We start from the raw sequence: 72,089 nt of genomic DNA on the forward strand, positions 1-72,089 counted from the left end.
ATGTTAGCGAATAGGTTTGACTGCCTATATTTGAATGCCTGCTGCTTGTTGCACGCACGCAGGAATAGATAACCTAGCTATTAAGTATCTGTATAAACTAACACTAGACTAAGATTATTTATGTTACTAGCACTATGATCCATGTTGGTCTGAAATAAATGATTTATTATTATAATTTTATTATTGAGTCTTTTTATTTACTGGAGACTCGAGAGTGACTATATTTTGTTGGCCGATACCTCATCGCTTAAATACTCGATTTTGGTGGAACTACTGCCTATGGCACTGGTCCGCGAGCTAGTAAGCTATGAGCTATCGGCTATAAAAACGAACAAAAGATAAGCACTCCCGTGCGAATAAAAGAGACACGGTGATTTTGATAGCTCACCGCTGGGCGAGTAACTATAAACATCGCCGTGTCTCTTTTATTTGCAGGGGAGCGACTATCTTTTGTTCGTTTTTATAGCCGATAGCTCATAGCTTACTAGCTCGCGGTGGGACCAGTGCCTAAAGCTATGGTTTACTCAGATAGCCAGGTCCTCATATAGCGGTTATGTCCATACTAGTACGAAGTATGGAGACGGTCGTTATAATATGACGGCTCGCCTATCTCAGGAAACTAGAGCTTACAACTCATTTAAAACTTTACGTTACTTTTTCGAATGAAACTTACAGTCGCATTTACATCTACACACACAAAAATAAATATTTGAACATTAATTTGAAATTATAAAGCTTAAAGCTCCATTTACACAGTGCAAGAACTCATAATTATACGAGTTACAGGAGATTGCGGTATTTTTTTTATACCACGTCGGTGGCAAACAGGTATACGGTCCGCCTGATGGAAAGCGGTCACCGTAACCCATGGACGCCTGCTACTCAAGGGGTGTCACATGCGCGTTGCCGACCCATTAGAAACTTGTACACTCCTTTTTTGAAGAACCCCATACTGTAGTTGATTGGTATTTGAATGATTTGCTGAATTAATCTAACCTTCGCTATGGAACTAAAATTGCGCCATGGAAATAGATCCTAAAGGCGTGTTCAGATCTTTTAGTTTACCTAAACGTGTAAAAACTAAATGCGACTGTACTATAGGTATATTAAGAGGGAAGTGGATTTGAGCTCTCCTTAAAACAATTACTACTTACTTAATCAACAAAACAATAACAAATTTGACTTTGGCACTTTAATAGTGCCTTTCCACCAGAAATGCGCTATGTATCCACCAATCAGCTTAGTCGAACCCGTTCCCACTAGCACTAAGCGATATGCTTTGTAGAACAATGAATACGATTGGTGGATATCAAACCCGCGCATCTCTCGTAGAAAGGCACCCTAACACGACAGTGGTCCGGGCGTGAGAATTAGTCTATCATGCAAACATAGTTCTCATTTAACATACTTCGTAATTAAGAACAAACCATAATTTAATAACATTTATATAGCTTTATATCGGCAATAAGTTATCTACTTGTATTTACAATTAGGTACACAGTACACAGGATTTCGTTTTCAGAATAGAGAGATCAACAGACTAGACCAAAAGTATTGCTAGATCAGATTCTATAGATCAAGGATTTATTGACTATCTTACTATTTTAGGGCACAATTTTTTACGTGAATTTAATCCAACAATCGATATCTATAGTTTTTTGAGCAAGTAATGAGCATTTTAAAAACTAACTTTGTCATAATTTAACAAAAACAATAAAATAATATAATTTATATTGTTTTTAAAGAACAAAAGTCCAACAAATGAAAAACGAAACCTATATTCATAAAACTAACTTAGGTATGGTATTTCTGTTAATAGATCATTAAAATACATGTTAGAACGGGATGATAACGGGCGGATTGATGTGTTAATTTCTACAGAATGTGTCACGTTATTTACGGGTTAACACTTATCAGTTATCACTTAGCTCTTTTCATATTTTCACATTAGTTCGGCCCGTCCCATCCGTGTCCTAGCGTACCTCAACTATTATTCATTATCTTATTACCGGGAATTTTTTGATATCTCGGTTCTGAGACGCGTATACAACATTACCTTTTACCCCTAGAAAGTATAGTGTAAGAAAGTACCTAAGGTTATCTGACGTCACACGAGCACTGGAATACGTCTCGAGCGCACTTGGATCTTTGCCTTGTGCTATAACCGTTTCTCTGCGAGCGCGGGCGCGGGCGCGCACGGGCCGTTCGGCACGGGCGGCTCCTGGAGGGGGAAGGGGGGCAGCCCGCCCCGCAGTGCGCGGGCGTCGAGCTGCAGCTCGGCGGCCGCGGGGGGTGCGGCCGGCGCGGCGGGGGAGGGGAACTCTGACGGATCCGTCTGCACTTGCCGGTCTAGACACGAGCTTGGTGTGCGATCTGTAATGTGAAAAGAATTAAATTATTAAGTAAATATTATCAAGTAAAAAAAAATAAAGCGAAGATAAAGAAGGAAATGATTATCTAGTACGCTCAAAGAGATTTTACAAACGATTTTAGAAAAAAGACCTAAGTGTGCAAGAATCAACTGTACAGTTACTAAGGTTTCATTCACCCCAACCGTGCCCTAGTGGCCCGGCATCAGGCAAACCCAGTAGTTGTCTTTAATCTAATACCTCTGCCACACACTCCACGATCGGCGTGGGAAGTAGCGAGGGAAGCAGGCAGAGGCATAGTGTGGCCGCGCTACTCGTAATGTCGCTCGTCATGCTCCTCGTCATGCCCATCGCTCCCTATTTTGTCAGTTTTTTGGCGCGAGTCAAAGGGACGGCAACAACCTAGTGCGATAATCGCGCGAGTCGGGCAGTGTGTAGTCGAAGAAGGCAACATCGCGGCAGCACGAGGAGCAGCGTGAGGGCCAGCGCGAGAAGCATAGTGTGGCAGAGGTATAACATACCGTCGTTCAGTGTGGAGCGATCAGTAGATGGAGTAGCTGTCAACGGTGCTCGTGGAGGCAGCGGTGCGGCGGCACCAACTAGGGCTGCACAAACGGCGCCACCAGCCGCTCCGCCGCCAGCCGCCCGCCAGCGTCCCGGCATTAGGCAAGCTCGGACATTGCGTTCCGGTCGGAACAGGATTATGTACACCTGTAACGATTCGTTGGTGTTTTTGTTATTTTTGCCTCATCATATAACTTTATAATCGTCAAATTTTTGAGTTGACATCTTATTGCAATTTTCATGTGGGATAACACATTATTGCGTATCAGCATCCATGACGTTCGGTTTTTAAAATCACCGAAATTATGTATGGGCACTGTAATCAATTGTCCCCACCGAAATCATTTTTTTACACATTATTCCATATTTCAACTTTATATATAACTTAATAATTAATATATTGATGTTTTTCATTTTAATTCGATGACAGGTCATGTAAAAAGGCTCATAATCGCGCAATTTTACTAAATTTAACATATTAATATACTAGTCATTATCGAGTACCTAATGAATTTTGTACTCATAGTATGGATTAATTTGCTTACAAATATAGTTTTATGTTTTTACAAAGTATATCCTACTATTTAAGTATCAAATGTTAGAAAAAAATGCACAATAAACCACTTTACAACGTGGCAATAGAAGTCGGTGGTCACTTTTTTTGATATCGGTGGTCAAAAAATCCACCGAAACCACGGAAATCAACACCACTGATATCAAATTGTATCACTTTTTTGGAGATAACTCCAATAGCATGCATGACAGAGAGGAGATGTCATAATGACGAAATAACATTCTTTCAAGGATTTATTAGTACCTTACATAACGACAAATGCCCTAAAACTGTGGGAGTAAATTGAACCACCGAATCTTAAAAAACATGAGACCAAACCCACCGAATGACTGAGAAACCTTTAAAAAGTCCCCTTTATAAAACGGTACTTCATCTCCTCTACACTAAATGGTTAAAACATATTTTAAACATACTATATTTGTGCCACTGTGTCCCTGATTTATTAATTTGTATGAGTACTGTCATGTTTAAAAAATTACACCGAAATCAGTCACTAGCCCGGGACACATCGTAAATTTGTCTTTACTCGATGAGTTTAGCTAACATATTATTTATATATAGAAAATATGATAGGTTAACTAATACCTTATGCGTGAATATCTAAAACAACTGCAATAAACAACTCCATCTTGAGTTATGATTTTTTGTTTTGCAAATTCTGGGTGCGGGACACGACCACCGAAGGTCATTTTTCGCATTTAATATTTTATTACTTATACTATACAAATGATAAATGAATAATTTTGTAGTGTACCAAATAGAACAGAGGCTAAAGATTATGCCTAAATTAAATCAGATTTTTAGAACAGTCCGTTCTGACATTTTTGCCCCGGACACGTAAAAACGCGCCTCCTGAGAAATGCCCATGTAAAATATAAGATATTTATGATCACCAGGGTTCCTTTTTTAACAACGAAATTTAAACAATTTAAAAAATCAAAATCTACCAGTACAGAAGGTGCATAGACTCATATCAGAGTCAAAAAGATCGGAGAACGTCATGGTCATCATGGATATAGTAGAGAGATCTATGAGACGGGGGTGCTTGTTTTAACCATATTTGCAGGCCCAACTCACGTGACTCACCGGACTAACGTATCTATATCTTCACAAAAACTACCAAGTCTTGACCTCGAATGGAATGTCAGAAACAATGAAGGCCTTACCTTAGGAGCAAACAGACAGGCAAGCGTGACAGACGCACTAAGAGAGATGGTGACAGCTATGGTTGTGACTCGCAGCGCCACGTGGCTCGCCGTGCCGAAATAAAGTGGCACGAAGGCGAGCCAGATCACACAGGTTGTATACATCGTGAAACCTGCAAAAGAATATTAGGGCATGGTTACATCATGCGTGAAGATGTCCTTCAGTTATGTAGGAAAACGAGAAGATTTGAGGAGAGAAGTGTGGGAGGGCAGCCGTGACAGTAACCTGCAGCTCCCACTCCGGGGCATTGGGGTGAATGAACGCATCATGTGATCGACAGCCCGCCTGTCTCCGGCCAGGCGTCCCTACACTACATCTACATCTACATCATGCGTGCATGATGACCTCTCTCTCTCTCTCTCTCTCTTTATTAAGGAATCTCAGTGATGTGACTTTTAATAAAAATATTTATTAATTGCTTATCGAGGAGATTACAAAAGTAGATTGGAGTGATTTACAACATCATTAATCTTACCGATATGCTTGCTTTCATTGAAAGCTTCAGGGATCTTCCGCGTCAGCACAGCGTAGACTGTACAAGTAGCGATGAGTGCCGCGGGGTAGCTGAATGCTAGTGTATATGACGCATCGACGTATGCATCACAGACAAGAACGGCTGTCTCGCGTGAGGGCAAATGTCTGACTGCCCGCGCGGGTGCTGCCGCTTGCCAAACTCCCACTATGACAACCTGATGAAAGAAGTATAGGTATTAAGAGAAATAGGTGGCTTTGGTGACAAAAGACAATCAATTGTCATGAAAGTTTAAGAGAACTAGCTGAAAAACTTACTTGAACCCCCACAAGTAACGCACACACGCCAAGCTGTGAGCGTGGTGATATGAAAGCAGGGCGTCGCGCTGATCGCTCACCCGCCGCAAATATGCGCGCGATTCGATTGGTCTTTGTTAGCAGTGCCGCGTAGACTATTGTAAAACACAACCCGGTGCCGAAACTGTAAGAAAATTTTTATTGGATGTGGAATATGTCATCTTCTAAATTTAACTATACCAGATTTTGTTTTTCATCATGCAGAAAATTGAAGGAAAATGGGAATATTCACACCCCTGGCACCCTAACGGCCTAGCCACGACATTGGTCTGAAGTGCGCCAGCGGTGAGCGGAAGCCATACGTGCGAATGAAAAGTCCCATCGCTGGGTCTCGCTGCAATGTATGGCCGCCGCTCACCGCTGTCGCGCTTAGACCAATGTCGTGGCTGAGCCGTAAGGCGTTCAAGAATTGAGGAAAGGCATGGATAAATTTTGCACTCATCCAGCAGGCCTCCGTGGCTTAGTTGGTAAGAGCTATGGCTCCGGCAAAGCCCAAGGTCGCAGATTGGAGTCTTGCTGGAGGTGGGAATTTTCCCTTTCCATGAAACTCCATAGCTCCGCTCAAAAAATTCTTACCGTTGCACAGCGCATAACGCATCCGTAGGCCGCACAACTAGTGCAAACGTGACGAGGTAGCACATTAGGATACCACCGAGGAGCACATAGCTCAGCTCACGCCCGCTTGCGCGGACCACAGGGGTGTCTCCGCGCCATATCCATACGCCGATCACAAACCTGTAATCACAGTTATCGTCAGAATAAAACTGGATGATATTCAAACATTCAGAGATGGAACTGAAAATCACAGCAAAGAGGAGTCAAGTTTCTAATGGGTTGGCAACGCGCATGTGACACTCCTTGAGTTGCAGACGTCCAGAAACCAGATTTTTTTTATGCTGCTGCTACCTGGTAGTGGATACACGCAGAAGATGCTAGCATAATATGTGTGAATACGTACACAGTGAACAATATCCCCAAGGCGGAGAATGCCATAGCGCCCCGTGCTGCGGGGGAGGCTGGGCGAAGGTAGTCTGCTGGAAGAAGCGCGCAGTGCGTGCGTGTCTCGTCAGGTAGCGTGCCACGTGGGCACTCGCGGCAGGCGGTCTCTGACTCTGGAGCGCGGATCTGAAGAGTGACAATAGTTATTTGTTATACAAGGGGGCAAAGTTGTATTTTAACGCCGAGTGTGGAATTGAAAAACGAGCAAGTGAAAGGAATCTATAGTTGAAGGTTCGAGAATAGAATCCTGAACTTGCGAGTTTTTTAACACACGAGAAGTAAAGTACATTAAATGTATTTTGCACCCGAGTGCATGTAACACAAAACTTTTCCCCTCACTATAGCGAGGAAACTACAACGCAAAAAATGCGTTTATCACTGCTTCCAGTAGTTCCACAGGTGGTGAATCATCTTTATTACTAGATTCACCTACTTTTATCAATTTTAAAGCAGTTAATTTGACTTTATTCATGGTCAAATTACTTTATCCACTACTGGATAAAATGCGTTTTTACCCGCTGGTATGGTAGGACAAAACACGTGTTTCCGAGCTAGTGAGGGGAAAAACAATTTATTTCAGCAGGATATTTGTTTTGGTAAAAATATTATTTATTCAACTGAGAGACTGAATAAATAACATGTTAATTGTTTTCTCAAGGCTCTTAATAGCGCCCTCTGTTGATAAATGCTACAAATTCTTAATAGACAGTTTCCCACAGTCAACCACAGCGTACTTGAATTCCAACGGAAGGAGTAGTAGGGGCAAAGTTTAACTATTTAACGCCAGATGGCATTTTGGTCAAGTTTTGTTAGTTAGTAAAATCGGTTATAGATGGCGTTTTAATGAATTGTTGTGGCGTAAAGCTGTGAATAAGGTAATTTTGCTAACTGTAAATTTCTGCCTGAGAAATCGTTAGCCAAAACGCGTGTCCTGTTTTAATTTATCGGCAATCATTTCTAATTTTCTCTTTTCAGAACACTTCATTTAACAAGCAGCAGTAAATCATATTCTAGGTGTTTAAAAATATAATATTATGTTGCTAAAGAAGTTCTTTTTAGAAATAATAGCGCCCCACTTAAACGGGACTCAAATCGCATATAACTAAGTTTTTATGACTAGCCTTCGACACCATCTCCGAGACTCCTAAACCCCGAGATCACGGGCATAACACCGTCCTTGAAACGTCGGAGGTTAGTTTTTAAAAAGTTAGTTATAAGCGATCAAGTACCGTTTACAATATTAAGCATCTGTAAATATCGTTTGAATCAATGAAAAGGTCAAAACATAAAAAGCGGCTGTCGCTCTCGACGTACACCTCTTTTGTCAGCGTCAGCTCACGGACTCAAGAGGCCGATGCGAGTCCAACTTCGTACTGTGTGTAATTGAAGCAGTGCCAACAACAGCTCTCTCTCCCTCGACGTATTGCTTGGCCTGCCCTAGCTCGCACTCCGCACTGCATACTGACTCAGGAGGCCTACGGAGTCCAACTAAATGTTTACCTCGTACTGAGTGCAGTTCAAATAGTGCCAAAAACAGTTTTTTCCCTCGCCGTACTGCTTGGTCATCGTCAGCTACTACAACGCTCACGGACGCAGGAGGCCGTCGTGAGGCCAACTTGAATGTTTACCTCGTACTGCGTGCAATTGAAGCAGTGCCAACAACAGCTCTCTCCCTCGACGTATTGCTTAGCCTGCCCGAGTTCGCACTCCGCGCTGCATACGGACTCAGGAGGCCGAGGTGACTCCAGTTTGAACTGGATTTCTGCAAACAATATGCAATACGTTTGATACGTTCTGAAACTTAGCAATAAGTATGAATTATGTTCTGTAAAGACAAGATAGATGAAGGGGCTTCCGCATTGCCGAAGAGGATTCATGGCACCGCTAGGACTGCGATCTCTTTTACATAGTATTCAAGTATCAATATATGCTACGTCAATCGTTCATAAAAAATGTAATTTAAAATAACCTACCATCTACATCTATTTCAAGTTCTCCATCCAGGTATCGCCCAACTCGTAGCCATCGAAAGACTCCCGGCTCTACCTGCTTGAAGTGCATGATATTGTATCTTGCAGGGCCATCGCCATTGCTATCAAAGTGAAACTCTTCGCGGCTTAACCCAGTAAACCGTACATTCCTCAAGTATCGTAGAAGGAGAGGTCCTTGAGGAGGTTTCATAGCCGGGCACAACCCTGGAGCACCTCCGCATTCAACCTCATGCATATCTCGTAAAGCATGAGCGAAAGCCAGTACTGCATCCGCTACAAACTGGAGTTGTGCTTCTAGTTCTGTATTTTCGTTCGACAGTTGTTCTTTTCCTGTACAACGACGAGTGTGGGTGTTGTATGGGGTTCGGGCAGCTCCTGGACCGTCCCAGAGGCATTGGAACTGTTCTTCCCAGAATTCTGTAAAAAGAAGTATAAATAGAAGTGAGGTGTAGGTCTAAAGTAGTTAGGCACATTATGAACACGAATTCGCGACACGAAAAGAAGAAGAAGTAGGGTAGGTTACATAACTCATTTAAAAACATTGTTGCTTACGTTAGCTTCATCATAATAAATTTCAGTCTCACGATTTCAAAATATAGAAAATTTATCTTTAAAGTTTTTGAAACTGTGGCGAGAACATAAATCATGAAAGTTTTTATTGGAATTCTGGAGTCTTGCAAGAATGTCTAACTCATAAAACTAAGGAGAAGTTACCAAGTTTCTCAGGGTAAAAGTTGAAATGCAAGTTGCAGTTTTCTTTAACGCTTTGCTATCTAATAACTTCTATCTGGAGTTCATCTAGCCTACCTTATTTAACACAGAAATTGCAACTATTAGAACTCATACTTTCGTAATTTTTCATTTGGTATTTAACACACTGTTATTATTCATTAAGTAAATGTTTAATGTAATCAATCTTGCCATTTGGTGTTAAAATGAAGCGTTCAATTGTGACATGTCTTTCTTTTAAAGACCAGTATGCGTAGCCGAATGCACAAACGTTCCTCTATTGACCTCTGTTTATGCCAAACGCGTGACTTTGTTAGTACCATTGTTACTTTAATATTTGAAACTCTGCGTTAAAGCTGGCGTGGTACCACTCAAGGCAGCATGATCATGTGCAGAAGGCAAAGACGAGTTTGGTTCATCACGTCAGCCAAGCAAGTACCTAAGCAAGCAGGCGTGATATTACAATTACAAATGAGCGCGAAGCATGGTATTTATAAGACACATAGGGCAGTACAGATGCAGTTTACCTACAAACCAGGGATTCCGTTTGTTGTTGTGCACGGTCAGGTTGAGGAAGTACTCTCGAAAACCTTCAACCGGTCTCGCCAGTGGCTGCACGGAGATTGTCCCTTCGACCGCGCGTTCGCGACCTGCGACACAGATAATTAAAAAGTTATTATCTTCCTTTCGCTTCCCTATAATTCCAGTGTCAATTTAACTCTTGTGACATTTACAAAGTTTTAGTTAATTCAATAATTATTTTGGTTGTAAACCCTACCGACTGCGCCAGTACCTGGCAAAATTAATACTTAAGTAAAGTTGAGTATGTAAACATTAAAAAAAATAGCAGATTTGTCAGAGCTCAAAGTTTTTAGGTCAGCAATGCGCTTGTAATACGTCTGAAATCGCAGGCGTTCTCCATCGATATTGTCTGCTTACTATCAAGCGGGCCGCATGCTTGTTTGCTACAGAAGAAGTACGAGTATAAGATGATTTTTTTTAAATAAATGATTGATTTTTTTATAAATTTTATGCAATGTTGTGACTACAAGAGCCCAAAGACCCAGCCAAACGTCCACCTTGCCCGGCCACTGCCTGCATCACTCCTGCCACTTCCTGATCTGATCCGAATACTATCCATCCTGAACTTGAAATATAGAAGCTAAGCCTTTGATACTTGCCTGTGGCGACCAAAGCTCGAGCCGAACCAGTCAAACGTTCTTTCAGCACCTGCCCGGCCACTGCCTAACTCAAATATTCTCTCAGGAGTAGCCTTCAGACACATAACAAATGACTGATACCTGTGGCGACGAGAGCTCGCGCCGACCAACCAACTGAGCCGAGCCAGCCGAACGTCACCTCAGCACCTGCTTGGACTACTGCCTGGATCACACCCGCTACTTCCTGGTCTGACCAAAATACTCTCCGTCCTGACCTGGCAATAAAGAAGGTAAGCCTTTGATACTTGCCTGTGGCGACCAGAGCTCGCGCCGACCAACCATCTGAGCCGACCCAGCCGAACGTCCCCTCAGCACCTGCCCGGACTACTGCCTGCATCACACCCGCCACTTCTTGGTCTGATCCGAACACTATCACTCCTGTACATAGAAGAATGAGGTTACCCATCGATATTGGGGGCATTCCACAAGAAAGTCGCTTACGACATGCTTTTGCCTTGTTTGGCAGCTATTTCAATCAAATCCGTAAATCTCGAGAAACTACTGTCAATTGGTTAACCAAGTCATGAAAGGTTGTCAGACACAACTTCGCTTTCTTAGCGTCTTTAGAAGTAGTAGAAGAATTGTATATTGTGAGCGACATTTTCGTGGAATGCCCCATTTGGGGCTTACATTCACGTGATAATGTTTGTGGCCGATTGTAAAATCAGGATATGGTTCTGCGGAGGTATGGTTCTGTAAACTGCCTAGAAATACGGGCTACGCGAGGCTTCGTTCACTCAAGGTACGAGATAACGAATAACTTTATGATATGCTTAGATTATATTGTATATAATTTAATTTAGTTTTATTTAAATTTTTAAGGTACTTTAGTTTTAATTTTTATATTTTAATTGTTTAAGATTGTACATACTAGTATTTTAGTTATATGCTTAGATTTAGAAATTAAAAACATGATCAGCTTACTTTTACAATCGGCCGCGGACACACGTTACACGAAACATTTAATTTAAAAGTTTTACTTTAAATAACATAATTATATTTGTAAAATCCTATCTTTGGGCCATTTTTTTCAGTTGTCCACCCCACTTTTTTTGGATTTGGATATTTTTATGTAATTTCCAGTCAGAATTGCGAGCTATTTCAATCCTAATAGGAGAAAAAAAGTGTCCTAAGATTTTTTCCCATTCCGTTACCATTTTTTCATACATTTCGTATGGCGGTAACGGAATGGGTTTGAAAAATGTATGAAAATATTGGGACATTTTTTTTCTCCTATCAGGATCGAAAACCTCGCGATTCTGATTATGAATCGCGTTATAAATACCTATGTTACAAAAAGGTGGGGTGGACATTGGACAACTTTGAAAAAAAAATGGCCCCTTTTGTAAGCAGATAGCTATCATGATTAAATCAGCAAGTAAATTATAAATACGACTACATAAAATACACCCTCGTCGCGTCGTGAAAGATAATATTTAAACAGTCCGATTACCTCTCGCCCGGGGTCGTGAAAGCAGACGCGCAACTATTACATCGTAAGCGCTGGCGGTGGCTTCGCCAGAATCCTTTACTAGTCTTTCTTTCACAGCTATACAGATATCGTTGCGAGCTAGAAGCGTCTCTAGTTCTTCAAATGCCTGTAACCAATGCAACCAATATTTTTACTGTTGTTTGGTGTTAAAGTTCAGTTACATCAGATGTAGTGCGAAAAATATTATATTATAAATAATGCGAGTCATATCCATATTAATATTTAAATCGCTACCTGAAATCCGCTCTCTAATTATAATAGTCTAACACTGATTATCTATATCTATATATACCATTCGAGAATATACGGCCCTGTAGTAACTAGCTACCCTCTAAGCAATTGTTCTGGATGACAGCCAACAAAACACAATTCTCGCTGGCTTTCTATGGCTTAACGCGGTTACAGCAATGAAAAATGAATGTGCTTCCCTCGCGAGGCTTTTAACTGAAACCTAGCTGGTTGAAAACAAACTATTCAAACTAGATAGTTGATTGTTTTACCGGTCTCGCATCTTGCAGAATTTTAATCAGATGTATGAAGTTTAGCTGCCTGAACAACGGTCTTATCTGACTATTAAGGCGTGATTTGAAAATATTAGTTAAATATTTGCTCCAGATATAACATGGACCGGATATCTAAAAGTCATAAATGATGAATTTATAATGTCCGTTGTTAAGCGGTCCGATGAAAACTTAAAATCGTCAATTTTAGACCGATATAACCACAACAAGAATGTTTTTAGTCTGAATACTTCCATAAGAAGTTAATCCCAGTTTATTAAAAGTTATTCCTACCAGAAATCTCAACAATTTTCTTACAGATTAAGCATTAATAGAATAATTTGTTTGGAGATAACGCAATACAGGAAATTTTGTAACTGAACGAAATATCTAAAATGTTTCATCACTATGCTAAACTAGCTGTTACCCACGGCTTCGCTCGCGTTAAGTTCGAAAATCGCGGAATGCTCCATATAAACGTCATTTTAGGGTAGTGGGGGGTTAGAAAATGACAAAGAGTAGCCTATGTCACTCTCCATCCCTTCAACTAACTCCACTTGAAAAATCACGTCAATTTGTCGCTCCGTTTTGCCGTGAAAGACGGACAAACAAACAGACACTTTCCCAATTGTAACACGTATGGATTCACCTTAATTCCATAGTTAGACTCCTCATAGATGATGGACACGTATCGCCATCCGAACTTCTTGACGATTTCGACCATCGCTCTCACTTGGTGCAGATCTGAAGGTATCGTGCGGGTGAAATACTCGAAACGGGCTTTGTTTGACAGCTCTGGTGATGTTGAGAAGTAGGAGACCTGTGAATGAGATCTTTATTCATTACGTGAAGTAGATCAGAAGTTTTTGACCTTCTTAATATTTTTAGGACAGGAATGAAGGCAACAACCCAGTCAATCCACAATTTAAAATATATATTTTAAAGTCCTAAAGAATATTTGTTTGTGAAGGCATTCTATATTGGTAATCTAACTACAAAATTACTTATTTAGTAGAGTTAATTGTAAAGCCCGTTTCTCAACAGCAATTGATTCACATCTATCACAGGTGTACGGGGTTTTTTAGTAAAAAAAAAAAAAAAAGAATTAAAGAAAACTAACTATGCCATTCTATGCTACGCCATTCCTATAATGGACTTAACTATATGCCGAAGTTAATAAACACACGGTGTATAATAAACGGTCTTTGTAAAGTCTGGTACCTGGGGGATCTTGAACAATCGTAGCAAGTTGGCAACTTGAACGGAAGTGACGCTCGAGGCGGCGCCCACGACACCGGAAATGATTTGCCTCTGAACACCACGCGTTGCGCACGCGTACTCCTCCTCTATGTTACTAATTGAGCCTGTAACAAAAAAAAAATAGTTCTTGGAGTCCCTCCGAGTGAAAGAAGTGAAACTTCATAATATAACCTCAAAAATATTTTGTCAAGTGACCATCGCGTTTTAGTTACGTCCATCTTTTTAATGTTTTAAATAGTTTATATTCCTATTCGCTCAAATAATTGAGAAACAAACATAAACTCATTTTGCATTCGATCTAAATAATGTTTCAATGAACGTAATACAAAACATGTTTTTCAAACTCGTTTTACTATTGCTAAAACACTATGTTAGGTCGCGTGTTCTTGAACTAGTTAATAATCATTAATAGTTTTCCTAAATCCTGTTATTTTGGTCACAACATGGTTACCCTTCCTAGGTTGTTAAGAGAAAATAGTTCGAACCTAGTTTTGTAGTATAAACTCACCTTTTTGGTTATCTAGACTGACATTTTATGAATAAAATGCATTCTGACATGTTACCTGTCACAATAATCAACACCTTGATAACTGACTCCCAATGAGTGACCACATTTCAAGAATTGGATTTATTTATTTAGTTAGAAAATTAGCAAAATACAATTACGTAGAATTTTAAGACCCGGATACGTGCATTATATTCTTCGTCGTTAATAGAGCCGGAATCACTTATTTTGTATTAAGTTCATTGAAACACCCTGTATAAAACACACGTATTCCAACCAACCATTCCACTGTTCTGTCACAGACTAAATGAATAAGTGAATGAATGGAATGAGTGAGTCGCGTTCAGCGCAACGACACTGACAGAATGTTACGCGCTGAGTGAGCGGCATTTCACGCAACGTAAGTTACGTTACGTAACACTGACTGAGTGTTACGCGCTGTCAGTTAGAAGTCCGATTGGAAGTTTTATTTCAAAAATTCTACATTTACTTCCATCATCACCTGTGGTTACAGTTTACCTCAGGTCCGAATTATACTGAGATTATATTAATTGCACTGAGTCCCCTGGATAAAAAGGCTTATCGCTCACGCCCGCGGGGGTCGAAACCTATCTGTCACTGTCGCACTAATATGGAAAAGTGACAGATACATTAAGCTTTTCGTTTTCAAAAAGAAAGGCTATACCGACTGAACGATTTTCGTTCACAAGCCATGCAAACATCAAGATAAATACACTTGTAATTAATTTAATATTAACTTGCTTGCTTGCGGCCTGCTAAGCCGCGGTCCTGGGTTCGAATCCCGGTAAGGGCATTTATTTGTGTGATGAGCACAGATATTTGTTCCTGAGTCATGGATGTTTTCTATGTATATAAGTATGTATTTATCTATATGTTAAGCGGCTACAACATTTAATGCATATTGGAGTCGCTTATTAGCTTCTAACCTCTAAGGTCTATCATGAGTTGACCATAACGCTCAGTAAAAAATAAAGCATAACCATAATAATTTTTAAGAAAAAAAAAACCGCCGCCTTTGGGGTTCTGGTGAAAGCTACTTGCGAATGTTGGATTACGTATTTCGGTCCAACGTTTCAGGGACGGCGTTGTACCCGTGGTCCGGAGAAGACTGGCTTAAAATGACATCGACACCTTCTGACAGCCGCGTGAGTTTTGATTTCAAAACCAAGTTGATAATCAAAACCAAGTGCGGGTAGTTCGAGAAACTAGCGCGGCTATCAGAAGGTGTTGATGTCATTTCAAGCCAGTTTTCTCCGAGACCACGGGAACTACGCCGTCCCTGAAACGTTGGAAGTCAGTTTAATATGTAGTCATACCCGATTAAGTCCCAATTTAAAAACAATTATGTGTAATAATCGTGTAAATGTACACAATAATGTATTCATTGTGTGAAAGGTTCAATCCACAGGTAGCAAAGTAAACGATAAAGTTAAAATAAGGAGAAAATTCTAGAAAAGCCTCTAGTGTATCACAAATCCACTTTGTACGTAAGGCTTGCACTGTAACTTAGTCTGTAACTTAGTCTCTAGAGTATTATGAGTAAGCGATCTCTTTTGCATATGAGAAACGTTTGCAAAGTTTGGTCGAAGTAGCAGCAGGTGTATCGTAAAGAAATACACATGTTTATGTGGTAACACGTTCTTTTGTGGCTGCTAGTGGAAATGAAGATTTTATTTGACTTCGTAAAAAAGAAATAAAGTCTAAGTAAAAAAGTACCTTGGAACTATAAAGAAACATTTATCGATATGGCGCCGCAAGAGCGTGCAACTTTCAATTCGGAAGTCGCGAGTTCGAATCCCGGCTCGTACCAATGACTTATTCGGAAATTATGTGCGGAAAATTTGATATTTGCCAGTCGCTTTTGGTGAAGGAAAACATCGTGAGAAAACCGGACTAATCCCAATAAGGCCTAGTTATCTACCCTTCGGGTTGCAAGGTCAGATAGCAGTCGCTTTCGTAAAACTAGTGCCTTTGCTAAATCTTGGGGTTAGTTGTCAAAGCGGACCCCAGGCTCCCATGAGACGTGGAAAATATCGGGATAACGGAAGGAGGATGATGGCGTCGCAGCTTTGGTTGATTCTCGGATAGGTGGCGCTAATATTAGTACCCATTTGTCAATAATAACACACATCAAGGTAACGATAGGGGCCAAATCGTCAAAACTGACAGTGAAAGTGAGGTTCAAAGGTTTTAATCCTGTGTCACAGAATATATTTATTGTATTTGTTTATTTATTGTATTTGTGTATGTTTATTTTATAATAGTAGGTATCGACTTGTATTTAATCATTACAATCTCATACAGGCTCTAATATTGTGCACCAAACTAACTATCTCTGTTTTGCCCAATGGTTGACTGGTAGAGAATGCCTTAAGGCGTTAAGTCCGCCATTTGTACTTTTTATTGATAATTTGTGCAATAAAGTTTAAATAAATAAATAAATAAATAAATATATAATAGTACAAGTACCTAGTAGTGCCTGTGTCGAGAGATAGCAGTCTGTGCACTATGACTACCTACTCATTTTACTTCGACAATCATCCATACTCTACTATATTTCCGAGCTCATATAACCCGGCAACCTTCAAATCAAGGGTGAACAGGCATCTTCTGGCCGAGCTCACTCCACCGTAGGCCACGTCTTTGCCTTTGGCTAGTCTGTGGTCAAGAGTAAGTCCATTCATAATTTAAAAAAAAACTAATATTTATAAATGGGAAAGTGTGTGTCTGTTTGTTTGTCCGTCTTTCTCGGCAATTGACGTGATATTTTAAGATGGAGGTAGTTGAAGGGATGAAGAGTGACATAGGCTACTTTTTGTCTCTTTCTAACTAACCTCACACTTCCCTAAAATGGGGGGTGGATTTTTTGTGGAGCATTCCACAATTTTCGAATTTAAAGCGAGCGTAGCCGCGGGCAAAAGCTAGTTATCTATACCTACTCATTTTACTTCGACAATTATCCATACTATCCTCCTGGATCCCTGGCAAATGTTTGTGCTTTTGAATTTAGAACTTTATTTTATTCCTGTAAAAGTGTGTGTGTATAGGTTTGATTGCCCTATCACTACATAGTATAAAACAAAGTCGCTTTCTTTGTCCCTATGTCCCTATGTCCCTATGTATGCTTAAATCTTTAAAACTACGCAACGGATTATGATGCGGTTTTTTTTAATAGATAGAGTGATTCTAGAGGAAGGTTTATATGTAGGTATAGTACCCGTGCGAAGCCGGGGCGGGTCGCTAGTTTATAATAAATGGAGGCAAATAATGCTTGGCCTTATTTCATAGTATAATAGTATACTATGTTTTATTGTACTTAATTAATTTATTGAATTTAATTTAAAATTACTGTAATTAACTTATGGGCCCTTGGCCTGAAATAAACGTATATTATTACTAGCTCTTGCCCGCGGCTTCGCTCGCGTTAGAAAGAGACAAAAAGTAGCCTATGTCACTCTCCATCCCTTCAATTATCTCCACTTAAAAAATCACGTCAATTCGTCGCTCCGTTTTGCCGTGAAAGACGGACAAACAAACAGACACACACACTTTCCCATTTATAATATTAGTATGGATTATTATTATACGTATACTTGATTCTCTTTGGTCACATGTAATGTAATTTACAAAATGAATATGTATGTCATACCGATAAAGTTTTGCTTTGGGTCCAACCCCGAAATAGCGAAATAATACTTTACTCTCACGTACACAAAATGTGTGCCACCCAATTTCCGTTTCGTGATTTCGGGGTTAATCCCAAAATACTGTTCCCGTGTAAATTATTGCCGGTGGCAAAGTATAGGTACATATAAAGTAAAGCCAGGTGCCGTAGCCGAATGGCATTTCTGCGACGCAAAACGAAAACGAAATGCCGCGAAAAGTAGTCTGGCTTTGTCGCGCCAATACGCACGAGCGATAGAAAATTAGAGATAGATATTTTTTTTTTTAGTTATCGTTTCGTTTCGTGAACGTTTGTGCCATTCGGCTACGTACCTTGACAGAAATATTACTACGCGTCATGTTGCAAAATTTTATTACAACTATTTTCTTCATAATTTATTTTTTATTTTTTTTAATTATAAATGGGCTTACTCTTGACCACAGACTAGCCAAAGGCAAAGACGTGGCCTACGATGGAGTGAGCTCGCCCAGAAGATGCCTGTTCACTCTTGACTAGAGATGGGTAGTGGGTAAAAACCCGCGGGTAAATACCGGGTATTTACCGGGTTTTTACCCAATCCACCCGTATTTACCCTTTTACACCCGAATGAGTGGGTAAAAACTTTTTAGAATGTAAAACGTATTTGAATTAAGGTTTTCGTTATTATTTTACTTTGATTTACTTCGTATAACATTCTTTGATTCAAATGAAGTAAAAATACTATCTGAATCCTTATTTAATTGAAATTTAGTCTCCAGGTGCTGGCCAAAGTTAGATGATAGTGTAATAAAGAAGACTTAGACTACAAGCCGAATAAGTAGAATAGAACAGGAACAGTAAAACAAACAGTTGATAGTGTTTAAATGATTATTTATTAGGTAAGTACAAAATAAATGTAATTTATGAAATAAAGAAATTGTTTATGTTATAGGTAATTGAAACATACCTAATCAAGAAATTAAGAATCACGAAAAAAACCATACAGTAAAAAATAGGCGCATGGTTTGATAAAAACAATAAAATTTTACTTACTTGTACCGCTGATCCAAGATCGATTTCACTGGCAAGTGGCAAATATCCATATAAGTCCAAAAGATAACGTTAGCTTAATTCAGAGAAAAACTACTTCAAAGTCCATAAACAAAACAAGTGTCGAAGTACGACGTGATGTAACACATTAAGTAAAACGGGAGCAAGTAGTTGTGTGCAGGTCAGATGACAAATAGCAACTGACCTCTCTTGCGGGATGCTAGAGATTTTTTTTTGCAAGTTAAGAGAATCCTAGCTACCCGCCTTCTGATTGGCTGCTAGGTATGCTAGAAGTAGACGATCCAACAACAATAGGTGTCAATTTTAAATACCATGAGGTTCAACGCAGCTGTTTGATAAGATGAAGAGAATTTTTTTACAATATAAGTGCTGTTTTAATACCAGGTGGTCTAATGAGCGGTATTTTGTTTGATATCCGACTTTTTATGATTGTTCTGTACATTTTTCAATAGATAGTCTTCTATTACTACAATAATATTAGTGTAAACTAAGTTTCTAATCATATAGAAGTCATCCTATGTGGTTTTTATAATAAAAATATCATTCGTGTCGCTTAGAAAATCACCATTCGCTTCAAAAATAACCATTTAATAATAAAATATTACGTGATGAAAAGATAAGTGAAGGAAATATAATTTTATTTAAAATTTAATTCGTAATAGTTTTTACCCACCCAATCGGGTATTTATGGGTTTTTACTGGGTACTTTGGGTAAATACCGGGTATTTACCCGGTATTTACCCAACATTACCCATCTCTACTCTTGACTGTTGCTCTGTTCAATTAACTGAACTATCACCCCATACATCAGAATAGCAGCGCCCTCCTGACAATGATCATATATTTCTGAGCAGGCTTTAAAACAAATGTTTATTTAGGTGTACAATTTAAATCAAGAAAAAATAGGACGCTGGACAAAAAATGAAATGTACTAAGTATGGACTATATTCGGCGAAAACTCACACATACTCATGCATTACAACGAAGAGCTACTATTATAATATAGTTTAAGATATACTGGTTAATAATAGTATTTTATACAATCGTGATATAATACAAAGCTTTTCAGTCGAGTACATGTTTAGGCCACGAAGCTTGCTGAGTGGCCTAATAGTAAGGTACAGTGTCTTAATTAAGTATATCACTATTGTTCGAATCTACGAGTCATCATCTTCATCATCAATGGACCGTTCACCGTTGTATCAACGTCGAATTACCTAGCAACCAATTGTTTGTAATAACCGTCTCTGATTGGCCGATAACGCGACAGATAAAAAAAAATGTGTTTCAAATGCAGAAATATTTGCCAGGTATCGCAAATTAGTATAGAAATTGTATGAAATTCTATTTTTAAAATTATTACAGTTAACTAAAAGTCAACTATAATGAGATTATTATAGTTGAGTTGGAACTGCCATAGAGTATCCAACACTGAAAAGTTAGCACTTGTAGTTTAGTCTGTGGTGTCCTAATTGACAGATTACAGTCGACGAGTAGAAAAAAGTACAAACATTACTTCAAAATGTGGATTCGGGAAAAAAATATTCCATGTCTTGCGTGGCCGGATTCCATCGTGTACAGTCTTTATATTCAACATAAAATAGTTGAAGACGACCTCTAGCATCAAGCCATTTCCAGTTTCCGTTTACATCTTTTTATAGGTGATGTTACAAAAGCAGACATCTAATTATATAAACTTGCGACTTTTTAAGTGTTAGGTACTGTCAGCATCACTACTAGAGGATGAAACAACTTGAAACGGAGAATGTCATGCTGATGAATGTACCAGTTGATACAGTGTATGAAGCGCGCAACCTAGGTCTCCTTATGGACTGTGGATTACGATACGAGAAACACATTGCAGAGACTATTAGAAATTGCTTCTACAGACTTAAGGTGTTGTACAAAATTCGTCCATATTTATGTGAAACCCTGCGCATTCAATTGGTTGAGTCGCTTATACTGTCAAAATTCAATTACGTGGATGTCGTGTTTGGGCCAAGGCTTCTTGCTAAAACTAAAAGACTCATTCAACGTGTTCAAAATGCATGTGCTCGCTTCTGCTTCAACATTACATTCCTTTGAGAGCTCATGTAACCCCGTATCTGAATAGTCATAACATTCTTAAAATGCAACACCGGCGTAAACTTCATTTGGCGTGTTTGCTCTTTGGTGTGCTGAACTTCAAAACCCCTGGATATCTTTTCGATAAACTATCTTGCGTAAAACTCCGTGAACGCCGTGAGTGCACAAGCCATTTGTTGACGCCGCGTCATGCGACTGCCGCTTTCCGAGGTAGCTTCCGGTTTTCTGCCTCTCGTTGCTGGAATATAATCCCACCCCCTTTGAGGAACCTGCATCTGTACAGTTCGCGGACAGGAATGTCAAAGTTTAATCATGTTTTCTATATATCCTCTTGCCACCCAATGTGCAATGAGATGTACATTTTGGTTCATAGGAATTTTAACATTCATGTGAATAAATAAAGTAGCATTTCTTTTGTCTCTAAATTTTTTGAACAAATGAAACTCAACTTAATTTAAAATGCAACAATGATCAAAATTCTCTAGCAACATTTTTGTATGGTGGTGGGCGTTACGAGGAAATATACGTAGGTACATATCTTTTTGTTTAGCGGTTACAAAATGGTCGTTACCTCCTGAAGCGTTATTTGATCGCTCGTTTTTGCCCAGAACGAGCAAACTGTGGAATGAGCTACCTTCTGAGGTGTTTCCCTTGCACTATGACATGGGGTTCAAGAAGCAGGTATTTAGGGTTCTCAAAGGTCGCCAATGCATACGTAACTCTCCTGATGTTTCTTATGTCCATGAACGGTGATGACAACGTCCCACCAGGCGGCTATCTTTGATGCTGACCGTACAATAGGCTATTTTCCTACTAGTCAAATCAGCTTCTTTTTAAAAACTGTCAAAACGATTTGCTAATATGGAATTACTATGAAATACTGAGGAGTGACGACACTACTTTATATCTTTCTCTTTGACTTATTAAATAGAAATTATGTTTAAACATAACCACAGTCCGAAATTTTCTTCTAATTATGTGGTGCTTTATTTCATGCACTCCATAAAATATTTTATTTTAAGTATAGGAAACTTAGCCTATTGTACATGCTTGTTGCCATGAATAATAATTTAAAAACCAACCTTTAATGAAGTCTAACGCCATCTCCAGCCCATACGTATCGTTATCACAATCGTCAAGCACGAGCGCGCCAATCTTGACGCCAGGCGGGCCGATGGCGTTCGCTGCGGCGTAATCCAAGGCGTAAAGCATGGCTTCTAACGCCTGCACTCCACCTTGCGCCATCACCGGCCCGCAGGTCGCGCCTTCTGAACGCCCGTGTACCTGAGGAGAGAGGAATGTTAATATACACCGTGTTTCACTTAACACTAAAAACCTGAAAACTGTTTGTTCAGAATCGAGAGTAGAATCGATTGAGCTATATCTTGAAGGGGGTAATATTTTTTGTTTTAATTTGTATTATTAGTTATTTTTTACGTGCCCATTCTACAAATTTGTAATACAACATTGTGCATATCATATTGTTAGAGGTTGTATACCTTTTTCACGTCATGCTCCACGGCAGCGCCACCTTAGCTTTGCCGAACATAAACATATGGGAAAATATCTATATAAAGTCTATAAAATTCTAGACTAGTTAAAAAAAATTCTATGTTTCTAGTTTCGTCGTGAGCTCTTATACATTGTGGCGCTGCTGTAGAGCATACTCCACAGCAGCGCCACACTAAAATATCAACTACTGTATGTGGTACAGCCACGTATATGGCTTCAAATAATTCTATAACAATTCTATATTAACCTAGCTTACAAAATCCCTACTTTTATTTTGCATATAGGAAAATACGATGCCACAAACCTTTTGTAAGAAATAATTATCGCAGCGCCTTATTGAAAATCTCGGCAATGGCACAAAAATATAGAAATAATTGTTATAGGCGTTGTAAACATGTTTGACGACCGGTCTGGCCTAGCGCGTCTACCTCTACTACCTCTCTGGTCCGGGGTTCGAATCCCGGTAAGGGCATTTATTTGTGTGATGAGCACAGATATTGTTCCGGAGTCATGAATGTTTTCTATTATGTAAGTCATCACGACATTTTGCCACGGCTCATTGGAGCCTGGGTTTCGCTTTGACAACTAATTCCAAGATTTGGAGTAGGCACTAGTTTTACGAAAGCGACTGCCATTTGACCTTCCAACTCGAAGGGTAACTAGGCTTTATTGGAATTAGTCCGGTTTTTCTCACGATATTTTTAAGTATTTGTATACCTATTATATATGTCGTTGTTATATATATTCGAACCCCGGACCAGAGAGGTAGTAGAGGTAGACGCGCTAGGCCAGACAGGTCGTCAAACATGTTTACAACGCCTATAACAATTATTTCTATATTTTTGTGCCATTGCCGAGATTTTCAATAAGGCGCTGCGATAATTATTTCTTACAAAAGGTTTGTGGCATCGTATTTTCCTATATGCAAAATAAAAGTAGGGATTTTGTAAGCTAGGTTAATATAGAATTGTTATAGAATTATTTGAAGCCATATACGTGGCTGTACCACATACAGTAGTTGATATTTTAGTGTGGCGCTGCTGTGGAGTATGCTCTACAGCAGCGCCACAATGTATAAGAGCTCACGACGAAACTAGAAACATAGAATTTTTTTTAACTAGTCTAGTATTTTATAGACTTTATATAGATATTTTCCCATATGTTTATGTTCGGCAAAGCTAAGGTGGCGCTGCCGTGGAGCATGACGTCCTTTTTCAGTATTTAACGGTATTAATACTGGCTGGTTACTTGGACGATTATTTTTTCCGCTACGAGATAGACGTTGTGCGTCAGTTTAATTTTAAAGTTTATCATAAGTCATAACAAATTGAACTCGTACCTAATTACAACCTTGTCATTTTGAATTTTGAGGTTTAAATTTGCTTACTGAGTCACCAGTCCAATTTGAAGTTTACTGTGACACAGGTTAAAGTGCTTTACATTGACATAGCTGTCTATTGGTAAACCTTATGTCGTTGCAGTAACGTACACAATTAAACAGTTTGAAGGTTTATGATGGTAACTAGCAATTATTTTATTGAGTGTAGAGTTAAAAGCCGAGTAGAGCTGCACAGAAAATTTAAAACTCAATTTAAAAAAATAATAATCATCAGATTAAAAAATGAACATTCTAGATACGTTTAAAAAAATAAAAATCAGTTGGGGTGTCTGAGCTTTTGAGTGATACCGGAAACACCGTGTATAAAGACGGTCAGCGATATGCGATACGGCCAAGTCACACAACATTAACTATACTTATAATAATAAAGAAATCGCAGTAAGGAACTTTAGACTTGGCACGACTTTGTCTAATTTTCATTACTTTTTAGAGATAAACAAGCAGCTCCATCGAGACTTGGCTAGTTTTTTACAGAATGTTTTTGGTGGGATAGTACGTTACAATACAAGTGTGAAAAAAAGGAAGTTGTCGGTCGTGTTTTAATTTATTCCTTCCTATATTTCCGAGCTCATATAACCTGGCAACCTTCAAATCTAGGGTGAACAGGCATCTTCTGGGCGAGGTCACTCCATCGTAGGCCACATCTTTGCCTTTGGGTAGTCTGTAGCCAATTTATAATAATAATTTAAAAAGTTACGAATTTCCTTTTCGTGAACAGAGGATTCGTGTACGACATTTTTCAGAATAATGGCCCTTTGAAGTCTTAACATAGGTATGCACACAAAATACCACTTCTCGCACTAGTGTGATAAAGCATAATAATGTGTACTAAAATAGTACATTACGATACAAGTGCGTTAAGGGACTGTTTTAAATCGACACAAGTTGCGAATTTCCTTTTCGCACGTGTATCGTACGACGTTTTTCAGTACAGATGGTCCTCCGAAGTTCCGACCTGACATATAATGAACCACTTCTCGCACAAGTGTGAAAAAAAAACACAAAGGAGTGAGCCTTCTGTCCTTGTGCTTGTACTATTATATTGTGAGACCAGACGCAATTATCCTGGTTGACTTTACACGAAAAAGGCAACGGAGTAATTACAACTAGTTACTACTCGTAACTTTGCGACTGTACATTAGTCTTCGTACCCTGGGGGTTTGTGGTGCGGGAATATTTTACAGTATCAAAAATGGCCAAAAACTGTAAAAGCAATCTTTTTATATTTCAAGCACATAATAAATAAGGGCTTTGCTTCTCGTAAGTCGTAATGTACTCAATCGCATTTAAGTTATAAACCACCAAATTATACCTAATCTAAAATCTCATTTAAAAAGATTATGTTGTTTTATTTCTAATTATTAGACTCAGAATAACCAGAGTAAAACGAGAATTAAGTACGAGAACAGATATTAATTCTGGTGTCGCTTGAATAGCCAGAGAACCGGTCATTGCCGCTGCAAATCAGCTACACGTAATTGGGGTTGGACGGCTTCATAACTTTGCGAATGTGGAGATGGGTATATTTCCGAGCTCATATAACCCGGCAACCTTCAAATCAAGAGTGAACAGGCATCTTCTGGGCGAGCTCACTCCATCGTAGGCCACGTCTTTGCCTTTGGCTAGTCTGTGGTCAAGAGTAAGCCCATTTATAAAAAAAAAAATGGAGAACAGATCACAGAACAAATCTTCCAACGCTGCGCTCTCCACTCATGCCCCGGGCCTGCTGAAGATCTAAACATCGTGACACCGGACCTGGTTGCCTGGCTAAGCAACCTCAAGGCTACACAATGATTGCTTCTAGATAAAATTTGCCATACGATTAAATAAATAAATTCTGAATAAAATAAGGATTTAGTTAGCTCCACATTTGTATAGTATAAAGATGAGTTAGCTATTCAGATCCATGCAAATCCGTTCATAACAATGTTATTCAATCTAACTAGTTTTATTTTCGTAACAAGCTCAATTCAGATGATACTAACTGAATTGGATACTTAGTACCTATACCTATGGCATCGGTAATATGGGCATTTTTCAAAATTTGGGATCCAAAATTAGTGTAAATCGTTAACAAAAATTAATTCGCTGTCAGTTTTGTGACGATAATTAAGCATAAAATCTGTCTAAAAATTATCTTTTTTTGCGTTCTGAATGTCGCTTAATGTTCATGTAATTAACATAAAAAAAATATTTTTATTGAAATTTCATGCTTAATTATCGTCTCAAAACTGACAGTGAGTTAATTTTTGTTAACGACTTACGCTAATTTTGGGTCCCAAATTTTGAAAATGCCTCTATAATAAGAACGATCGACAGTTAAATCTGGGGCACGGCAATGCCCCTGCCAAGACGAGTATCATTTTCACCGAACAAACTGGTAAAGGTCTCTTGCTTGATATTGAATTTTGTCCACAAGAGAGTGCAAAGTAGATAATTTCATACGAATTTAAACTTGATACCCAAAGCTGGCAAATAGAATTTACGTTCAAATAATGAATTTGATTTAGTTTTATGTTTAACAGTTATTTTTTTCCTCATGTTGGTTTTATATTTCACTAGGTGACAAAAGTTTAACCTACTTACGTGCCTAGACACCGCGCATGTTGTGACGACGACGAGGATCAAGTATTATAGCGAGTTACATAACTGTCAAAGTAAAATATGTAATCACAGTGCCATCTCTCGACACAAGCTTAAAACTTTTAAACCTCAGTTTTTGGTTTTGACAATTTGTCCCATATTCTTAGCTTGATATATGTTAAAATGTTAAATATTAATATTAGCGCCATCTAGCCGAGCGTCCCCCAAAGGTGTGAAGCCATCTAGGCCACCGTACCTTTTTCTATATGGTTCTGAGGGAACGTTTTTTTCGTAGACTGTAGCTGTCTATACAGAGTTACATATGTCTTTGCTAATATTGAAGTAATTGCAGATCATAATTATATTCTGAACTTGAACAGTGAAATAGCTATTTGTTTTACGAGAGGGCAAAGTTGTGCCGTAGTTGCCAATAAATATCTACCCGAGCAAGCGGAAGATGACAGTACTGAACCGCGAGCTTAGCGAGCGTAGCAGAAAACCAATTTGTTTTTGATTTTGCAATGAATTGGTAACTGTTCTTTAATAATATCCACACAATTAACAGTGTCATTAAAAAAACTGTATAAGTGATATTATACATATTTACAGAAAACAACTGAAAGAATGAGAAAAAAATTGATACTTATTTACATAATTCGTCACACGTCATACCATACCTACTGTTAGCAATTAAATTACATGCTGTGAATATCTGGCCCATTTTGTTTGGATCCTGTGTAGGTAAAATCAAGTTAATTTCAATGAGATTAACGATAATGCCGCCATATCCATATTTTAATATACGAACGGAACGACCATTACACATTATGAAAACGTGTCGTTTACCCGTTGCCCGGAGGAAATTAGTTACCTACAATATTTTATAGCGAAAATGTTTTTAACGGCTTCCATACTCGGTCACATAACAGAGTTCCTGTTTCACGTTTCGCTTCAAAGCAAAGTGGCTCGGACAAGCAAAATTTAATTTCAGTACGATAGTCTACGTAAGTCTACTCCGGTGTTTTCTCATTTCGCTTACACCTGCGGTGGTATGGCTTTACGTAAAATAAGCTTTTGATTTTCTTTGCGATATTTGTTAACAATAATTTTATAGAGTTAATTATTTAAAAAAAAAATGTATTTTAAGATTTTTTTTGTGCTGAGCTAAATTAATTGTAAAGCACAGAACTATATATTTAGAAGAAATAAGTTCATCTATTTGTACGAGTATATTTAGGGACCGAGAGTGTCAGATTTTTTGTTAAGTTGTTACCTGTGATAGTAAATATTTCTCAGGTCCTTGAGTGTTCAACATTTTTTTATTGTTGCAACTAAATATCACATAACGAGGTATGTTTTTTGTTAACTTCAACTTACAAAAAGTGACGTCCGAAAGCTGCAAGCTGTGAGTAAAGACGGACAGTACAAGTTACAACATTGAGACTAACAAGTCAGCTGGCAATGTCGCGATCAACAAGGCAATATAAGGCACATATTATAATATAGGAAAGCATAAGGCTGAACCAAACATGTCGACCGAAGTCTGGCAACACAGCACCACATCACTCGACATCGCTATGGACTAAGAGCCCAGAGCCGCCAGACCTTCCTCATTTTCTCAAGGATGAAACTTTGGGACAAAGTAGAGTTCGTATCGACGTTTAACGTCAGCATATGACTTAGTTTTAAGTAACTTTCCTTAAATTGTCAAAGCTAATTTTTATATATGTAGTAAGTAGTAAGTAACTTTCCTTAAATTGTCAAAGCTATTTTTTATATACTTGTAAGGATTTGATAATCATCAATTCCTGACCATTTCCGCCGGCCGTAACTTTTACCTGACACTTGAAAATCTCACTAATTTACCCTAATTTCTCAAGCTATGGGCGGCGTAAATAGTTAGAAAATAATGATTATCAAATCCTTACAGTCTTTTCTATCACATAATATAAAAATCAGCCTTGAGTATTTAAGGAAAGTTAGTGTTTAAAAAAAAATCCTTATAGCAAGAAATGGCCGACGGGCCGAACAAGGTAATATGCAGACATTAAACGTCGATACAAACTTTACATTGTCCCAAAATTTCATCCTTGAGAAAATGAGGATGGGGCTCTTAGTCCATAGCGTGTCATGTAAAATTTGTCGCTCAGTTTATCCCTGGCTTTAAAAGGCTATTAGCTTCCAAATAATTAGCTTTCACGGACGAAAGTAACTCAACCTACGTCTGCTGTCACAAGCAGGTATCCGCTTCTCTAATTTATGGAATATTTCAATAAACAAAGCAAGACTCTTGTCTCTGTGACTTTCCCTCAAGATCCAAGGATACAATCGAATTGACTTGTTTACTTTTCAATGTCAAAAACATAAAAACGCCAGATGATTTAAGAGAAAATTTGGAGTATTTTCAATACCTATTTAATTAAATATTCTTCATTATTATACCGCTTAGCGTGTTGAAAGTTATTCAATTTCAATTCCATATACGTTCCCGATCATACCTACTACTTATGTATACTTTTGAAATGGACGACAATACAATGTTGCTTTTTAATTTTCTCCTCTTATTTCCTGACTGTAATGATACGAATGATGTGCTTCCAACCCCTGGAGTGACAAGTCATAGACACTGACTGACATACATTTAAATTTGCTATGAAAAAATATGAGTGTTTAAAATTGTATAAGACAATATGATATTGATTTACTCCAATTGTATGTGCTCGAAGAATCCCTCTTGTGCCATATTTTCAAACAAGTATTCACCACAGTTACAAATTTCTAAAGCAACTTATTGCTTGTGGTTGCTCGCCTAGTTCTAAAACCCAGTACGAAGGCACGTTAGCTAAAGCTTCTGCCACACTTAATTGTGAGAGTGTGGTGTGAGCGGGGCGCGGCGCTGGTGGCACGCTCTCATCGCGCCCCGCTCACGCCACGCTACCAAAACGCTCATGTGTGGCGGTGGCTTAAATGTGTGGCTCATTTAGCTAAAGTGCCTAACGGAGCGTGTGCTCAGGTAATAAACAGTTATTGGCATCGAAGAGTTACGGGCATTTATAATGTTCAAGTGTGAAGGAAACGTGCACGTGTAGCCGCACCAGATGGCGCTGTACTGCGCTCTCTCTAATAAGAATACTGTTTGCCTAGTTAAGATTAAAATTGTTTATGGCTAGTTTCCCTACGATTCGTGTCTCGCTATAACTGTTTGTTTTCGTAGCGCAATCAATTGTCATCTTGGGTGGCTACCAAAAATGTCAAATTCATGCACTCGTGACAGGCGTGACTGACAGAATCATCATCCTCCTTGCGTTCTCCTGGCATTTGCCGCGGCTCATGGGAGCCTCGGGTCCGCTGTGACAACTAATCTAAAGATTTGGCGTAGGCGCTAGTTTTACGAAAGCGACTGCCATCTGACCTTCCAACACAAAGGGTAACTAGGCCTTATTAGAATTAATGGAATTAGTCCGATTTCCTCACGATGTTTTCCTTCACCGAATAATTAGTATCATTAATGTCATTATTCTACCAAGTTCTGGTGAGGAACAAAAACCTAATAGTATCAGGTTTCGGTATCGTATCACTAATTTAGCGATCTGCCAACAGAGCCCCCAAAGAACCCATTCAATTCACAGCCGTTTTATCATTTTGGTTTAAGGAACCCTAGCGACAAAACCCTATTTCTAAATTCACAAGGTACAATGTGTTACCCAGAAAAGTCTGAAGACCATTGGCGTGAAGTGTCACTTTTGAGCCATAAATCTATGTCCAAAGTGACACTTAACGCCATCTACAAGTATAATCAAAAGCTATAAGGCATTTTTTGTGGCACCATCTATGTGTGGTGTAGCGTATGCGCGTTCTTAGGCGGTCGCATTTTAATTTATGGGATTGAATGATCTTCTTATATTTAATCTATGTTTAAATCGACTTGTGCGAATCGTGAGTTCACTGATTGAGGTAAGTTGCTACCAAATTCCCAATCGTGTACTATTGTTGACAGTCAAAGTTATCGCACAATATTAGTACACCGAGCCCTACATCCATTTATTTAATTATGGTTTGCTAACTTAGCGTGAATGCCTCTGCTAACGTCCGGCACTTAATCAAGGAATTTCATAGATACTGGTACAGTCTAGTTCATAAATATGTTTACATTTCTTCACCTTAACTCGTTGCAATCATCATCCTCCTAGCGTTATCCCGGCATTTTCCACGGCTCATGGGAGCCTGAGGTCCGCTTTGACAACCAATCCCAAGATTTGGCGGGGTGCGTATCGATCGGTATAACTTTTTTTGATATATTTTTAGTCGTTATAACGATCATTCTGAAAATAAATTTTCGCGCGTTTGCTCGATCAACTGCAGAAATATTTCCCAATGCAATATTAATGCGGAACCTATTGTCCATTTCGCATTTCATTGATAATGAAACCGACAAAAGCGATGACACGGGTCGTCGCGTTAAATTATGCAATATTTTATTATATTGAGCGGCAAAAGTTATTGAATGAAATCGTCAAGTATGAAAAATGAGAACGAGAAATCGGTTGGCATTTTATCAGAAATTTCAGACGTTTATCAAGTATTGAAATAATATGAATATTCAATTTGTTTGGTTCTGTATTTCATTTTTTTTTAAATATTTGCGGCTGATCAATATTTTGTTAAACTAAGGACAATATAGCTATAGAATCTTAATTTAGCCACCTGAAATCATTATCGGGGTGAATTATGTATATGCATATGTACATTACGTATAAGCGTATATTACTTAATAGCTTTTGCCTGCGGATTCGCTCGCGTGTTTTATAATATAAACTAATATCGCAATGGATTTATTATTCCCCTCAACGTAAGCCTGAAACAATAAGGTATTGTATCTTTTGTAATCGGGTGCGGCCATAGTGGCATTAGTGGCCACCGCAAGCTTTAGCTTATCGCAACAAAGGCCCGAGCCAGTAGCAATAACACTTTATCAACATTCCATATTGTCGCAGGATGCGGAAAAGTTGTGAAAATGTCTGAAAAATAACGTGGAAATGAAAAGAATGGACATTGGAATGGAATTCCTTGCAATGACTTCTTGTGATTTCCGTACTGTTATCTCAATTGTTATCTAGTTGAGAGAAGAAACGCCAACTGAGGTTGATAACTTATTTATCCCTTTATAGGGCACCGGTCTCAAAAAAGACCACCCTGTATGACTATCTTTTTGTATTTTTTCTTGTAGAGAATTTTTAGTACTACAGGATGGCGTTGAGGTTTGAACTCACGATTTTTTTGAGTCTTGCCCGTTAAAGGGTTATAGGACGAATATTGTACCGAGCAACTTTTTTCATGAGACGGACCACGAAATCGAAAATAAAAATTACCTTTTTCATTCCTGGTTATCTGAATTTTCTTTAAGCAAAATCTCCTTATCGTATTTAGAGCTAATATTTAATTTTGACTTATGATATCAAACACATTGTTGGCCACAACAGAAGCTTGAACTATGAACAATAACAATTTATGAACAATGAACATTCCATATTGTTGCAAGATGCGGAAAAATCGTGAAAGTCGGAAATGGTGTCGGAAATTCCTGAAAAATCATGGGTAGAGTGGCAATCTAGGCGGGGTACTCGTATTCAATTTATATAATCGAAATATTTTCCATGTTTGACATTATTAACCGAAGTGAGGATGATGATGATGTCCTCCTGGACATGTCCGTAGACGGCGACGCCTGGATAATTCAGGTGTAGTGTAGTCGTGACGTAGCTTGTTTATCATTGTAAAGGCCTGACCTAAATTAGCCATAATTAATATAATAATAATAAAGGCGTAGGGATGTGACGACCCCATCGCCCATTGGTTTTACCAGTGCAATCAGTCAACGCAGGGCAGCTTGTGGCGAGCTGTTGGGGAACAGCGACCCCACGTACCCGAGTGCTCCTGGGGAGTTCTGTTACCCGTAAGGCAGGTGGGTGGGACAGTACTCTCTACCTCTGGCTTGCCTTGGCTGGCCGTCCAGAGTGGAGTCGTTAGGGCTACATGCCCCAGGGGTGGAAGTGAAAATTTGCATAAGACGCGAGTTGGTGCAGTGGCTTAACAGCCACTGGGCAGAAAGCGGTGTACACCTCTCGACACCCTTGAGTTCTCACACCGGTGTTGCCCTTGAGCCATCTTGGATGTCGCTTTTTGTGGGGGCCCATCTTGTGGGGACGAGTCACCGTCTGCCGGAAATAAAATTGGATACCGTTTTATTAGGCAGGCGTCCGGTTTTTTATCCATAGCCCAGTATTTAGTCCATCACTTTCATCAAAATAGACCAGTTCATTTTAGATTCCATTAACTCTCAAATAGTCCTTACACCCTGGCGGGTGTTGCCTCTGCGTGTGTCCCATGATACGGGCAAGGGCAACATCCGCTCGGTGTACCCCTTACATTTCATTAAAGTGTCGAAAGGGCCTCTACGTGTTGGCTTCGGCCCCGCGCACGCCTCCCAAAGGTCCGGAATACCATTGTTCCGTGATGGGAAAGACATACAAATAATAATAAAATACTTTATTGCACTACTACAACGACAACAGCTAAACAAACAAATAAAGAACTTAAATAGTAGGTAACAACAGGCGGTCTTATCGCTAAAGAGCGATCTCTACCAGACAACCTTCAGACAGCGAGATAGTGGATAGAAAAGAGTTAAGGGCAGTGCAAATATAATAAAAAAAAAAATGTAAATACCTAACTCAATATAAACATATAATATCTATGTTAAAACAATACATAAAGGTCAGCCTAAATGTCACGCACGTAGGCATCAACCATATAAGCCTAAACATCTTCGAATAAACGATTCATTACTGCACTGGAAGTAAGAGTATTATTTACCACTCCTACCGCCGAACATTATATGGCGACCTTGCCAGGATGTTGGAGAGCAGAAATGACACCGGGACTGCTGAGAGGCAGGTATTTAATAAATTCTGAAGCGCTGGTAGCCTAGCGGAAGCGCTGGTAGCCTAGCGGTAAGTGCGTGCGACTTTCGTTCCGGAGGTCGAAGACCGGCTTGAACCAATGAGTTTTCGGAACTTATGTGCGAAATGTCATTTGAATATTTGCCAGTCGCTTTTCGGTGAAGGAAAACATCGTGAGGAAACCGGACTAATTCCAATACCCTAGCCTAGTTACCCTTCGGGCCCATAGGTCTAGTTACCCTTCGGGTTGAAAGGTCAGACAGATGGCAGTCGCTTTCGTAAAACTAGTGCCTACGCCAAATCTTGGGATTAGTTGTCAAAGCGGACCCCAGGCTCCCATGAGCCGTGGCAAATGCCGGGATAACGCAAGGAAGATGACGATGATGTGCATGGGCTCGAACGTGAATTGCGAAGCCGAGTTTTGTTTTAAACTTCCGGTAGCAAGTCACGCAGTAAAGCTCACCATTTGAGTCATTTTTTTTGGTCGGGCAACACCGACCAGGTCAAACGTCAAGTTAAAGCTGCATATTTCAATAATGTGTTTTAATTATTAAAAATGTAAAATATTAGGAATTACAGTGATAAATGGATGTACCACATCCTAATTAAAGTGTGAAAGTGTTATCATAAGTTTTCATGCAGCCTGTGAAGCCAAATATTGATGACAAAAGTACGACAACTGTCAACGGAGTAACGTTCAAGATTTAAAATTACACCGTATTTAGTGGTGTTTTTTTTGGAAGATATTTACAGACTACTAAGATGACAACACGTCGGGATGTGATAATGGCTAGAATGAAGCAACTACAGGAAGAACTTAAATTAGCTAATGAGTTCAACAAAAAGCTCCTTCAGGAACAGGAGGAGAGTGAGCAGGAGATTGAGCGTGTTGTAAGAACAAACACAAGCCTCAAAAATCAGCTAGCCAATCAAGATGTCGAGTATGAAGACCTGCAAGGACAACGAGATGAACTCCAGGCAGTCGTAGAAAGGTTCCAGCATTGCCAAGAGATACATGAGCAGGCATTACAACGCATCCGGGACCTCGAGCAGCAACTGCAGGAGTCGGATTCAAAACGGTATTGCAAGTATTGCTCCGGGAACTCCGCTCCGGCTGAAAACAATTTAAGTATATTTGCTGAATTTAATAGCTTCGATTTAGATGTGGTTCATGACAGTGCACCGTGCTCCCCAATGAAGGACCATGTAGATTTAAAGGAGTCTGTGCACTTAGAGGGCGGCAGTGATCCCAGAGTGACATTGAAGGGGTCAAATAAAATTAAAAAATACTTAAAGTTAAGCAAATTTATAAAGAAATCAAAGCTTTTAGTTAAACGACAAAATTCTATGTTTAAGACAATACAGTCCAGATGTAACAGTGTCGCCTTAAGCGATGAACTTCTAAATTGTCAACACCGACTCGACCTGACAGCACAGGAGTTGAACAGTCGCTCCGATGAATTGTACAAATTAGAATCAAAACTGAAAGACCTGAATAATAGATATGAATTGACAAGTAAAGCATTACACGAGTACATATCTTTTATGAATAATGTTCTAGATCCATCGAGCGGGTACCCGGTGTGCATGGACTCGCCTGCGCCTGCTCGGCGGCGCCCCGCCGCGCCGCACTCGCCGGCGCTCCGTGCCGCGCTGGCGGCGCCGGGGTCGCCCGCGCTGCGTGCCTTGTTCGCGCCGCGCCCGAGCCCCGCGCCCGCGCCCGCGCCCGCGCCCGCGCCCTCTCCGCGCCGCGAGCCCGAGCCCGCCGCCCGCCGCCCTGTCCCGCCGAGCCCCGCCGTCGCCGCGCCGGCTCCGTCGCCGCCGAGCCTCCTGCGGCTGGCTCTCGAGTGGCTGACCGTCGAGCCTGAGCCGCGGTCGCCGGCCCCGACACCGTCGAGCCTCCTGCGGCTGGCTCTGGAGCGGCTGACCGTCGAGCCTGAGCCTCGGCCACCGGCCCCGTCGCCGGCGCGCGCGTCGAGCGCGGCGCCCGCCCCGGCGCCCGGCGCTCCGCGCGCTCGGAGCCGGGACCCTCCGCGGTCGACGGTCATCTATTCCAGTGTTTTTCAAACTTTATGGCGCCATGGCCCATTATGACCTCTCAAATTTTTTCGCGACCCCCCTAACTCGTTTCTAATATTAACTATAACTTAGTGCTGAAAGATGTAATAAAAGTTGTAAATTCGATCAAAAAAAGGTAAAGATTTGCAAACTCGTCTATTGCGAATAGTATGCGTAGATATGGGTGTACTTTATCACTTATCACTCAGAGGTGAGATGGCTTTCGAGAGGAAGGGTTTTGATACGCGTTATAGAGCTTAAATCAGAATTATTAATGTTTTTACAATATTGTTGCTGATTATGTTACGATATTGAAAGTAGCATATCTTGCCGGTATCTTTGACCACTTAAATGTTATGATCGCAAGTCTGCAAAGAAAGGGACGAAAACATAATTACAGAAAAAGATAAAGAACGGATTTCTAGCAAAAATTGAGTTTTGGACAACATTTTTACACAGCATGCAGTTTGCGTATGCAGTTTGATTATTTCCCTTGCATGGCTAAAATCATTCAAGAAATATCATCAGATACGGTGGAGGGCTTGCAAAGTTTAAAAAACCAACTCCAAAGTTATTTCTCAACTGAAACATTGACTGGTGATGGAAAGTTGGATTTTGAATATTTTTTTTTAATATTAAGTCCGTTGAGCTGGCCGATCTCAACGCCTCGGTGAAAGAAGCAACATTTCAATTGATGCGTTCTGGGCTAAAAGAATGGCTGAATATCCACATTTAGTAAAAGAAGCCCTTAAACTTTCGATCCCATTTGCTACTTCATATTTATGCGAGCTGACGTTTTCAACAAATAAACACAATTTATTTATTTATCATAAAATAAGTTGTTTTAAGGTTCGAACCCCGGCTTGCACCAATGAGTTTTTCGGAACTTATGTGCGAAATGTCATTTGATATTTGCCAGTCGCTTTTCGGTGAAGGAAAACATCGTGAGGAAACCGGACTAATTCCAATAAGGTCTAGTTACCCTTCGGGTTGGAAGGTCAGATGGCAGTCGCTTTCGTAAAACAAGTGCCTATACCAAATCTTGGGATTAGTTGTCAAAGCGGACACCAGGCTCCCATGAACCGTGGCAAATGCCGGGATAACGCAAGGATGATGATGAAGTTGTTTTAAGATTAACCTTTTAATTTTCAAGAATTTGACTTTTTTAAGTTAAACAAAAATTTAACCAGCCTGTCATAAGTTTATCTTAAAGCTGAACTTCGCGACCCCCCTGGATAAATGCCGCGACCCCCCTGGGGGTCGCGACCCACACTTTGAAAAACACTGATCTATTCTGACGCAATCGGGGCCGGCCTCGGCGTGCTGCTGGGTGAATGTCTCCGGCAAAGTGTAACAAATGTGTGTTTGCGTGGTGCCTCCGTCGAATCGGTCGTGCGCCGCCTGGCGAGGGACAAGTTTGACAGTGGCACCACTCTGATTATACACCTCGGCGATAGTGTGGGTGTGAAGAGATCTCACGTGGGATCCCTCATACGCACGCTGTCCGACATTGAGCGACATGGAATTTATAAAATTATTTTATGCTCTTTTCCGTATTCCGACTCTGTTTCCCATGAGCACAACGTTAGAGTGTCGGAGTTAAATTCCATGTTGTACAATGCGACTTGTTACGAAAGCGCTTACCATTTTATTGATCTGAACATTATGTATAAAAGAAATAATTACCGTTTTAGACTAAGAGATAATTATTTGAATGTACCACGGAATTGTAAAGTGACGACAGCAAAATTACTAGCTTACAACGTAGAACCGGGGTTTTTTGACATTTCGGCCAGTGGCATCGGTGCCGGCCGCGCGGCGAGCGCCGGCGCGTGCGCAGCCTCCCCGCGGGCCGCCCACAGCATTTAAACTGACGGCTGAGACAGCGGAGAGGCCCCGTGAGCTTAGGTTAGTTCACCAAAACCTACAGGGCTTCTCCAGCAAAGAGTTAGAGGTGGTTCTTTTCTTAGAATCACAAGATATTGATGTCATGTGCGTTACGGAGCACTGGCTCAAAGAATATGAATTATTAGTATTTAATATCTGTAATTATGACATAATTAGCTCGTTCAGTAGAAAGTCCGCCATTCACGGGGGATCATTGATTATAGTAAAAAATAAATTTAAATGTAAAGAAAGAAATGACATAGTTAAACTTTCTACTGAGCGAACTATAGAAATATCATGTATAGAATTGGAGGATCACATTATAATGTGCGTCTACAGACCACCTTCGGCGGATTTTAGCGTTTTTGAGTCTGTGATGGAAGATGCGTTGAGACGAGTGTTTGTTAGCAGTAAGAAGTACTAGTTTGTTGCTCCAAAGATATAAAGAAATAGTATTATTTTGCGAGTGTCCATTACTGGACCCGGAAAACTGCGTACCTCCTATGATGGACAAGGAAAATTTACGAAACCATAATTTACAAGAAACAATCCTATGTTAAAATAACTCAAACTAATTTTATTTGGGGTATATAAAATTGACTCATTAAGTATCAGTTGGCTTTAAAAGTAAAATTTTAAACTTATTTCACTGTCCATAATGGGGGATCCATTACTGGACAACTGCCGTCCATGATTGGAGAAAAAACACCTAGTTTTAGTTTGTTAACTATGAAGAAACCAATAGGGTTATGTATTCTGCAATATGGATTTGGATAAGTAACATTTAAAAAACAGACTGTGATTTTATGTAACAAATGATACTCAAGGTCTAAACTTTAACAATATTGTGTAAGTACTGTTTGTAAACGACTGTATGTTCATATTTCATATTTCATATTTCATTTATTGCATAGCCATGAACATAAAACATATGTTTCTAAAATATAATAAATAAAATAAATAAATATGCTTGAAATGTTAAAGAAGGATAAGACATTCAAGTTTTAATACGCTTAGCGGTAGAATTTTTACATTTATCAGTGAAATAACAAAATCAAGTATTTTATCAGCGAAAACAACAAACAAATTATTAATATTAAAGTTGGCTTTTGATTCACATTTTTATTTTTTGAATTTTTTCAATATACTTACTACCTCTTACAACCCGTTTATTGCAAAGAGTATAATAATATATTATTAGAAACTTTTCAATATACTTTACCTCTTACAACCCGTTTATTGCAAAGAGTATAATAATATAGTATTAGAAACTTGTTTATTGCTCAAACTGGTATATATACTCTGTCAAACAAGTCTGTCAGTAAATAAGAACTAAGAAAACTATAGGTATCCTTTTCTCTAGCACCCTAAAGAAAAGGATGCTTATAGTTTTCTTTGTTCTTATTTACTGACAGACTTGTTTGTCAGAGTTTAGTAGATTTGAGCAGTTTCGTGCCCTCTGCCTAATTACATGCGTAATTTTATACATCTTTAATACTCGTATGCTGCGTCAGTGGTTAAAAAGCAGCAGTCTGCCAGACCAGTGCCGGGTAAGATAGATATGTGATAGATAGATAGATAAAAGCTTTATTTGAATGTACACCGCAGGAATATTTTAAACGGGTTACTCACATGTTAAATCGATATGTTTCGATCTATTTCCGAGGATCTTTCTCAAGAGTAGCGTCGAACGTTATATCGACTGAAAACGTGAGTAACCCGCTTAAAATATTTTTAAGTAGATCGTAGGAGTTTCCGAATCTAGCAATATTAGCTCCGGTTTTCTATAAGTTGGAGGTACCTACGAGAAAAGACTGTTGTGCTCTGCTCTATATATATCTGTAATGAGTTCCGTTCTGTTGTGCGAAACAACATAAAGCAAGATTTATAGTGCCCATACCTCTCTTTTGGACAGAGAGAATTAGACTTACATTGACTGGGATAGATCGTGATTAACTGTGATCCGTATTATCGTCTTATATATGAAACAACCCGAAAATCATTCAAACAAATAAATAAAAAACAAAACATTAAATGACATTATTATACAGATTGACTGAGTCCCTCGGTAAGCTCAAGAAGGCTTGTGTTATGGGTACTCTGACAACGATATACATAATATACAAATACTTATATATGTACATAGGAAACATTCATGACTCAGGAACAAATATCTGTGTTCATCACACAAATAAATGCCCTTACCGGGATTCGAACCCGGAACCACGGCTTAGCAGGCAAAATTCTTAAAGTTAGAGTAGGTAAGTATCTATATCAGTGTTCAAATGTGAATAAAAAAATACGCGTATTGCTTTCAAATATACTCAAAAACTAAATCCAAAAGTCGAATATTTTTTCAATCACATCTAAAAATAGCGGACAAACACGGGGTACAATTAGTAAATTAACATTATGATTCAAGTGCGGAAAAGTGGAAGTTTGAAACGAGTGGCGAAAAAGCAAACCGCAACCAAAGGGATTGTATAAATCACACGAGGTACGAATTTACTCTTCACATTAAATAAATAAATGAATATTATAAGGAAGTTCTTTCACATATTGAATATTGACCGAGTCCCACGGTAAGCTCAAGAAGGCTTGTATTGTGGGATATTGTACGACGTGGCATTCAATACACTCACTCAATACACGAAACAACATAGCAAGAATAAACAACAACTTAAGAGGTAAAACAAGAGGCGGTCTTATCGCTAAAGAGCGATCTCTTCCAGACAACCTAGGTAGTGGAGAATAATAAATTTAACCTTGTAAGTAGGTGTACTAAATGTAGACTTAGAGGAAATCTAGCACAAACTATACTACACAACATAGAATAAAATAATACATTACGATACAAGTGCGTAAAAAAGGAAGTTCGAAACGAGTGGCGATAAAACACGACCGAATTTGGGAGTGTTTTAAATCGACACGAGTTACGCAAAAATTTCCTTTTCGCACGTGTATCGTACGATGTTTTTCAGTACAGATGAGCCTCCGAAGTTTCGACCTGGCATATAATGAACCACTTCTCGCACTATTGCGTAAAAAAAGACCATCTGTACTGAAAAATCTATTTTGCGAACTGGGGATCGATTTTCGAATTTCGAACGCACGAATTCGCCGTTCGAAAGTCTGTGGAAAACGCTATTTTTGAAAAAGGACGGCTAGTAATTTTAAAACTAGTGGTAATGACCACTCGTTTTCGATTCTATTAGTAGAATTTAAATCGCTAGTAGTGGAGATATTATTGAACGAATTTCACGAAATGGAATGGCTGAGATTCAAAAATCGGCCCCCTAGTGCCGAAAAAAAGCATCATAATATGTACTGGAGCTGAATATTTCATGGCTAAGTAATTGAAAGCCTCATTTCCAGCTTTGGTGTTTAAAAAAGGCTGAAAAGCATACGCTGCACTGGGTCCGTTTCATGATTATAAATTCCTCGGAGAGTAGCGGTATTGAGCACTTGTGGGCAATGCATGAGGGAATTTTCACAAGAAAGCGTAGGTTTTAATATTTTTGCATTTATGAAATGTGTTGCAGTAACATTCAGGTCTATTAAAATTGTCATTTAGTTTTAACAAATATTAATATTTACTTTACAACTAGGGAACAAATCAAATTCAAAGGTTCTTTAGGACAATGACGATTAATTTCTTTTCACCACACCATCTGGTAAAGGCTTTCTTTGCTATTCGAAAACAGATAGCAAAATTGCATTTTATCCACAAGGGGGCAAAGTAGTTTCATACAAATTTTAACTCGATGTCTTAATCTGGCTGTTAGATTTTACCTATAAATGATGATCTTGAATCATAAATATTGAATAAATTGATGGATTTGATTTATTTTGATGTTTTATAGTCAGTATTTTGTTCGTGTTGGTGTGGTGAAAAATTTTGTGTTTCACTCGGTGGCAAAGTTTGTGTTTAACCTTCGTGCTTTGATGCCCTCGCAACGCTCAAGATTCCACTTTTTGAACCACTCATTACGCTCGCGGTTCAATATTGGAATCTTTCGCTTGCTCAGGTATCAATATTGGCACGTGCGGTTAAACAACTACTTTGCCCCCTTGTAAAACAAATAACTATTACTTTGTCTTGCTCTTATTACTGTCATTAAGTAATTCAGTAATAATAAATGTGGATCAATAAGTCTTGCCCATACTTTATAACTTCCTAGTATTACTTATTATGTATGACATGACTGTGCCGTCAGATACTTGACACTATTAATACCACAGAACTTTATTTATATAGAAGAAACAAGTTCATCTATTTGTATAGGGGCCGAGCGTGTCAAATTTTGTACTGAAGTTGTTTCTTGCCTGTAATTTTAAATATGTCTCAGGCTCTTGATTATTCATAATTTTTGTGTTGTTGCAATTGAATATCACGTAACGAGGCATTTTTTATGTTTTGATTGACTTCAACTTACAAAAATTGACGCCCGAAAGCTGCAAGCTGCGATTAAAGACGGACAACTCAGTGGATTTCACTGAGTTCATTTGACACGCTAAGTAGATACGTTTGCTTGATCTATGGTATATATGACATCTGTGATTAATACTTTAATGTTTACTCTTAAGAGTCTCTTATTAAATTATTAGCTTCTGCCCGCGGCTTCGGTCGCGTTGAATTCGATGCTCCATACAAACATCCACCCCCCATTTTAGGGAAATGGGGGTTAGAATGAGACAAAAAGTAGCCTATGTCACTCTCCATCTCTTTAACTATCTCCACTTAAAAAATCAAGTCAATTGGTCGCTCCATTTTACCGTGAAAGACGGACAAACAAACAGAAACACACTTTCCCATTTATAATTTAAAATAGTAATAGTATATGGATTATGTAAGGCAGTGATGAAAAATTTTATTTTTCGAATTGTTAAGATGTGATGATATACCAGGTAGTTTCTGATAATGAACAAAAACTTATTTTTTTACTTAAAATTTTATTCTTGGATATTCTCTGTAGCCTAAGAACGGTGCGATATTTTTGAAAATAATTCTACAACAGTAGTTTTTTTTCATATACAGCGTTTAATCGCAATTTAAAAAACCTATATTTTCGAATCCACCAATAGTTTGGAATGGAAGATATTAAAAAAAACTACACCCAAAAAATAAGCGTTTTCTTTCAGCAAAATACCTCACAGTAATTTAATGGTGGAAACATGTAAAAAAAAATCAGTTTTAAGGTTTACAACCCGAAGGCACCTAAAAACATAATTATCAGTTTCTCGCTCTCACGTCTCACGGACTAATAGGGTGGCGCCATCTGTCATATCCTTTGAGTGTTCCTCCTCATTACATGCCTATTTCTACATAAGTAATATTTTAGGTAAATTAAAAACAGACGTTTCCCACCGATAATAAAGTCCAAAGTAATTAAAAAAATTACATATTTATTTTAGGCATCCGATTTGACAGTCGTCGAAAAGAGTATATACTTGTCAGTACATACATCTATCTCACGTTTTTCTCTTCTACCATTTGACAGATCTCCGTCATCTTGTGAAATGTATTCTTCCATTCTTCAGAATCGTTGAAGCAAAGCTTGTTACAAACACGCGAAAGCTATGCAAAGTCTAATTTCGACCCATATGTCACGGCCAGGTATAGCCCCGGTGATTATCGTTAGACTTACAAGCCACAGGTCACGGGTTCAAATCTCAGTGTCGCATACGTAGATATTACAGCTTTTTTAATTCATTTTTTTAATTTTTTATTTATATTATAAGTTGATGAGTACAAGCTACTTCAATGACATTAAATACAAGGACGCACAATTCATAACAAAAATGTTTTAAAAATCTGGGTCTAAATTGCATTTAGAACATTCTTGTTGATGCTAATAACGTTAATTTCTTATCTGCTTAGGAAAAAAATCGTTCATGCTATAACCAACTTAGTGTATAAAGACCTAAGTATCAAAATTGCAAATGGAACTGCGACACACTAAAAACTTTTTATCAAAATACCTTTTGTCACAATATGCTCAAATGACTTATATGTCAAAATGAATTGCGAACGAATATTGAACGAATGGAGCCGCTACCAATATTTATAATAAGTATGTAGGTATATATTAGATATTTCCAATTTATTCCATAAATAGAAATATGTACCTAAAAAGGCCGCAATTTTACTTCTTCATTACATAAACTTTAAGAATACCCTACTGTATCATCTTTATCTTGGTCACTTGTACTCCGTTTATTACAATAAATGTATGTATGTATGTGTAAATTTCCTGAAATAAATGTCATATCTTGTTGTCATAAAGAAAAATTTACAGGGCTTCCAAGAATCTCGAGCTGGAAGGATACAAATTAAAATATTTTCTATGAAAATAATTAAATTCGACAGCTGAGCAGACAACTCAAAGGTTAATCGGATTTATTTATTATAGGCATTTGTTTTAAATTAAATATTAGTGGCTCTGATCTGATAGTAGGATATTCTTTAAAATTTATTTTCAAAAGGAGATTTAATGTTGGTAATGCCATTCAAATAATATTAAAAGTGTCTATGCGAGTGTTCGAATTTAATTATAGGATAGCACATATTGAAAGTACTGTATTATGGGTACAAAAGCCTGCCTATTGAAATATAAAATACATAGCAAATAGTTTTTTTTTTTACTTTAGTACTTTTACAATATAGTATTTTTACAAATAGTATTTTAGCAAATAGACTTTTCGACTTTTTATTTACACTACATACCGACCATACAATTGACTCTAATTAATCTTGATTTTAAAAAGTGTAAAATGTAGACCTAAGTGCGTTTTCACATTATCCGATCCGATATCGGATGTCGGACCGATATCCCATACATTACAGGCGGAATCTTCGATTCTTCTATTGATATCCTTCCGACATCCGTTATCGGATCGGATAATGTGAAAACAGTCTAATAGCGACTCAATAGTTTTTGTTCCTTGACGGTCATTCATTTGAACTAATAAAATTATTTATTTAAATCTATACAATTACAACGAGTATTATAATGTATAATACATTCATTTTGTAATGTAATCCAATGAAATAACTTATAGAAATATATTCTACCCTTTTTTCTTGTTTTCCGATTACTATTTAGCCAATTTTTCATTGAGTCATACCATGGACTTTCAATAGGGACTGAGCTCACACTTTTTTTGCCATGCCACAGTTGGGGCTGGTGTCCCTCTCGCACGTGTGACCAGTGTTAAAGAGATTACTATAGTAGTAGTATTTTTACCTGTATGATAACTAAGTTTATAAACTTCTTAAATGATTTTTGTATTATATCGAGGCAAGGATATTATTACTTTGTAACGAATTGGTAAGTCATTATTATGAAGCCATAAAACGTCGTAGTAACTTTGAATATTGACTGGTATCCCCAAATAATGACAGTGATGACGTCATTCAAATAATTTTGACAGTGGCAATATGTGCGAGAGGGAGACCAGCCCCAACTTTACCCTCTCATGTGGACACACTTTTTGGCCTAACAACTCAATCTAGCTGAATAATATATAAATCTATGAGTCATACCGGACAACTGTCACTGTACATTTGTAATCCTTATTACAAGGGCATATCGTCTAGCGATGGTTAGCTAAGACAGAGTATTGCGGTTAGTAGGAACGATGTTGAACCTTAGGTTACCTTCAATCAATACTAATACTGAAAGACAATTTTTAAACTTATTGCATTATATGTGTCTAAAAAATTTCAATGAAATGGCCTGTAAATCTAATACTATAAAAATCAATATTTTAAAAGAGAGGGTTGAAAAGGGTATAAAAGATTAAAAAATAATAACAAGAAAAAAAGATTTCCGCTGCCGAGGATCGAACCCACGACGTCAGGTCAGGAGCGCGCCCATCGTCTTACCCTACTATAACTGAGCTATTTAAGCGATAGTAAAGGTGGCGAAATATATTATTATACCGCGATGTAACGAAAATACGAATGAATAACTAACTTTTGAAATAATGCAGAAAATGACATCGTCAATAGTAGAGTTTGTAGGTAAATGAAAAATATGAAAATACTTCTTTCAGTACGGGTTTTAGCGCTTCTTGCGTGCATTTTAAATTGTGGCTTATTTTTTATACTTCTTTATTATGATCTTAACGAAAAGTCTGTTCTGTTCCAATTTTTTTGCTGATATAATTTTTGCCGTGAATGTTCTTCCGAGCTAGTAAAATATTAAACTTCCGTTTTGTTTTTAGGGTGGTTTCAGTAGAAATAGTGTTTTAACACATAATGTATGTACAAAACAACCATAACTTCACTTGTCCTATTATTGCTTGTGTCATAACTAATTTAATTACTCCGCTTCTTGTTACTACGAAGTATCATTCACAAAAATAGGTGGTTTCTTAATGTGTTATAAAGGTCATAAATTAAAGTAGTCGAATTTAAAACAAAAGTCCTGATTCGATTTTCGCCTGATTTTTAGTGAATTAAAATAATATTTTTTTTATTCTATTATACGTTTTTTGTCACAAATTTTGGTGGCTTAACTAAAAAAACTATTTCAAATTACCAAACTTAATTTTTGGTGACATAAAAAGTACTGTTATAGAATTAAGTTATTTTCCCAGTAGTAGCAAGACCGGATGGTTCCTAGGCTACTGGTAGACCTTTTGTTTTGACCTTTGATGGAAAAATAGTGTCCTTCAGCGAGGCGTGATATGGGCAGTACAAAGGTGAACTTATGCCATTAAGGGATCCTCCCAGTTAACCTTTTATATAGTTACTTACATAAGGATTGATGAAGGTAGAGAGTATAGCAAAGACATATACAACTCCATATAGACAGATAAAGTCTAAGAATAAAACGTACCTCAATACCATACAGAAAAAGGTACGGTGACCTAGATGGCGATACACCTTTGGGGGACGCTCGGCTAGATGGCGATAATATTAATATTTGACATTTTAACACATATCAAGCTAAGAATATGGTCCGAATTGTCAAAACTGAGGTTCAAAAGTTTTAAGCCTGTGTCGAGAGATGGCAGTCTATGCACAGTGATTACACATTTTACTTTGACAGTAACTCTCTATAATACTCGATCCTCTTTGGTGTATAGTAACGAAAGACACACGTGGAAAATAGTTTTTTTTTTCAGTACAGATGGTGCGTTTTTATTAGTGCGAGAAGTTGGTCTCTCAGAGGGCCATTTGTATAGAAAAACGGCGTACCTACAATACACGGCCGAAGAGGAAATTCGTAACACAACTGGATTTAAAACAATCTCTTCGGTCGTGATATCATTTAGCGTTACTCATTTCAAATTTCCTTTTTTCCGCACTTGTATCGTAATGTACCTATTTCATTACAAAATTACCTCGATTGGTCTAGAAAAAGATCTATCTCGAAATTCAAGAGTATTGACCAAGAATTTTCTAACCTTTTAAATTGCTGTTCCACCCATTAAAAATGGCCTTTATCATTTTAGATACATTCATCTTCACCGTCTTTTCGTTATCCCGGAATTCTGCGGTCCGCTGTGCCAACTAATCCCAAAATTTAGCGTTGGCACTAGTTTTACGAAATCGACTGCCATCTGACCTTCCAACCCAAAGGCTATATATATTGGAGTTAAAGCCTTATTGGAGTTAGAGTTAGTCCAGTTTCCTCACGATGTTTTCCTTCCACGAAGTTCCGAAAAACTCATTGGTACGAGCCGGGGTTCGAACCCGCGATCTCCGCATTGAAAGTCGCAAGCTCTTATCAAGCCACCAGCGCTTTTTTTATTGTTGTAGATACATTAATCCCATCCCATCTAGCGGAGCATACACCCGCCGTGTGTGCGGGCGAGGGATCCTCTCTCGAATTCAGCTATACAGCCACGAACATAAGTGTCGCAAGGATGCTGCTTGAATCATCTGTTATAGATGCATGTTATTAGATACATTAATAAATAAAAAAAAATAGCCTTCATTCACTGACAATGCATATATGGATTAATAACTATGGAATTTTTCCTTTTTAATTGTGAGGTTGTCATTTGACATAAACCTCCTCTAGCTCCTTGCATATTTCTATATTTTTTGCACTTTTAGATACATTATGCAATAGAAAATTGCAGGCACGTAACTAAAGGGGTCAATTGCTTCATCTTCATTATGCAGATTACATTCAGCCGCACAAAGTGATCCACTGACATAGAAAAGCTTGTTAAGCCCGTCATTTATGTCAATACGTATGTTGTTAAAGGAATATATTACGCAGCCTCGCTGCTGAGCAGTGTGCACGTTTCGTGCACGCACAAGCTTAGAATAAAATGTTAAGATGTGGAATTTTATAGCGTTGGGTGAAACTTGAAGTCAACACCTTTCGATAACTGTTCTAGCCTGGTAAGGTTTGGTAAGTAGTAACTGAGGCACAAAGACCTCATCCTGAGAGCGTTTTTATACTATCCGATCCGATATCAGGGTATGTAGCCGAATAGCACAAACGCTCACGAAACAAAACGCTCGTAGATATTTATCTCAATCGCTCTTACGTATTGGAGCGACAGAGCCACTACCTTTCGCGGTTCGTTTTCGTTTCGCGTCGCAGAAATGCCATTATTGCCAGCTGTAGGAAAAATGTCAAAGGCAGATGTCAAATATGGCACCTTTAATACGTATATACGATATAGGTACTGCATCCGATATTGGATCGGATAATGTGAAAACTTTCTTAGCCAGCGAATCTGTCTATCGTATGAGAGCCCTAATGAATTTGCTTTGAGTTAAAGTCTCATCCGAGTCAGATTTTTTTCTAATTTTAAAATGTATTCTCACCTCAATACAAGCGTTTGCAGGTCCTGTGTGCTTGCTAAACTATTAAAATTTGCATAATTATGTTTTATGAATGAAGATTAGAATAGCTCACGGGGTTTTTATACCGGTAATTTTTTCAGGCAATCGAACGAAGGTCAGAGATAAAATTGTATTTGTTGATTAAAAATCTATTTTTATCTGGGTTAGGTAGATTTCACTGTTTAAACATATCTTAGTTGTTAAATATAATAAAATTAATAAATGTCACCAACGAACAGAAAACAAAACCGACAACTCCGCAAACACAAATTATTGGGTCGTGAAATACCAATTATACCACTAGGATTACATCAGTAATCCTAATTGTTGTTTATAATTTATGAACAACAAAAATCTGTTAGTATGAGAAAAGTCGTCCAGTTCTGATTCCACAATTTTTAAACACCTAATTATTGTTTTTATTATCTTTATCTTTGTCACATGTCGTAAAAAAAGAACTTTGTTTTTCAGACCTCTTATCATCTAATCATTACGATATGCGCTTATCAACATAGCTCTTACCATCATCAGACCGCCGAGTATGATATCTCCATCCACAACAGCAGCATGCTTCACTGGCCACGGAGCTTCGTCTTTCTTCTTGACCGCCACTGCTGACCGCCTTGCACTTGCTGACCGACTTGTCGCCACCATCGTTGAGTTGTTTTTGTTCTTCCGCGTTTTCACCTTCTTCTGCTTTGAATCAGTCTTCGATGTCCCTTTGGTCTTTGGTGTCGTTGTTATCGCTATCGTTTCTGTTTCTGTGATTGCTGACTCCGTTGTGCCATTTGTCTTACTCGTTGCTGGTAAAGTAGTAAGAGCAGTTGTTATCGATGCCAAGCTAGGTATTATCGTAATGTTAGGTTCAGGTTTATGAACTGTATCAGAAAGAAGAATTGTAGAAGTCATGGAGGCAGCAGTATGCGGGGAAGCAACGCCGCGGAGTGGAAATGCGCTTGGTGCAAGCTCCGCCTCCATACGAGGTTTCTTCTTCTTCTTAAACAATTTGTTGAAGTCAAAGGGACCGAGCAGAGTATGAGGCGCGCGCTTGTAACGTGTGTGTTTGTATGGCACGAAGAGTGAGCGTGGCGCGTACGAAGTGACATTAGCGAGAGGTGACTTGACGCCTTTTGTACCATTTGTCTCCCGCGGGACACTTAGCGCTAGCGCCATCAGCGCTAAGAAAGCCACCTGCATACTCAAAGCACTTTACACATTTGCAAGCACCACGTTACACATTTAACAAAACAAAATTTCTTAACAAATCATTTTTAAACTGTATTCGTTGAAAACATCACAGATTTTTCAATCGACGTATATAGCTTTCTTTTGTTTCTCAGTATAAGTTTTTTATTGAAATTTGATTTGTAAAAGTAACGTTTACACATTTGAAGACACATTATTATAAATCGAGCCGAAACTTTTCCACTTGCAAAAGTTCGACTCAGAATCACATCAATTGAACTTGTTATTTATAACATTAGTTGTTATCAGTTCGATTCAGATTCAAAGTAGGATATGCTCGCGTGAGTATCGAGTAGAGTCGTATCTCGTCGCAGCGCAACGCACGACGTGCGTTCAACGCGGGCGGCGGACGCGGACTGGCGCCATCGCCGCGGAGGCTGTATATTCAGATAGGCTCCCGCTAAAGTTGTCGTTTACCACTTTTCAACTATGATTCATTGAGGTTAGTAACGTGCTCCACAGGCGTGTGTATTAACGACGTTTTGATATTTTCATAGATTTATGAGTGTGGGTGTTTATGCGTGTTGGGCGCCAATAGACCCACGTTGGGCGCCAATTTTTCACAACATTGCTTAAAAAAGTTTTATGAAATCTTGGCCATAAAATTGTTGTTCTTTAAAATTCCATCAAATAAGTCTAACAAACGCTTTATAAAACGAATCGACATATACAAGAGTATGTGAGTAGTTTGCAACGACAGTGGCATGCAATTCAGCCACATAAATAGGTACAAAAATGCTTAGATTATAGCCGAAATTGAATACGTAATGGTCCTAAAAATCATAATAGCAACAGATTCTCTTATATATTATCGTCATAAAACGAATTGATTCCTGTTATTTACTTGATATTTATTTTGTTCCCTGGAATTCACTGTAATGTTAGTGACAGTTGCTATCAGAAAATTGGCGAAATAAAAGAGCGACATTCACACTTGTTCCTGAGAGGTACCGGGACGTGTGAATATTTTTGTAATAGGACTGTGATGGTGACATTGGCAAGTTGACATGTCTATTTGCACTACATGAGTAAAGATGATAGTGGAATAACAAAAAAATCATGCTATCATGGTTGCCTATGATAAGTTGGTGATCACAGATGTCATATATACCTACCATAGATCAAGCAAACGTATCTACTTAGCGTGTCAAATGAACTCAGTGAAATCCACTGAGTTGTCCGTCTTTACTAGCAGCTTGCAGCTTTCGGGCGTCAATTTTTGTAAGTTGAAGTCAACCAAAACATAAAAAATGCCTCGTTACGTGATATTCAATTGCAACAACACAAAAATTATGAACAATCAAGAGCCTGAGACATATTTAAAATTACAGGCAAGAATCAACTTCAGTACAAAATTTGACACGCTCGGCCTCTATACAAATATATGAATTTGTTTCTTCTATCTAAATTAAGTTCTGTGTTGGTGATGTAGTATTTGTTGACTAAAAAGGTAAATCTTTTATTATCAAACTTCATACAATCCTATGAGGGTATACGTAAATATAATTTTCAGTACAGATGGTGTTTTTTTTACGCACTACTTCTAGCACAGTGGTTCATTATTATGCCAGGTCGAATCTTCGGAGGGCCATCTGTACTGAAAAACGTCGTACGATACACGTGCGAAATGGAAGCTCGTAACTCGAGTCGATTTCAAATACTCCATTTGGTCGTGTTTAAATTTTTCGCCACTCGTTTCGAACTTCCTTTTTTTGCACTAGTATCGTAAGTAATGTACTAAACGGTAGTTTACGTTACGATACGCCCATTTGCTATTGCAAATATCTTTAAATAAAATACCTTTTAAGATATCTTTAATAGAAATACATACAATAATTAAATAATTAATAAGTAGTAGTTATCATGGGTTATACTTATAATACTTATAATCATCTCCAGTAAAAGATATCTCTAAAGATATTTTACCTCTTCCAGGAGCATGACTATTCACAAGTTTGGCGAAATAGCCAGTACTAATAAGGTTACTCGATATTTCCGAACAAAACTCCGTCCTCTGAGAGTGGCATATCAAGACGTCCCGTGCCTGCTAAACGGTTATATCTAAAAAAAAATCTTCGAGAAATTTCATATCAAAGTTTTTTTGACACACATGTTTGCAATACGGCCATAATTCAAAAAATATTATGGTTCATAGCAGGATTTGTGTCTGTATTGTAGGAAATGAGTTGACGATTTTTGTGGCGATGTGGCCATGTGCACCTTCCAAAAAAACTTTAAACGCATTCACTGCCACCAATCGCATATACCTACGCAGTGCTTTCAACGCACAGATGCGTTCATAGTATGTAGTAACTTTCATCCAGTGCCTTTGACGCATATATATGAGTTCTGCATTTTGGAGAATTCATGTTCATACAAACACATGAGTTCTTAATTCACATTAACACGTTCGCTGCGGCAAGCCAAAACCTTAACCTAAAATGTAGTGCGTTACGAGGCCCAATCCGCCCCGTAATAGTTTACATCGTAGTGCGTTACGGGTATAAAAGTGCCCCGTACACCTAAGTCCGTTAAAAGTGCTGTAAGTTCCTGAAATATTGGATTTTCCAATATTTTTTTCGACTAACTGTAAGAGTATGAAATTTCCTACGTCTTATTATCCCCGCACGTGGATACGATAAAAACTCACAAAATTATATAGAAAAGAAAATACGGGGTTATTTTATCCCCGTATCGCACTAAAATTGAAAAAATACGGGGCTCAGTACATCCCGTAACGCATGTAATGTATTAAGGTCGATAAATTAGTAGTGATGGGAAATAAAAAATCGATGTATGTGCTGTATTAATAAAAACATTACACATAAAAAATATGATAAGTATCATATCGAAGTACTTCGCACTCTTGTATTTTTGTGAAAGTAGTTAATATAATTAAGTAACAAAGATAAATAAAATAAGATAAACCACCACCGTTTTTTACGTATTAAAAACATATATTTAATTACCTGCCTGCAATTAGATGTCAATTTGTGATGATTTTGACGTTTACTGTGTGGGATAACCTTTGTTTTTGGAATATAGTTACTATATTCCAAAAACAAAGGAACTACTGTAGTTCTAACGTGAGGTTCAAGCGCTTCATTTTTAATTTGCCGATAACAAGTATTTCAGTAAGCACTGCACTAGCGATACTGTGCCCGCAACCCCGTACGGGCCAGCAAATTCTTTTACGGGATTCACGGAGACCCGTATCGCACTAGAAGGTAATTTTTGTCCCCTGGTCGGTACGGGGTTCCTGAGACCCCGTATATAATTAATATATCAATAAATAATACTTTTGAACAGAAATCCAAATGTACATTTGTCATTTTTGGAGTTGTAAAAATGACCAAAATACAGCTTCCGCACCAGCGGAGTGAACACGATTTTTCTCACCCGCACTGAGTGATGACAGCGTACGGGGTTCAAAAACCCCCGTAACGCAGTGAACGTGTTAAGAACTCATGTGTGTGCGTTGGAGGCACTGGGTTGTACTCGGTTGAACTCACATGCGTGTTTGGGGCACACAGTAAATTGTGACACCTGTCGAATTACCAAGAAAAGAGGGTGGCAGTGAATGCGTTACAGGAGTCTATTTTGTATTTTTTTCCAAATTGAGGTCGTAATTTTGAATGGTTCTGAACCCGAATCTACAATTAATCTCGGAAATCAAAAAAATTGAGATATGGCTGTTTAGCAGGCAGGGGACGAAGAGCCATTGCCCCATTAATTAAATCGGCCCCTTGTTGGGCACCACTCAAACATAACACAATTAAGCAGAACATTAAGGGAAGTGATGATTTGTTGGCTACCGTATTAATAACAATAACTTCCCGTTCTTGATAGTAAAATGGATCTTTTGCTTCGTGATTGGGAACTAATCTGGAAATTAATCATGACTGAGAAGCGCTGGTGGCCTAGCGGTGAGAGCGTGCGACTTTCGATCCGGAGTTCGCGGATCCGAACCCCGGCTCGTACCAATGAGTTTATCGGAGCTTATGTGCGAAATGTTATTTGATACTTTCCAGTCGCTTTTCGGTGAAGGAAAACATCGTGAGGAAAACGGACTAATTCCAATAAGGCCTTGTTACCCTTCTGGATGAGAGGTCAGATGGCAGTCGCTTTTTTAAAACTAGTGCCTACGCCAAATCTTAGGATTAGTTGTTAAAGCGGACCCCAAGCTCCCATGAGCCGTGGAAAATGCCGGGATAACGCAAGAAAGATGATGAATCATGACTGATAATATAACGATATTAAAATACTGCTTGTTCCTTGAATTGAGTAGGTACCTAATCAGGATAGAGTGAAATGTAACGAATGAGTTTTTCGAAGAAAAAAAGCTTCCGTACCGTTATTTGAAGTCTATTTAATATTTGAGAGAGCGATGCCGTTGCTTCTTTTGAGACAAATTAGAGCTACCAATATCACTTCGTTTAATTTTTATTATGAGCTAAGTACCTTGATGTGAAGTATTTTTGTTTGATTGTATAGATATTGATTTTATATATATTTACCCCCTTATTCATAAACGTTCACTAAAGTTGACAAACCAATATAAATCGTTTGTCCCTTTCTAACATACTAATAGGAACGGGATAAACGATTATTATCCGCTTATCAACTTTGACTTTAGTGAGCGTTTACTCGTATGAACAAGGGGGTTATAATTCAATAGTTCTTACTCAAAGGTTTGTATTGAATTCCCCACTTCTCACAAGGCGTGCATCTTCGAGTAATCCATAACTCCGAGGCTAACAAATTTTGCTTAATGACAGTTAACAGTTCCTATCTTTGATTACGGTTCGTTGCAGATAAGTAGTTTCTATTCTACATCATCATCATCCTCCTTGCGTTATTCCGGTATTGACCACGGCTCATTAGAGCCTGGGATTTGACAACTAATCCCAAGACTTGTCGTAGATAGTCGTTTTAGTGTCGACGTCAAATAATTTATATTCTAGGTATATAATTATAATATTTAAATATATTACAACATTGTCAAAGGTCTCTATTAAAATGAAGGATGTCTACGAGAAACAAATAAGTCAATTAATGTTTTAATGTTTGATCTTATGTAGGCACATGAATTGATTTCTACGAACATCTCATTACTCGTATTAAGGTAAATAATAAATTAGAAAAGAGCAAAATTTGCGCAAGCTAAACAACCAAAAGCGAGCACTTTTTGAGCGGGCTTTTTTGAGTAACTGTACTAAAATATGTAGTACATTCGATACCAGAGCAATAAGAGGAAGGTTGAAACGAGTGGCGATAAATTCCCCCTTCGGTCGAGTTTTAAATCGACTCGAGTTACAAATTTCCTATTCGCATGTGTATCGTAAAACGTTTTTCAGTAGACGGTCCTCCGAAGTGTCGACCTGACAGGAAATGAATCACTTCTCGCATTAGTTGTATAAAAAAAACACTATCGGTACTGAAAAATAATTAACTTAGATTCAGTGTGCCCAACTGGCGTGAAGTGGCGCAGGATAGGGCAGAGTGGCGCTCTCTCATGTCGGAGGCCAAGATGCTTTTTGGGTCGCTGAGCCAGTGAAGTAAGTAAGTACGCTTCAAAATTGTAATTCTAATTTTTAATTCTAGTGAGCTTAGATTTTGAAGATTGCTTACTTACTTCACTGGCTCAGCGGCACACCGAATCTAAGGTAATTATTTTTCAGTGCAGATGATGTTTTTTAAGCACTAATGCGAGAAGTGGTTCGTTTCTTGTCAGGTTGTAATGTGTTGTCAGGTTTTCAATAGTTGAAAACACCTGTAATGTAAGAAATTAACTGTCTACGTTAGGTACGTCTTAACTATTTATATTTTAGGGCATTTTCAGAATTTGGGACCTAAAATTAGCGTAAGTAAGTTATTAACAATAAAACCGCCTTCAAAAATAAGCGCGTTACAAAACACGGAGAAACTAAAAAGCCAAAAATAATAAACCTTTCAATTCAGATTTCTTATCGTATTGCAATAAGCTAAACATCCAAATTATAAACAAATCAATTATTTTTGTAGTCGGTACCAGACCTGTTCGTCACCTTGCTATTGCCTGTTTGCCCCACCCAACCATACACAGGCTGGTACCGACTCCAAAAATAATTGATTTGTTTATAATTTGGATGTTTAGCTTATTGCAATACGATAAGAAATCTGAATTGAAAGGTTTATTATTTTTGGCTTTTTAGTTTCTCCGTGTTTTGTAACGCGCTTATTTTTGAAGGCGGTTTTATTTTTTGTTAAAAAGTTTATTTATTTGTTGATTTTTAGTGGTTCCTAGTGATATTATATGTATCAGTCCGAATACATGTACAGTAGTGAAAGAATTATCCTTTAACTCCTAACCATTGAGGAGTTGACCTTCCATCATCAGCTCAGTTGATTTTTAGTGGTTCCTAGTGATATTATATGTATCAGTCCGAATACGTGTACAGTAGTGAAAGAATTATCCTTTAACTCCTAACCATTGAGGAGTTGACCTTCCATCATCAGCTCAGCCACATAAAATTATTACCATCAGACGTAAATACTGGTGTACCTTTGAAAAATAGACTAAAAACATTACATGTGCCTATAACATTTGAAGAGTTCCCTCGATTTCTCCAGGATCCCATCATCAGACCCTGACTTGGTGCCAATGGGACCATCTCGGGGTTATACCGGTTCGATCAAAAAAAAAATTTTGAAAATCGGTCCACGATTCTCGGAGATATCGAGTAACATACATACAAAAAAAAAATAAAAAAAAATAAAAAAAAAATTCAGTCGAATTGAGAACCTCCTCCTTTTTTGAAGTCGGTTAAAAATTAACTCAATGTCAGTTTTGTGACGAGAATTAGGCATGAAATTTCAATAAAAATATTGTTTTTGTGTTAATTACATAAACTTTAAGCGATAGTCTACATTCAGAACGTGAAAAAATATATTTTTTAAACGAATTTTATGCTTAATTGTCGTCACAAAACTGACAGCGTTTTAATTTTTGTTAACAACTTACGCTAATCTTGGGTCCCAAATTCTGAAAATGCCCTTTTTCCTAAAACTCATCGCGATTCATGTGTAATTGCTGGAAGTTTATTTAACCAATCTTCTAAATATATAAAAGAAGAAGCTGACTGACTGACTGACTGACTGACTGACTGACTGACTGACTGACTGACATATCAACGCACAGCCGAAACCGCTGGTCCTAGAGATTTCAAATTTGGCACATAGGTTCCTTATATAGTGTAGAGGAGCACTAAGAAAGGATTTTCCAAAATTCACCTCCTAAGGGGGTCAAATGGGGGTTCAAAGTTTGTATGGGGAAACAAGATTAGTTTGACTATTTTATTCGAAACTTCACAGGAAGATTCCTTAAGACATATGACTGAATACGTGTTTCAGGTTTTTTGAAAATTTAACCCCTAAAAGGGTGAAAAGGGGGTGATAAAGTCAAAAAATCAATATGGGTATCGTTTTTATGGTTTATCGGGTCGCTCATCACGATAAATACAACGTTTTTAAAATCTAACGAGGCGGAAGTGAAATACCTTCTCCCCTGTTGTGGTGCACTGGGGTTTAAATATATAAAAGAAGATATTGACTGACTGATTGACATATCAACACACAGCCGAAACCGCTGGTCCTAGAGATATCAAATTTGGCACATAGGTTCCTTATATGGCGTAGAGGAGCACTAAGAAAGGATTTTTCAAAATTTTCCTCTTAAAAGGGTGAAATGGGGGTTCAAAGTTTGTATGGGGAAACAAGATTAGTTTGACTATTTTATTCGAAACTTCACAGGAGGATTCCTAAAGACATATGACTAAATACATGTTTCAGGTTTTTTGAAAATTTGACCCCTAAAGGGGTGCAAAGGGGGTAAAGTCAAAAACACAATATGGGTATCGTTTTTATGGTTTATCGGGTCGCTGATCACGATAAATACAACGATTTTAAAATCTAATGAGGTGGAAAAGAAATTTTCTCCCCTGTTGTTGTGCAATGGGGTTAAAATATCCAAAATAGCCATAAGTATAGCTTTAGTTTTTATCTTTACTTCTGGTTCAAGAGATTTCAAATTGACACGGAAGTTCCTTAGAGGAGCACTAAGAAAGGATTTTTCAAAGTTCACCTCCTTGCATGATAATTTTACAGGGGCAAGGACAGGGACAGGGACAGGGCCAGGGACAGGGACAAGGACAGGGACAGGGACAGGGACAGCGACAGGGACAGGGATAGGGATAGGGATAGGGATAGGGATAGGGATAGGGATAGGGATAGGGATAGGGATAGGGATAGGGATAGGGATAGGGATAGGGATAGGGATAGGGATAGGGATAGGGATAGGGATAGGGATAGGGATAGGGATAGGGATAGGGATAGGGATAGGGATAGGGATAGGGATAGGGATAGGGATAGGGATAGGGATAGGGATAGGGATAGGGATAGGGATAGGGATAGGGATAGGGATAGGGATAGGGATAGGGATAGGGATAGGGATAGGGATAGGGATAGGGATAGGGATAGGGATAGGGATAGGGATAGGGATAGGGATAGGGATAGGGATAGGGATAGGGATAGGGATAGGGATAGGGATAGGGATAGGGATAGGGATAGGGATAGGGATAGGGATAGGGATAGGGATAGGGATAGGGATAGGGATAGGGATAGGGATAGGGATAGGGATAGGGATAGGGATAGGGATAGGGACAGGGATAGGGATAGGGATAGGGATAGGGATAGGGATAGGGATAGGGATAGGGATAGGGATAGGGATAGGGATAGGGATAGGGATAGGGATAGGGATAGGGATAGGGATAGGGATAGGGATAGGGATAGGGATAGGGATAGGGATAGGGATAGGGATAGGGATAGGGATAGGGATAGGGATAGGGATAGGGATAGGGATAGGGATAGGGATAGGGTTAGGGATAGGGATAGGGATAGGGATAGAAATAGGGATAGAAATAGGGATAAAAATAGGGGACGGGGACGGGGATAGGGATAGGGGAGGGACGGGGACAGGGACGGGGACGGGGACAAAGATAGAGATAGGGACGAGGATAAGAATAGGGATTGGGGTCGGAATAATCGGTCGGCAATCGATATCTAGGCAGTGTAAAATGCAGGTGGCTCAGTGGGAAGGGATTAGTAAGTAGGCATCGGCGAGTATCCTGCATCCGTAATAACTATTACATTCAATGTGCTGTAAGAAGATCGTTGTTTGCTTGCCTTTTATATGTTTACGTTTGCAATATAAGCAAAATGGAAAAAATTGTAAGCGATAATGCAAGGAAGTACTTTTTACCCTACCGACCATAACGTCGAGATACTGGCTATGTGGGTTGTATGAAGTTTCCCCAGTATAAATATTTATATAGGTAAAATTCATACATATTCGTACCTACTACCTACGCTGTGGTCGCTGTGTAACAATTCTACAATCATTGCAAGAATTTCTTTAAAAACGATAGTAATATGTGTAAGGTACAGTCAGCCAAAACCGGACCGTACAGCAAATAGATCAGTTACAATGGCCCCCCAGTCGAGAATTGCCCCGCTTTACCTGAATCGAAATAATCGCGGACAGATGTACCTACAAAGAAACCTACGGATCCAAATGAAAATCTTATTTTTTGTAAACGTTTCAATAAGAATACTTTTATTACGCGGGCGAAGCCGCGGGTAAAAGCTAGTGTTAAATATTTTGATTTTGTAAATAAGTTTATACGATTTCTATTTCAAAAGGTTTTTTCCTTTCTTAGTTCTTGGTAAGTAAAATATTTTGTAATATTATTTGAAAGGTCACAAATACGTGTAAGTAAGTTTATATATAAAGAATATTTAAGCTTTTGTATTCCCCATTCGTGTTTGAAGAGCAAATTCGATGAGGCAAAAAAGTAACAAAAGTCAGCTAAATTAAATTGTTTTGTATTTTACCATTCTTATTCAGTATATTCGTACTTATGCAAACTGAACTGAAACTAATTAATGAAATCTTCTCTTTGTACATGTTAGCTTTGTCTTCCGTACAATGAATATTATGTTTTGCATTTCCTTTTGAGTTGAAGGAAATTAAATTATTAAATTTATTATGAGTGCTTCATGATGTGAAATAGAGAAAGTGGCGATAAAATTGTAAAATAGGTGTTAAAATATATTAAAATACTACAGAGACCGGGACAAAAGGGGTTGCCGGCCGAAGACATATCTTAGACGGATAGGTCTGAGGCGGGCAAACCCGTATTTCCCGCCGAGGTATGTATAGTGCTTTTCTCAAACATGGTATGAAATAAATTACAGAAAATTTGAATAGTTATATCTTCTAAACGGTGCGTCATAGCGCAAAAATATTCAATCGGGCACTGACCACGTGACCCCCAATCCCCCACCCCAGGGCCCTTGACTTTGACACATTCTGTCCAAAGTGGTGGTAAAGTATAAGCGAGCAACTAAAAAATTTGTGTGGCATGTTGCAAATCCAGATGTTTTATCTACGCGTTGTCGACTGTTGAAACACCGGCACCGTTTGCATCGTGCAAAATAATTATTGAGAACACAACCTACAGTCGAGTTCTCAAACATTTTTACAAACCAGCATTCTAAATATACCCGTATGGATACATACATGAAACTATCCGTCCGTCATTGATACAGTTAGGAGAAGACGTGTGATCTATCTTGCGGCGGCATACTCTCGCGGCAATCCTGTTCTAACCCTGCTAGACTTCATACATTGATGCTGTTGGGCGGAGCTTATTGGCAGAGAGTGTGAAGTGCCGCTGATAGTCAAAAACGTTGATGCTGATAGCAGTAATTTGAATTCATGAGATTTAAAATTGATAAGCCTAAAGAATAAGTAGCACCCGTAGCTATCTCTCTCTATCGCTCTTATGTTGTGGCGCAACAGAGCCGGACCGAGTTTTGACTTTGACACATTCTGTCCAAAGTGGTGGGAAAGTACAAGCGAGCAACTAAAAAATTTGTGTGGCATGTTGCAAATCCAGATGTTTTATCTACGCGTTGTCGACTGTTGAAACACCGGCACCGTTTGCATCGTGCAAAATAATTATTGAGAACACAACCTACAGTCGAGTTCTCAAACATTTTTACAAACCAGCATTCTAAATATACCCGTATGGATACATACATGAAACTATCCGTCCGTCATTGATACAGTTAGGAGAAGACGTGTGATCTATCTTGCGGCGGCATACTCTCGCGGCAATCCTGTTCTAACCCTGCTAGACTTCATACATTGATGCTGTTGGGCGGAGCTTATTGGCAAAGAGTGTGAAGTGCCGCTGATAGTCAAAAACGTTGATGCTGATAGCAGTAATTTGAATTCATGAGATTTAAAATTGATAAGCCTAAAGAATAAGTAGCACCCGTAGCTATCTCTCTCTATCGCTCTTATGTTGTGGCGCAACAGAGCCGGACCGAGTTTTGATCGCCACATAGCGTCAACGATTGTCATTCAGCTAGGCCGACTGTTACACACGACCACAGATTATTCATAACTTTCATAAGATACTAACGTAACAGAACCTTCACTTGCCCGCAAAACGACAAATACCTACGCTTTATTTAACTAATAATAATAAGTTAATACGTAAAACTCAGAAGAATAGTTGGTACGCGCCACAGACGAGCGCGTGGCGCCCCTCGGCCACTTGTTCATTCGAATGAACGGCTAGCGTGTGGGTACTAAGCGCGCAACCACGTGCGAGTGACGCAGGCTTGGCTCGACACACAAAACACACCAAATACAAAAAGCACACTTTACATAAAGCCGGGGAGTGTTTAGTAGGTTGACGGCTGGGCATTCCCAGCTGAGTTCGAACATAATCGAGCGTGATCGGCCAGTGCTTATAAATTGGAAGTCAATCTTACATAAGTAAGTTAATAAATAAATAAATATTATAAGACATTCTTACACAGATTGGCTGAGTTCCACGGTAAGCTCAAAAGGGCTTGTATTGTGAATAAATAGTTACAAATATTTAGTTATATACTCAGGAACAAATATCAGATCTGTGCTTTGCTCATCACACAAATAAATGCCCTTCCCAGGTTTCGAACCCAGGACCGCGGCTTAGCAGGCAATGTCACTACCGGCCGGTCTTCATAACCATAAGATTATGTCGGTTGCTCAATTATTCTCAATGTTTTACATAAATCTTACCAGGGGCGGCTCACTCCGCGATACTATCGCCGCACTACAAGTACATGCTGGCGGTCGCGAGTTCGCGGCCTCATCAGGGGTGGCGCGCGTTCTTACGGAACGCACGTTCCCGCTTTCTATTGTTACTTTACGTCGCGAGTTTTTTTAAAGCTTTATATGCGATGTCCACTTGTGAATGGCTAATAGTGCATAGTTAAATAGACATCATGAATAAAATAGTACAATCTTACACAGATCTACTATTAATATTGATTAAGTCCTACGGAAAAGTTCAATAAGGCTTGTGATGTTGGGACTTGAACAAAAATATATTAATACTGTAGGTATATACATATAGGTACCTAGAAAGTACCCAAGACTGGAATATAATAGTATAACATTTTATACATAGGCAACCCTATCGTCCGACGCTGCGCACGTGCGGCTCGTTTCTTTGTTAGAATTTTGTAGGCATTTAAAAGGCGGCATTTCGTGAACATCAAAGCAGTGGGCCTTCTGTATTTGTACTATTATATATTCTGTGATCTTACCTAGATAATGAATAATAGATTTATGGAAATACAGTTTGAACGGTGCAAAATTTGGAGAGCATAGCTTAACGGATTATATAAAACAACCTGAATTCAGGAATGAAGTGGCACAAATCGAAAAGGAAATTCAAAGCATCTTTGAACTAACTTAGAGTTTGGTTCTTACGAATCTTATTTTAAGTTAATGGAATATTGAAGTAATTAAAATAGCCACCTGGGGGCAAGCGCAGATCCAGCTTCGTGCCCAGGGGGGGGTCACGTGATAAAGATCCGGGGCCCCCGGGGGGGGGGGTCACGTGGTCTATTTGTATGAAATGAAATGAAATGAAATGAAATGAAATGAAATGAAATGAAATGAAATGAAATGAAATATTTATTTTCCAAGTAGGCATATTACAATGCGCTTATGAACGTCAAATAAAACTACGCCGGCTCTAACCCTACGCCTCAGCCTCGAGAAGATTTCAGTCCCCCTCAGTTGGAGGAGGGTATCCACTATGGGACCGGCAAGAAACTCGGCGGGCCACTTCTTTTCAAAACATTACATCTTATATTTAACATGCATTAAAAAAAAAAAAAAAACAAGATACAATTTAATAAGCAAAAGTATTCATAAAAAAAAAAATATTAACACAAGAAATTATACAAAGTACAAAGCTATTATGATTATTAATAAGAGATGTTAGAGATGTATAGAGTCTCTAAGTGTCAAAGTACATCTAAAAAAATTATACATGAAGAAAAAAACCGAATAACTAAAATAACTTTAGAGTTGTAAAAGACTCTTGTTGTCTTAAGCAAAGAAAAAAAAAAAAAATATGTATACTTAATCTACTTTTTTCCTTGGAGATGTATATGGTCTCCAAGAGTCAGAAAGAAAAATAAACAAACAAGGACCGAACAGAGTGCCTCAACGTAATCTCATTCAAAATTAATGTTACATAGAATAGCATAGCCCCTATTAGCTGAAACAGACCGGTCTTCACAAACAGCACCCGTTCACGAATATGGCGCGCATCTCAGCCATCGCCTCCCTCAACCTTCATTCGGGAAGGTGGCGACCCGATCAACGACGTCACCGTAAGCAAAGACTTTTTAGCGAGCATGACATGTTCAAGCTGTCCGGGCTGTATTAAATATTCCAATAATAAGTGAATACGGTATACCTAGATGTAAGACACAACATTCCGTGCTTGTATGTTACATAGTTTAAATTGACTTAATTGAAAACAAGATCTTGGGAGATGTAAAAGGTCCCCACAGTCAATTATAATTAATGGGATATAATAAAAAATAAAAATTTGGAGGTGTAAAGGTTCTCCAAGTGTCAAAAGAACTAGAAATAGAAAAAAAAATGCGTATGAAATACAAATTTCACGTCAAGAGACTGTTAAGCTAGCAATCTCCAACTAATTCTACAGAATACATAACTAGTATGTACTCAACAAGTCAATATATATATATACCAAATTATAATTATACAATAATAAGGATCAATAATTTAAACAGCCAGTAGCAACAGCGCCTTAAGCATGACACAATGTCTCCCGGGACACTGCTAGCAAAACTATGACAGATTTTGAGCCTGGATAGTCGGCCATGGTGTAGTATCTCCCAGGTAATCATCAATTTTGTAGTACCCCTTTTTGAGAAGTGCACTTTTTATGTACTTCTTGAATGAAGTAAAGGGCAGATCCCATGCCTCTAAGGGTACCTTATTATAAAATGTTACACAGTTTCCCAGGAACGATTTCTTCACTTTCTGTAGACGAAACTTGGAAACCGCTAGCTTATGTTTGTTCCGTGTATTATAACTATGAATATCTGACAGTTTCTTAAAGGACTCTATATTCTTATGAGTATACATTATCACATCTAGTATGTATTGTGAAGCTACTGTAAGGATGTCTATCTCCTTAAAGCGTTCCTTCAGTGAGTCACGTGACGCCATGTTGTAGATAGATCGTATTGCCCGTTTCTGGAGAACGAAGATGGTTTGAATATCTGCTGCTTTTCCCCAGGCCAATATGCCGTAAGACATAACACTATGAAAGTAACTGAAATAAACTAGGCGAGCTGTCTCCACATCAGTTAATTGCCTAATTCTCCTTACGGCATACGCGGCAGAGCTCAACCTTTTTGCTAGGGCAGATATATGAGGACCCCATTGCAGATTGCAATCTAAAGTAATACCAAGAAAGAGCGTATTCTCGACAAGGTCCAGGTTTTCGCCATTCAGCGTGATGGCCGACCTAGGCTCCAGGAGGGGGTCATGACCCCCATGACCCCCCCCTGGATCCGCGCATGCCTGGGGGCCGATTTTTGAGTCTCACGCGTTCGAATTCAGAAAATTGACACTGAAAATAATAAGCAAGTCACCGTTTTCAACCGTATTTTAGTGACAAAATCCCGTATGCGAGATTTAAAGATCGCCCCCCCAGTTATACAAAAGTTTCGTGTAATTTCCGAGTGATTTTCTGTTTTCGTGAAATGGGAGGTATATATTCATAATCTTAAAGTTACATAAAATTTATTCAAATTAAATTTAAGGGAACTTTGCCTCCTCCTGTGTGTTCTATCGCTTTTCTTGTACATGCCAACACGCCAAAGACATATTTGCACGTGTCAGGACAATCTTCCTGACACCTGCGTGCGTAGCCGAATCCACAAACGCTCACGAAACGCTCACGAAACGAAAATGCTCGTAGAATGAATGAATGAATGAATATTTTTATTTCGTGCTGTAACCATGGACACATAATTATGTTATTAGTAGGACTTACAAACTAAGGGGTTAGTGCATACAATCTTAAATCTTAAATATATAGATATCTATCTCTATCGCTCTTGTGTATTGGCGCGACAGAGCCAGACTACCTTTCGCGGCGTTTCGTTTTCGTTTCGCATCGTAGAAATGCCATCCGGCTACGGGGCCTGGCGTCCTTTGCAAAGTTTAACACTTTCGAAACCGGGCTCTACGCGGCGCTACGACATTTTCGCTACATACGGGGAAACCCATGTAATCGGCTACGCTTCTACGAGCGGTGTACCCGACAGTCGGGTTCTTGGTAGCGAAAGTGTTAATGTAGGATACATACGGGTATATTTAGAATGCTGGTTTGTAAAAAGGATTCGACTGTACTAAGGGTTGTGTTCTGAATAATTATTTTAGCACGATGCCAACGGTACCGGTGTTTTAACAGTCGACAAGGCGTAGATAAAACATCTGGATTTGCAACTGTCTACATGCCACACAGATTTTTTAGCTCAAGCGTTATGCTTATTTGCTACCGAAGTGGTATATTTTTTTATACTACGTCGGTGGCAAACAAGCATACGGTCCGCCTGATGGAAATCGGTCACCGTAACCTATGGACGCCTGCAACTCAAGAAGTGTTACATGCGCATTGCCAACCCATTAGAAACTATAATAAAGAAATTCGACTTCTAACTTTTTAATAGACTTACATTCTACTCAAAAGGATTATCGCATTATTCAAATAAAAGAAATAAAAAAAATATATATTGTATTGTATTGTACATAACAAAGGAAAAGAGATAAACAAAAACCTTTGGACTAAATAGGATCCCCACTCAGCATAATGCCGCGGTTATCCGTGGCGCTGATTTGTAGCGAGGGTGTTTCTTAGTTTTCCTTTTGTAGTCACTAATGTTTGTAATTTATTCGTTAGATGGACTATACGTCCGTCATTGATACAGTTAGGAGAAGACGTGTGATCTATTATTATCTATTATTATGGGACACAGGCGTGATTGTATGTATGTATGTATGTGTGATCTATCTCGCAGCGACATACTCTCGCGGCAATCATGTGCTAGGCCTACAGGCGTCTAAGTTGTCTAAGAAGACCTTAACTGTACCTTATAGTAACCATTGTGACGTACGATGTGACGCTGTAAGCGTCCGATGACATTAATAGGAGACCTTACATAACTTCACAGAACTGAAGTTCACCATTTCGGACATCTTTTTCAAATTAGGCGTAATTAACGTGAGAGAGAAATCATCTCACAGTTTGCGAATATATTTTAGTGGTTATGACCCCAATCAAGACAGATCGCAAGAGGATCGGGGATCAAGATAGACAAGTCTGTTTTAAAAAACCTCAATTGGAATAAGTGAATTGGAAATCGGAGTGAAATTATACGAACTTATCGGGACCATCTGGATGAATCCAGATGATAACTGAAGTTCTAAAATTGCTGAGTCCGATGAAAATCGATTTGGTTATCTTGTTGACATGCTTTCGTACCGCGCAGGCCGATTCGAATACACGCCAATATCATAATCACACTGAGAAAAAATACAACCAGATTTCATGTTCGTTCAACAAGTTTTTTGGTTAAAATAGCGCCTACGTGCTCTTTGGTTCAAACAACAAGTTACTTGTCATTTGAATCGGCAATATATTTGAATCAACAAGTCGATTTTATAAAAACAACCTGACACATATTGTTTTAAACATACGTTTGGCTGATTCAAACGGATAAACCGCAACAAGTCGAACTTGTTAAATTCCCAATGCAAATTTCTCTCAGTACACATCTAAAGGATATCATTCAAATGCATTTCATTCTCCTTCCCGCTTAGCTGTATTGGCGTGAAAGACGCGCGACAACTAAACGACATCGTTCGACATCGACATCGACATATATTACCAGAAATATATGATTACGCGCCATGTTGCGGAATTTTATTAGAACTATTTTCTTTCATACTAAACTGAACTGTTATCCCATACATCAGAATAACAGCGCCCTCCTGACAATGTCATATATTTCTGGTCAGGCTTTAGAGATCGTTCTGATATCAGTGGGCCTAGGCGAGGTGACGAACCTTGACACGACGTAGCGATCGAATTGCAGTCTGCCTGTCGAACCACTACAGATACCGTAGCCGAATGGCATTTCTGCGACGCGAAACTAAAACGAAACGCCGCGAAAAATAGTCTGGTTCTGTTGCGCCAATACGCAAGAGCGATAGAGATCTACGAGCGTTTCGTTTCGTGAGCGTTTGTGCCATTCGGCTACGTACTCTAGACTGCATTTCGATTGCCATGTAGTCCATGTAGAAGAGCGATAAGGAGAGCTAGCTACGATACGCTTACGGCCCGGCCATGACATTGGTCTAAGCGCGACAGCGGTGAGCGGCGGCCTTACATTGGAGCGAGACACAGCGATGGAACTTTTCATTCGCACGTATGGCTGCCGCTCACCGCTGCCGCGCTTATCCAGCGTTCCCACTTAAGCGTCGCGTGTCTCGGGGCGCGCAACGGACGTCCGCGCCACGCCGCCTGAGTCTAATTTAAAAAACGTCTCCTCACTACATTTTGTATAGGAAGGACGTAAGGCGCGCCGCCAAGCAGCGCGGCGCTCGCCACGCCGCCGCCACGCCACCTGGGGCGCGTCTTACGTCCTTCCTATACAAAATGTACTGAGGAGACGTTTTTTGAATTACACTCAGGCGGCGTGGCGCGGACGTCCGTTCCGCACCTCAGGACATGCGTCTCTTAAGTGTGGCCGGTCCCTTAGACAATGTCGTGGCCGGGCCGTTACGAAGCATAAGCGCAATCAACCAGTCAGCAATACAACCAGTGTAAGATTGAATTTAGTATGTATTACCCACGTTAATACTTAATTTTTCTAGGAACGAATGCTTTGATCTTTTGAGTTTTTCACGAGGAATAATTGAAAATATGAATTCATATATTTCATAAGTAGGTCAGCAGCAGCAATCTGGAGCAGCATATTTTTTGTATTTAAATTCTGTTTGAAAACATAATATATTATATTTAGTAATGTTGGAGAATGAATGAATGAATGATTTGCTTTATTGCCATAAACATGGTAGGCATACATCAAGTGGTACATTATTATTATTATTGAGTTGCAAAAACGGCATGCAAAATTATAATTTATAACTACGATAAGCACTGAAATTAAAATTAAATAAATAAATATTAGGCCGTTTTTACAAAAAGAAACTAAATAATGCAACTTGTGGCATTACTTCGAGTCTCTTGAGGCATTAAAATAACTGTCAGCGATTTAAACTTAGCCTTAAGTATAATATATCAATAGTAGGTATTACGTTTTCTAACCTAAAATGTATCAATAGTAGGTATTACGTTTTCTAACCCCTTAATTGACAGGAGTGGCACTGAAACTACCAGTTTTATAATACTATGCTCTGCCTAGCCCATGTGTGTATCAATAGTTTCTTTTTGACAACAGTTAGATAAATAAGTTGGTAAAAATATGTCAATATCTTTTTGACAAGAATTAAATAAGATCGAACTCAATGAACCGATAAAATACCTACTTCCCTGTTTTCGATACATGGCGTTGAAACACTGATATTATATAATGTTGGTAAGCATGTAAGTCACTGCCCTAATCTCTTAGAGTGATATTGGATCGATAGAACGATAACAGATTAATAATTGCCATAATATGAGATAAAGGAATATAGATACTGCCCGTGCTGACGTCATAAACTATGCCGCACTTAAGCTTAATACACTATTAAAGTACAGATAACGACTAATATGTACCTATATAAATAATTAAATGACAATAATATCCACATAGCTATAGGTACAGGTTAATTTGATTGTCAACATACTTCTTATACAGCCATATCAAATTGCAGCTTTCTAGCATTTTGGCCACGGAGAAAACCCCGAACATGTGCCTTTGAATAAGAATTTCTTACCTACTAAGAAATAAAATAACGTCTCGCAGCCTTTTCTGCTTAATTAAAAAAAAACACTCATCTCACTTAGTAAAAGGACACTACCTAAATTGCTACGAGTAGAGAAAGCGAACATAATTATTTCTTCGTCTCTATTTTCAATATGTTATAGATAATTACAAAAGTATTTCGGACCGTCAGTCCTATACAAATATAATATCATTGAATGTCCAGAGAAATGTTGATTACTGGAATGAACCTTATATCAATTTCCACATACATATTCGGGCTTGAAACATTATGATTTGAACCAGGGGCGGCTCACTCCACGATTGTGTCGCCGCACTACAAGTACATGCTGGCGGCCGCGAGTTTGCGGGCTAATCAGGCCCCGTAGCCGAATGGCATTTCTCCGACGCCAAACGAAAGCGATACGCCGCTGGCTCTGTCGCGCCAATACGCAAGCGCGATAGAGATAGATATCTACTAGCGCTTCGTTTCGTGAGCGTTTCGTGAGCGATTGTGCCATTCGGCTAGCCACCCAGGCCCCGTAGCCGAATGGCATTTCTCCGACGCCAAACGAAAGCGATACGCCGCTGGCTCTGTCGCGCCAATACGCAAGCGCGATAGAGATAGATATCTACTAGCGCTTCGTTTCGTGAGCGTTTCGTGAGCGATTGTGCCATTCGGCTAGCCACCCAGGGGTGGCGCGCGTTCTCACGGAACGCACGTTCGCACTTTCTATTGTTACCTACTTGTGGAATTTACCACATATTACCACGTGTGGAATGGCTAATAATGCATAGTTAAATAGTCATCATGAATAAAATAGGACAATATTACACAGATCTTATTGATTAAGTCCCACGGAAAAGTTCAATAAGGCTTGTGATGCTGAAGGCTTAAACAAAAATATATAAATACTGTATTATATACCTATAAAGTACCCAAAGCTTGAATATATAGTATAACATTTTATCTGAGAATTAATTCGTTTTAATCCATAGGCAACCCTATCATCCGACGCTGCGCACGCCGTGCGGCTCGTTTCTTTGTTAGAATTTTGTAGGCATTTAAAAAGGCGACATTTCGTGAACATCAAAGCAGTGGGCCTTCTGTACTTGTACTATTATATATTCTGTATTTGAACTAAAAGAACGTTTATTGCGTAGATGTTTCCAGTATCACAACCGTGTTTTAATATGTTACCAGTGTTACCACCTACTCAATAGAAACATGACTGAAATTGAAATGAAAAAAAATCTGATTGAAACAGAAGAACAGTAACAGTACATTACGATACAAGTGCGAAATAAGGAAGTACGAAGCGAGTGGCGATAAATTAAAACACGACCGAAGGGAGTGTTTTAAATCGACACGAGTTGCGGATTTACTTTTCGCACGTCTATCGAACGACGTTTTTCAGTATAGATGGACCTCCGAAGTTTCGACCTGACATATAATGAACCACTTCTCATACTAGTGCGTAAAAAAGCACCATCTGTACTGAAATAGTACATTTCGACACAAGTGCGAAAAAGAGGAAGTTCGAAACGAGTGGCGATAAATTAAAACACGACCGAAGGGAGTGTTTTAAATCGACACGAGTTACGAATTTCCTTTTCGCACGTGTATCGAACGACGTTTTTCAGTACAGATGGACCTCCGAAGTTTCGACCTGACATATAATGAACCACTTCTCGCACTAGTGAGTAAAAAAAACACCATCTGTACTGAAAAAGATATTTAAACTGTAAATTACCATTATTACTGCGACTGGTCTGGCGCAGTCGGTAGTGACCCTGCCTGCTACGCCGCGGTCCCGGGTTCGAATCCCGGTAAGGGCATTTATTTGTGTGATGAGCACAGATATTTGTTCCTGAGTCATGGATGTTTTCTATGTATATAAGTATTTACATATTATATATATTATATCGTTGTCTGAGTACCCACAACACAAGCCTTCTTGAGCTTACCGTGGGCCTCAGTCAATCTGTGTAAGAATGTCCTATAATATTTATTTATTTATTTATTACCATTTTTTCATTTTATCGCCGTGTGATGCATTGTTCTGGAGAAGTTCCTGGTGGTACCATTACCCAAATTGAGCATGCTCAGTCAGAAGTTTTATTGTAAACTACACTGGGTTCACGACTTCCTATTAGGGATGTACCGACTAGTCGCCGACTAGTCGGGAAAGCCGACTATTCGGCCACATTTGTAGTCGGCGATTAGTCGGCGACTAGTCGGCAAAAAAGGCCGATTAGTCGGCACTTCATTAGTGATAGAAAAACTGAGAGCTACAGCTTAAATTTATGGTTGTATCATGTACCTATTCGTAATTCCTTTCTTTGTAAGAACAACAAATATTTGTTATCATCACAGAAAGAAATTTCCTACCTATGATTATCGATTTCATAAGCAAGATCACTACCCACTAAGCCAAGCCGGTTGTCAAAAATGGAAAATGTATATAAATATTGTCATGAACCTCTGAACTTGTAAAAAATCATGAAAAGCGCGAACGAAGGACCAAATTATAACATTCAAAATGTGAATTTAGTCGACATTTATGTTTCGGCCGACTAGCCGACTAGTCGGCCGACTAATCGGCCACCCAAGCGCCGACTAGTCGGTAGTCGGCCTAGTCGGCCAAATCAATAGTCGGTACATCTCTACTTCCTATCTACAGATACAATTAGATAGGAAAGCGTGGCGCGAGCTTTGAAGGGTTTTGCGCCTCAGAGGTGTCTAAGGACTATAATAACAACAACAACAACAATAAAATTTGAGCTACTTGAACGTCTACAATACATTCACCTGAACAAACCAATAATGAAATTAAAACAATATTTATAATAGACTTATATTGACCGGGATATAGACCGTAATTACCTTTTCCGTGATCATGATGCATGCAACTGCGTCGAAATTTTGGGAGCTCGACAAAAATCAAAAATGTAACACGGTCTATATCCCGGTCAATATAAGTTTAATGAAAATAACCGTGAATCATTCAAAACTCTTAATATTTGTAATAATGTATGTCAGATCTTATTTCAAACATGTCTCTGATAGATCACACAACAAACAGACCCAGCCAAGAGAAAGATAAATAGCTAATTCAGGACTTGCTTATGAGAAAAGTTTCCA

General features: G+C 38.8%; 1 protein-coding gene across 1 annotated transcript; it reads right to left on the reverse strand.

The window, feature by feature from the left end:
* Positions 1–1,420: 1,420 nt before the first annotated feature.
* On the reverse strand, positions 1,421–49,468 carry LOC125230402 (metabotropic glutamate receptor 6-like). The gene is made up of 16 exons (XM_048135541.1): positions 48,794–49,468; positions 22,140–22,341; positions 13,694–13,836; positions 13,122–13,292; positions 11,934–12,078; positions 10,730–10,858; positions 9,788–9,910; positions 8,514–8,948; positions 8,169–8,302; positions 6,500–6,666; positions 6,118–6,276; positions 5,503–5,665; positions 5,189–5,402; positions 4,674–4,825; positions 2,891–3,080; positions 1,421–2,373 (listed from the first exon to the last, which is right to left on the reverse strand). Exons 1-16 carry the CDS (start codon positions 49,466–49,468, stop codon positions 2,159–2,161), a joined length of 3,417 nt encoding a protein of 1,138 aa, XP_047991498.1. The 3' UTR covers positions 1,421–2,158.
* Between the last annotated feature and the right edge of the window lie 22,621 nt (positions 49,469–72,089).

This window comes from Leguminivora glycinivorella, chromosome 10 (assembly GCF_023078275.1).
Source record: "Leguminivora glycinivorella isolate SPB_JAAS2020 chromosome 10, LegGlyc_1.1, whole genome shotgun sequence".
Taxonomy (NCBI): Eukaryota; Metazoa; Arthropoda; class Insecta; order Lepidoptera; family Tortricidae; genus Leguminivora; species Leguminivora glycinivorella.

Excerpts from the sequence above, each read along its gene's own strand:
- LOC125230402 (XM_048135541.1), bottom strand. The coding sequence starts at position 49,468 with ATGCAGGTGGCTTTCTTAGCGCTGATGGCGCTAGCGCTAAGTGTCCCG. Across the intron at positions 8,949-9,787 it reads ACGGAATCCCTGGTTTGTAG|AATTCTGGGAAGAACAGTTC; the intron begins GTAAACTGCATC and ends TTCTTTTTACAG. Across the intron at positions 8,303-8,513 it reads ACTTGAAATAGATGTAGATG|AAATCCAGTTCAAACTGGAG; the intron begins GTAGGTTATTTT and ends TATTGTTTGCAG.